The following is a 72,089-nucleotide window of genomic DNA, read 5'->3' on the forward strand; positions in this document are numbered from 1 at the left end:
AGTAATTTATATATAGACTTAAAATATATTATTAATAGTAATATCATATTAGACTATTAGTATTAGGCCATAAAATATAAATTGTAACTAATATACATTAGTATATAATGTATATTAATTTACTAATGTACTTGTCAAAAAGAATCTATTGAGAATTTATTAGGCCATAAAATGTTATTAATATATATATATTATGATTAAAGTATATGATTAAGTAAATTGTTTTGTTTAAGATTAAGATTTTATGTTATAAATTATAATAACATTATCTTATATATAATTATAATTTATATTATTATATATTATATATATAAATTATATATAATATTTAAAAAAACTAATTGAAAATATATAGTATAGTGAACTGGTTCGGTCTGGTCCTAAAAAGCATAGAACCGAAACTAGATTAATACTGGTTGGTTTTGGAACTAAGGGAATAGGTCCTAGACTGGACTAGTTCCACCGGTTCGAGCCGGTCCGATCTAGTTTTTCTATTTTTTGGTTAATTTTTACACCCCTATCTGAACATGTGATGTAAAAAATAACATTATACAATAACTAGTAATAGCCCCCTCCAGCTAAAATATGTAAATTAAGAACACCAAACTTGCTCAGAAGAGTATGGAATCTATTAGAAGCCAAAGGTTTAGTGAAAAAATCTACCAACTAATGTTTAGAAGAAACATGAAGAGTTACAACGTCACCATGTTCAACCATATCTCTAACTAAATGACAATCTATTTCAATATACTTAGTCCTTTTATGGAAAATTGGATTAGTAGCAATATGAATGGATGCCTAACCATCACAATATAGAACAAATGGAGAAGTAAATGAGCTACCAAAATCAGCAAAGAGAGAGATAAGCCATTTGATTTCACAAGTACAAGCCGTAGATTGATACTCAGCTTCACCAGATGATCTAGAGATTGTAACTTGCTTCTTGGATTTCCATGAAATTAAAGAATCTCCAAGAAAAGGGAAAAATCTAGTAACATATCTTCTAGAATCAGGGCAGGTAATCAGAGTCACAAAATCCTCTAAGCTGCAAAGAAGAACTGCTTGGGAAGAACAATCCTTGGCCTATAGTAGCTTTGATGTATTTGACCACTTTAACAGCTGCATCATAGGGTGACTATTGAGGTTGATCTAGAAATTGACTCAAAGTAGTAATAGAAAAAGGAAAGTCAGGTCTAGTAAGTGCCAAATAAAGAAGATGACCAATTAACCTTCTATAAGAGGTTGGATCAGCAAGTAAAGGACCTCAAGATTTGTTCTGGAGAGGCTTAAGTTTTGATCCATTGGACAGCTAGCAAGTTTAGCTGCTAATAAACTAGAATAAAAAACAATTTTAAAAGCATATTTTCTTTGAGAAAGAGATATACCCTTACCATATTTGGCAACTTCCAGCCCCAAAAAATACCTCAAAACACCAAGATCTTTCAGCTTAAAATGTAGATTTAAGAAAGCCTTAAGATTAGTAACAATTTGTGAATGATTTGAGGCAATAACAATATCATCTACATATACCAACAGTGCCACAAAAAATCACAGAACATTTAGTAAACAAAGAATAATCAGACTTTGACTGAGTAAATCAATAAGCAATTAGAGTTGAAGAGAATTTAGAAAACCATTGACAAGAGACTTGTTTTAAGCCATATAAAAACTTAAGTAACTTACAAACTCAAGGATCTCCAGGTTTAGAAAAACCAGGAGGAAGTCTCATTTATACCTCCTCATCCAAATTGCCATGAAGGAAGGCATTGTTGACATCTAATTGATGCAACTCCCAACTGTGGATAGCAACAACTAAGGAGTGGTTAGTTTCGTAACAAGAGAAAAAGTATCAAAGTAATCTATGCCCTCTCATTGAGCATACCCTTTTGCAACCAACTGAGCCTTATATACCTTTCTAGAGTGCCATTAGATTTCAACATACACTTGTAAACCCATTTACAACCAATAGGCTGCTTGCCAAGAGGTAAATTAGTTAGGATCCAAGTTTTATTAGCTTCAAGAGCATTGATTTCAGTTGTCATTACATCCCTCCAATGAGGATATGTGATGGATTGATGAAAGAATTTGGGTTCATAAAGAGAATCAATAGAGGAACATAAATGCTTATAGGAAGAAGGAAATTTGGAATATGACAAATATGAAGACTTAGGATAAAGGGTACCTGAATCTGAAGAACCATCAATCAGTGGAGAAGTGGTAACTTTATTATTTGATATCAAGCAACAATGATAATGCTGCAAATAATAAGGTAGTCTTCTATTTCTTGTAGACTTGTGAATAGGAATTGGTGGTGATGAATTCTGAGATGTATTAGGGTGAGTGGGTATAGATGATGAAGTGATAGAAGCAACTGGAAGAGGAACTGATAAGACAAGATTAGGATAGAAAGAAGAAGGATTCTACTTTTCGGAGAAAAAATGTTGTGAAGGTGAGTCTAGTCTGAAAGGAAAAAAGATGTTCATGAAATATGACATCTCTGGAAATGATGATCTTATGAGTATGAAGATTATACAATTTGTATCCTTTGATACCAGCTGGGTATCCTAAGAATACACAAACTCAACCAACTTGGTAGAGGAAGGATTACCAAGTAAGGATGCATAACAAATAGGATTATTTTATTGAGGTTTAGCAAAAAGAAAAGTACTTCATATGGTGATTTATGCACTAAAACAGGCATGGGAATTCTATTTATAAGATAAACAGGGAGGACACAATCACTCTAAATTGTGAAGGAATATTTGATTGAAAATGAAGAGATCTTGAGTATATGTTGATGCTTTGTTTCAACAATGGCATTTTGTTGAAAAGTGTAAGCACAACTATGTTGGTGTACAACTCCTCTGCTAGCAAAAAAAGGTTTCATACCAAACTCTAAAGCATTATTAGTACGAATGGCTTTGATTTTACAATTAAACTAAGTTTCAACCAAAAAAAAAAAAAAGATTGTAAATATGAACGTGTTTTAGACTTGGATTTAAGCAAACAAATTCAAATACATCTAATGTAATCATTTACTATGGTTAGAAAAAATTTAAAACCACCATATTAAGTGATTGGAAAAGGCCCCTAGACATCACAATGAACGAGCTCAAAAAGAGAGTTAGAAGTTGAGGAACTTAAAGGAAAAGGAAGTCTTTTCTGTTTAGCAAGTGGACAAACATCACAATGACTATTATTTGGAGTTGTAGAACAAGAAATATCAGAAGACAAATCATGCAAACTAGAATAAAAAATATGTCCAAGGTAACAATGCCAAATGTGAGAACTATTTTTGACATGATTACAATGAGAAAATGTAATGGATTTACAAGAAATAAAGGTGCCTGGAACTTACAGTAAATGATATAAACCTTGTGAATGTTTAGCTACTCTAATCATCCTCCAATTGAAGAGATCCTAGATATAACAAAAACCATCTAAGAACAATAAGAAACAAGGTAGCTATGTAGTTAACTTGCTAACTAAAATGAGATTAAAGGCAAATGTAGGAACATATAGAACATCAGTCAAAACTAGAGAATCAGATAGTCTAGCCATGCCCATAAATGTAATTTGAATACAAGAACCATTAAGCAATTTCACAGAGATATTGACAATGGTTGTTATTGAAGAAAAAAGGATAGAGAACCAATCATATGATCTTTTGCTCTAGAATCAAGAATCCAAGACTGTTGATGAAATGCAATTGTATCCACATTAGATAAAACTGAAGACTAATAATAATCAGCAATCAAAATATTTGAAAAGGATGATGCAAAGGAAGTTGATGGTGCATGTGGAGAAGTAGATGGAACTATACCCACTTGATTCATATAAGAAGAGTTAGTTTGATTTTGAAGAAATGTAAGGAGCTATTGACATTGCTCTTGAGAAAAAGGGAAATTTGGAACCAGAACCGAATCTAAAATAGATTGGCTAACAGTGGCCTGATTAGCAGTAGGGTTTCTAGTTTTTGCTTTATATCCAGGTGGAGAACCACAGATTTTATAGCATTTAGCAACCGTATGATCCGATAAACCACAGTGGGTACAATAAGGTCATTCCTTACGATTTACAACTTGCTTGCATTTCTAGATCCAAAAGAACTTTTCAAATTAATAGAATCATGATTAGTCAACATAGTAACATCTTCATTAGAAGCTAAAGAATCAGAAGCAAATTCGCTCTCTGTTTTTCTTCTTGAAGGATAAGAGAAAAAACTTATTAATCGGAGGAAATGGGTCAAAAAGTAAGATTTGACTTTGTAAATAAGCATAAGACTCATTAAGCCCCATCAAGAATTGCAGGACATTGTCCTCTTATTAATATTCAACAATCCATTTGATAGCTCCACAAGAACATGGAGGCAAAGGTCGAAGCTGCATCAGTGATCCTCTCCATATCCTGGATCAAAGTGTGCAATGCTTATCGAGGAGGGATCGTATCTCCGTCATTGTAGCCCCTGTAGACTATCTATCAACAATGGCATCAGTAGAAGCTGCATCAATAGAAGCTAGATAATGCGAGATTTTAGCAAGTGGCCCTTGCTCTTGCTGAAGGTAATCTTGTTGAGGAGCCCGATTTGTGGTTGCCTCTGCCCTATCATCAGCACATTAACCCCCAATTTGACTAGGAGGTTATATATCATCAAAGTATATGGTAGACTACCTCCACTCGAAGACAGTGACTTAGATCGGATGCAAAGTAGGAAGTATAAGGGCAGATCAATCGGGTCTACTGGGGCTATTCGTAACATAAATCAAGCCCGTTCTATGTTGAAATCAGTCTTGTGTTTTCTTAGATCAATATTATTTGATACAATCAAATTCAACATGTGAAAAAATGTAATACAATCAACTTGTTTGATCACCTTGCTGCCATCATATGGAGGAGCTAAATCATCATGCATCAACAGACGAAACTCATCGTCTGTGGGACCCTCATCTGCTGGAGCCTCATCCTCCATGGCATCATCACCATCTGCCCTGCTGCTAGTTGTTGTGCAGGATATGCACCAATCTCCCATGGGATCCCAAGAAAATCAACAATAATATATGCTGATATAGTATGGTCACTCCTCGAATAGAAAATGAGAAGGACTTCAAGTTAGACCTATAGCCCTATAAAACTCAATGACCATGTCTGGATAGGCCACACCCTGCTGTTGACAAATCGGGCCCTATCGGTGATAATAGAAAAGAGGCTCCGATGATTCCACACAAAATTGCATAAGTCTTCAATAATAATCTCTTGCTCAACCAATGTTGGCCTCCTCGCCTCACTATCTCCTTCACCTCTAGGTTGCCCCTCTATCCCACATTTTCTTCCGTTGGATGCCATGAATTAACTGTTTATAAAAACAATAGACAAAAAATATAAATAAATTGAAAATATCTAATTATATTACTATGACGTTCAAACAAAGAATATTCTATTTGAACACCCACGTAAATTCTTCAAACGAAAATAATACAATTCGAACAATAGATGTAATGATTTGATTGTTTTACAAACATTCAAACTACATTAAAACCTGTTCAAAAAATTACTATTGATTCGAATGGAACAGGCTGTAGTTTGAACTACTTGAGGCCTATGAGACTATGAACTTAATTAGAAATACATAAATAGGAAGTTCAAACGGGGAGCCAAACCGTTCGAATAATTTTGCAGCTAAAATTATTACCATTTGAACGGAAGGTATCATGTTCAATCTCTAAAGGGATCTATTTGGCTAATCAGCGTTCGAACAACATATGAAGCCATTCAAATGCCATCAACCATGAAATCCATGGCTGAGTCAACTCAGTACCAAATGTGTAGACCAAGGATTCATCAAGAATCCTTGGTTTTAATAGGTCTAAATGAACATGAAGCATCATTTCTATGGCCATTTGCCTTGTGTGGCGGCCGAAAAATACCAAAATGGGGTCGGATTGGATTTGGTGTGGGATAATGGTGTTAGTACATATGATACGATCTCATTTGGGAGTTCAAGATGCATGCTACAATGCTGTGGACAATATATGATTTTTCAGCATATGGAAATTTGTCTGGGTGGAGCACAAAAGGTAAAATGGCTTGTCCTGTTTGTAATAAAGATACTCAGTCTCAATGGTTGAAAAATGGTCAAAAATTATGTTTCATGGGATACTATCGATATTTACCACATTATCATAGATGGCATTCAAGTAGAGCCATGTTTGATGAAGGGGTTGAGCGCAGATCATCATCACCGTAGTTGTCTAAACTAGATATTATAATGCAGTTCATGGATGTTCCAAAAAATGGATTTGGGAAGGATGGAAGAGCTTGAAAGATGAAACAAAAATCAATGGAGTTGAATTGGACAAAAAAAAAAAAACCATCTTTTTTTACTTGCCCTACTGGTCTACCTTGACACTTTGCCGTAATCTATATGTTATCATAATCTATATGTTATGCACATTAGGAAAAATAAATGGGAGAATATACTAGGCACTCTGATGTCAATAGAAGGGAAGACAAAAGATACAACTAACCCTAGTAAAGATTTAAAGGAGTTAGGGATAAGAAGGGAGTTGCATTTGCAAGATAATGAGTCTTAAGGTTATATGACCCTTAGTTGGTATACATTGTCAAATGAAGAGAGGAAAAAATTCTATGAGTGTTTCATGGCAATTAAATTGCCTTATGGCTATGTTTCAAACATGTCCAAATGTGTGCGAACCCATGATTGGAAGATTATTGGTTTAAAAAGTCAGTTGGTGTGCGTGGAAAGCTTATTGGAGATGTTCATGTAGCTCTGACAAAATTAGGGGGGGTTTTCAGGGACATTTGCAGTATAACATTGAAAGTTGATGTATTAATAAAGATGAAAATTGACATTGCAGTGATATTGTGCAAATTAGAGAGTTTGTATCCACCTTCATTCTTTGATGTAATGGTTCATTTGGATGTGCACCTTCCTCTTGAGGCTTTAATTGCTGGCCTGGTCCAGTATAGATGGATGTATCCTATTGAATGTTTTTTAGAAAAATTTAAGCGATCTATGGGGAAAAAGTCTCATCCAGAAGGTTCGATTACAGAATTATACATTGATAATTGAGTAGAGAAGATGTTGAACTAGAAGTAATTGAGGGTGGATTGTCAAAGGAATATGAGTGAACTGAAATGTCTAGTGAGAATGAGAGTGACTGGTCCAGCAAAAGTGATAGTGATTGATATCTATTTTGTGTAAGTATCGTTGTTAATATATAATAACATTCTTCAAAATAATAATTTATTACATTTTAAAACAGATATGCCTCCCAAATGCAAATCAACTCCTGTGCCATCTCCATCCATTACTAACTCCCTAGTTAGTTCGTCTGCCATGTCTGGTGGGCCAACATCACCAGACCTAGAACAAGGTAAGTTACATAGAAACTATTTGTTTACGCGATGATTTAAGTAATAGTTTTTTAAAAATAAAATAATTTTCTTTATATTATGTGCTTTAATTATTTAATAACTATTGTAAACCATCATCGAGTTCAAGGTGCCACTAGGGGTGTATGCATAGAGAAAGTAAGGAAAAATGGAAAAATTAAAGTTGATATTCCTAATGATCACACTGGTAGCTTTGGAGATTTGGCAGTTTGGATTGCTTCTTATGTTGGTACCCTTACTCACACATATGCATTGATGGTAACATCCTTCAGGGCACAAGTTTCCTAAGATGTGAAAGACTACATAAAAAATCATTGCCTGGTAAAACATAACTTAGAAAATAATTAAGTATAACATGTTAATTTATAATCAGTTTGTATTTGCATTAATCGTTTATAATTTTTTCAATGATGATTTTGAACTTAATTGAGTCGGCGAGAGGATCGACTAACAGTTGATGAGTTGATGTTGAATGCATTCCGAAGGTACAAAAGTTGATGACACACACACTATCAGAAGTTTAGGAGTGCAACAGAGGCGTGTCAAAATCTCATTTCAAGAGATACCAACAAACGAATGGGAGAAATTTTGTGATATGTTTGAAAATCCCTCATATCAGGTAATTTCGCTTCTATATTTCTTTATGGCATATGATAGATGTATTAAACTAATATAGTAATAATGTTGTTTCTTTTTTTATAGCAATGAAGTATTGTGAAAAAAGCAAATAGAACAAATTTAATGATAAATCGTCATGCGGATTCTTAATCTTTTCATCGACTATCAAAAACATTGGTAATGTTATACAAGTCCCCTGTAAAATAGTAACATATCAAAATTAGTAATTGAAGTTATAATATAGATTTTCCTTCTACAAGAAGAAGAAATTTATTTTGACTATAATTTGACTCAATTATATGCTAAATTACATAAAAATCATGATGGGGTTTGGACCAGTCCCGAAGTAGAAGCAAATTATGTAAGCTTTTTCTTTGTATTGTCTAAAAATATTTATGTTGTTTATAACTATCTTTTATGGTTTTTTTGTAGGACAAGATGGTTTCACTTATGGAAAATGTTGCGGCTCCATTTAATGAATCATCTGTGAATGATGTTTAGATCTTTTCTCAAGTTCTTGGAATATGTTCCAAATATCTTAGGGGATTAGGAAGTTGTGTTAAGCCTTCCTCGACATCATCATCCTCTTCTCATGTTAGATCAAATATTAACTCTCGAGAATTAGATGAAGCAAGACAAGAGATCGAACATTTGAGGTCCCAACAAAGAGAGTTGCAGACTTAATTAGCTCATGCAGCGGGTATAGAGGCAAGATTATAACAAAACATGCAAAAGAAGTTGGAGATTTAATCTCAAAAAATGTTCTAACAATGGCAATTAATGATATCCTAAAAATCTATGCCACCACCATCCTATACTTATTTTCTTTACTTGTTTTTTCTTTTATTCTGACTTAATGCAATATTTGAACAAATGGGATGTTTTAATTGTAATATTTGAATATTTGTTTCATTTTTTATTTTATAGTTTAATGTAGCTTTAGTACTGTCCTACATTAAAACATTCATTCATTCAGTCATTTCTTTCTTTCTTTCATTCATCAGTCCATTTGTGCATAAACATTCTTTAAAGGCATGAGCTTAAACATCAACTTTCAAGGAATCGCTTAAACAACATCTTTCATAGGGACATTTTAAAATACTTTCTTTGCATTGTTTAAAGCATCGCTTAAAGCATGAGGCATAAGCCTTGCATTTCATTTCATGAAAATACATTCAATCCTTACTACGTATGACATCCATTCTTAAACATACACTTAATACTTTGGGGTGCATGAAATGGGGCTGCCAAGAAGGGTCGTTACATACATATACTTGAAGACTTTTATTTTCTTAAAACATCGTTTGTGTCATTTTGTAAAGGAAAATTATTTTATTTTCATTTCTATTTCATTCATTTATTTCAGAAAACTCTAGAAGAGTATGAACATAATACATATTTGGACTCTATGCCATACTCATTTCATGTAGTCCATTCATGTGCTGTCAAATGGCAACCAACATGCATACATATAACCTTAGTGTCATTCTCAATCTAGTATGTAAGCAACTAAATTAGAAATAGAACTACACCTCACTTGGAAACAATCTCTTTCTATCTCGTGCCTTTACGTATCCCTTACTATGCTAAAACCTTTGGGACTACTTACAGTCACTACCTCTTCCAACTCGACATTCTACCTCAAGTGCTCATCCACTAAAGTGAACCTCCATGATTCACCTTAGGGTTAAGACACTGAGACCTTCGTCTTACTCTCCTATTAACCACATTTTGATGCATGACTCAAACCAACTAAGTCATGCATTCCAATCATAGACAGTACACCCGTCACTTCCTTCATGCATCCTAGCCTATACTAAATCCTCATACCCATCCATATATGCCACATGACTTTAAGCCAACTCTGAGGCTTAAACATTGTGTAACCATGCTTAGGATAGATTACCCATTATCTATGGTAAATCTGTCTGATACAGGTGTCTCACCAGATGCATATGTACCTCACCCCCTTATCATCTAAGATTAACTTATAATTTTTTGAACCCCTGCTTGTATAAACAAGCTCCATACTCTGATACCAACTTCTACTTAAACTCGGTCAGCAGAACTTTCTTACTTCCCAGCCCTTTACAAGTTTATCCCAACACTTAATACGATAAGACCCATTCACACTATGCCTCCATCCTGTCGTGTAGATCGAGGCTAATCCCAAGCTACACCATGACACTCGTCACTATGACAGGGTCACCTCATAACTACTTTAGGACACTGTTCCACAGTTTCCAATGCTACACAACACACTCTATGCTCCTCAACTATGCCATCCAAACCTTGGTGACATGCCATTCAATGCATCAAGACTTTACTATATAGAGCACACTCCACGTGATCTCCCTTCCATTCACACTACAACACACACTACTACAGCACACACTTCATAGCATAGTTTACAACACTTCACAACACACTTCACAACTACACCCAACAATTCACTACACAGTGAACTCCAGAAATAACCAACTAACATCTTAACATAAATAACAAGCAAGAGAGGGTTATACAATCATCGGGACTAACCCGTGCGTTACTTACTACCCGACACGATTGAAGGCATCGGAAGAGTTGTACGTGGCGAATAAACTGAGTATGTTAGCTATTTTGGGCACTTCAGAGCTGTTAGGCATTGGGTTGATGGATCTGGAAGGGGTGGCCACGGGGAAGCTCATGTTGGTCTCGTGGCAGTGCATGGAGGAGCACGGTGGCACCGAGGTGTTGGAGGCCATGGGTTACAAGGAGAAATCTGTGGGTCTCAAGAAAGGAAATGTTGAGAGGGTTTGGTTGGTTGATGGTTGGCCATGGAGGGCTTGAGGGAGGTGTGGTGGAGTTGAGGTGGCCAGGAGGAGGTGGCACGATAGCTGGAGGGCAGCAGATCTAGCCAAATGGGTGGAGAAACCCATTGGAGAGTGAGAGGGTGTGAGGGAGGTGGAGGGCTTGGCTGGGCATAAGGAGGCTACGGGAAGGTCATGGTGGTCAAGGGAGGCCATTGGTGGTGGTGCAGTGGCATGGGTGGCCGTGTACGATGGTGTGGGTGGAGAAACCTGCATGGGTTTCATGCAATGGAGAGGGAAAGTTGCGATGGGGGAGAGACCATGGGGGAAAGGGAATTGACGGTGGGGTAGAGCCAATGAGGTGGTGGTGGTGCTCTGTGGGGCTATGGACTGATGATGGCAACGCACGGTGGAGAGAAATGGGTTAAACCCATTTCAGGTTGAGCTACCATAGCGGAAGAGATAGGGTTGCATGGGGGTTTGTTTCTATGGTGCAGGCTTGCCTACATAAGGGGAAGGCGTTAGTAGTGGCAGTGCGTGGTGGCAATACACGGGTGGAGCACCCGTGCGTGAAGCGTGGAAAATGGTGAGAGAGGGGAGCTGTCATGAGCTTCCCGTGGCTAGGGGGTGCTGGAGGGTGCTGGGAGGTGGCCGACGTGAGGTGGCAGCTAGTGGTGGCCAACAGTGGAGCTGGGCTGGAGGAGAAGGGGTTCAGTGGAGGGGAGAGGCCTTCCATCTGTCTCAAGGAGAGAGAGAGAGAGAGAGAGAGAGAGAGAGAGAGAGAGAGAGAGAGAGAGAGAGAGAGAGAGAGAGAGAGAGGAAAGGGAAAAGTGAAGGAAAAAGGGGGAGGGCTTGGATATTTAATCTAGGCCCTTCATCCTATGGTTCCCAATCTAATCCAACAATGGGGAATTAAAACACTGATTTAAAAATACGTAAATATTAATTTAACTGAAAACATAAAGAAGAGTTAAGATAAAATACTATTTTAACTAAAATTTAATTTATAAAATATAATCTTCATCCTCAATTAAATGATGAAGTTTTGCTGATTAATTTTTAAGAGAATAAAACCATTTAAATAAATTAGAGATTTTAACATAAATTTAAATCTCACAATATTTTCAAATGACTAAAATCATTTAATAAAATGATTTTTCATAATTATAATATTTTTGGAGTTCTTCAAAAATATTATGATTGTCTTATTTAAAATCAGGCTTGGTTCAATAATACTAAAAATATATCATATAAATATTTCCAAGACATTTAAAATATTTGAAGGTTTTAAAACACTGAGCTTACTTTAAAAATCACCAGATATCTTTAAAACACACCATCGGGATTCGGCACATAAAACGAGACTCGTAACTATAAGAGAGAGAATGAACGGGATATTACACTACGTCATAACATAAATATATTCTTTTACGGCAGTTCGCTTACTTCACTTTCACCATATCGCACCCACTAGTTTTAGGTGCAACTACACTCTAGTATCCTTTCCTTAAGGAACCCTTCAAGCCTACCGACTATACTTCGTCGACCCAGGGGTCTCCACTTGACTTTAAACACTCTAGAGTGGATAGGGAGTTCCACCAAAATATTTTCCTATCCTAGCATTTGGAATTGTGATAAAACGTATTTTGACTCTTTTCTTTTTGAAAACATAGACTACAATGCATGAGACATGAACACATGACATTATACTTTACCATACTCATGCAAACATGTACAACCCGAAACATGTATTATCCAATTCACAATGTACATCTCACAATATGGCTTGAAAATATTAGAACATGCAATCATATGATGAATATATATAAACATACTTGAATCACACTCATCCAACCCCAAAACAGATTCAGATTCCCTTAATATGGCCTTGGCCAAAACATCCAAGTCCTCAAAACAAGGATTTACATCATTACAACTCATATTCTCATGCCTTTACACGTTCATAGCTCAAAACAAGCATGCATAGCACATATACATGTCAAAACCAAAACCCTAATCATGGCAATTTTGAAATACACTTTAACAAACCGTCATAAAAACATGGCATTTCATCTTCATGTCAAAATTGAATACACATACCACAATATAACAAGATTCAACCAATGAAAGATCAACAAAATGTTCACAAAATATATACAAGTCCTATCCAAAGTAAGTTGGAGCCACTTAATTCCATCACACAAGCACGCAACATATCTTCTAATGTTCGGATTGTACTGTGACGCCCCCAAATCCCCATGCACGGACACGGGGAAATCGAGATGTCTGGATGATGACATACTGGGTCATCATCCTATCGACGAGTGTCAAGTGTGTGTATAAGCGACGAATGTGCACGAGAAATACGCAGCGAAAAGCAAGTCAATAACTAAGTACCAGAATTTTTTCTTGTTTAATACAAAGCTGTTCAAAACATACATAAATAAATATTACAGGACACAAACATAATTTTAAACTAAATACAAAGCATAAACTTCAGCACCCCGGCGGAGCCGCGTCCTCGGGCTCAGCCTCCTCTTCCTCATCTTCGATCTCTGCACCAAAATCTACGGAACCAAAAATGGTGCCACAGGTAAATAAAATCCAAACACCACCAGATAAAAGCATATAGAACTCAAACAATATACATGAAGTGATGCCAATGCGCAAAACCCATAAAATCATATTTTTCCACACACGCCAAAAATCCCATTTGGCCCAAAAACAAACCCTTTCCAAATATCACGCCAAAAGTCACATTTGGCCCATATCAAACTCAAACCATTTACCAATTAAACCGTATGCACCATGACCTCCCCTAGGGGTCATCCGCACACCCTGGCTCCAGTGCCACACCGCAGGTAACGACCACGCCTGTGACACCTAAACGAGCAATGCCCCGTTCGTGGCTAAGCATCCTCTAGCCCTCGCTAGCAAAGGGCCACGGAGTCGGTGCATAGAGCGATGCCCGGTTCCACGCCCGGCGCGTTCATAGCCAAGCATCCTCTAACCCCCGCTCCCGTCGTCGTCCAGCGACAACTCAGGGGACGTCACTCAGTTGATTACGCTCCCGAGTGACCAGAGGAGCTCCACTGGAATAATACCTCATCCCGGCTTAGGGTCGTGATACACACGCACCCGAAAATCCACTTACACGATAAAACAGGATTTTCTCAAATTAAATAAAATGCACGCGCATGCACCATGTAAATGCGATTTCAATGCACAAAACGATCAACCAACCATAAATCAATAAAACAAGCAACTCCGTCCTCCATCCATCCGACCCCCGAACTCCTCGGACTCAGTCCGGAATCAGCCAACCAACAGATAAATATTTATTGAATGAGCAAAATATATTTAAATCTAAAAGTAGAGTTTGGAAAATACTTACAGCGCTATATGGTATTTTTTGAAAGCTCGCAGGGTTGCAAACGACGAAGGAAAACCAACGTAACAGTATAATTTACACTGTGGCCGTGGGTTGTAAAATACCCACTTTTGAACAGGGACCAACCAAGGCTCGGGATTGATAGGGAATGGCCTTGAGATATTTATGAAACTAAGGGAAATGAGTTTTGGACGTGGGTGGTGGTGGAAATGGCGGTCGAAGGCCAAAAAGGGGCTGAACGGAGTTGAGCTCGTGGGAGCTGCTCCGGCAACAGATCGAGGCCAGAAATGGGTGGTTTAGGTCGGCAAGAGGTAGGGGAAGTAGCTGTGAAATGATAGTAGCTGGAGGTGGTGCGACGGCGCCAGAAACGGTGAAAAACCGTATGGCTTGGAGGAGCTCGTGGTGGCTAACGGTGGCTCAGATGGAGGTGAAACTTGGTGGGGATGTTCACCGGTGAGAGGGGAAGAGAACTGCATGGGTGGTGTAGGCCATGCCACCGGCGAGCGGCGGTTCTGGGCTGCAAAAGCAACTTGCGACAGGGGCAAAAACAGAGTAGGTGCAGTGACTTCCGAGAGCTCGCGGTTGCTAACGGTGGAAGGGGAAGAGAATGGTGGTGGTGGTGCACTAAACGGTGGCCGGATGGCAGAGAACTGGGCGGTCAAAGGGACAGCGACGGGAAGGAGAAAAAGAAGCTATTTGGTGTACGCGGGAGAGAAAGGAGAAGAAAGAAGAAGAAAAGAAAGAAAAAGAAGGAAAAAGGAAAAAGAAAAAGGAAAAAGAGAAAAGAAAAAGAAAAGATGAGGGAAAAGAAATGAGGTCCAGTCCTCACTCCGAAAACCAAAACTGATCCGCCGAAAATGATTTTAAAAACCGTAAAACGACTAAATAAATTAAACACCGCATCAAATAAATAAAAACCAATTAAAATACATTAATTTAAAATAAATAAACCAATATATTAATTAAAATAAAAACAACACTTCAGTGAAAATACACGTAAAAGCGGGTCATCACATGTACGCTTCGTCTGTCCATCTGTTTGTGGATGATAGGCATGAAGCTTGATTATCTCTTTAACATAAACTCGAGAAAGCTTTTCCAAAAAGTTTGTATTAGTAATAGGTAGAAAATGTGCACTGTTGGTCAAACGATCAACTATGACCTAAATCGAATTCTTCCCTAACAATGTCCTTGACAAACCTATCACAAAATCCATAAATACATCTTCCCACTTCCATTCTAGAATCAGTAATGGTTGCAGTTCTCCCACTAGCCTCTTATGCTTAGCCTTTACCAATTGACAGATTGAGCATTTCGCAATGAACTCCACCACATCTCTTTTTATTCCTTCCCACCAAAATTGTCCCTTCAAGTCTTGGTACATCTTGGTGCTACCAGGATGAGTAGTATATGGTGTGCAATGGGCTTCCTTCAAAACTTTTTCCTTTAATTCTGGAACATTAGGAATCACTTTCCTCTTCTTGTAATACAACATTCCACCTTGACCAATCAAAAAGTGTTGTGGGTCCTTCGAATATTAGAATTTCCTGTCGATCAGTTAATGGCACAATCTCTTGCACCACCGTTAACCTGATATCTCTTGGCAGCTTACCAATCAACAATTCACGTATTCATGCCAAAAGCGATTGCATGTCAGCTGAGTCTTACGACTAAGGGTGTCTGCTACCACATTGGCTTTTCCAGGGTGATACTTAATCTCACATTGGTAATCGCTGATCATCTCTACCCATCTCCTCTGTCTCATATTCAACTTCTTTTGACTAAATAGATACTTTAGAGTTTTGTGGTCAGTGTACACCTCACACTTTTCTCCATAAAGATAATGTCTCCAGAATTTCATTGCAAAGACTATAGCAGCCAATTCCAAATCAAGAGTAGGGTAATTCCACTCATGATCCTTGAGTTTTCGTGAGGCATAAGCAACAACTCAATCCTCTTGCATTAATACACACCCTAAATCCATTTTAGAGGCATCACTATAAACCACATATGGCTTATGAGGCTTAGGTAAAGCCAACACAGGTGCCGTGGTTAACCTCCTTTTGAGTTCTTGGAAACTCCTTTCACATTCCTCACTTCAAGCGTACTTGGCATTCTTCTTCGTCAATTCCATTAAGGGACCAAATAGTTTCAAAAATCCTTTGATGAATCTTCAATAATATCCTTCCAAACCCAAAAAATTCCGTATCTCATGGGCATTGGATGGTTTCTACAATTCCATTACTGCTTCTATCTTAACAGGGTCTACAACCACACCTTCATTGGAAATGACATACCCCAAAAATTTCATTTCTTTGAGCCAAAACTCATACTTGCTGAGTTTGGCATAAAGCTTATGTTCTTGTAAAGTCCTCAATACTATCCTCAAGTGTTCCCTATGTTCTTCATCACTTCGGGAGTAGATCAAAATGTCATCAATGAACACCACTACAAAGCTATCTACGTACTGCCTAAATATCCAATTCATGAAATCCATGAATGTTGCTAGGGCATTCGTCAGTCCAAAAGGCATTACTAAAAACTCAAAGTGTCCATAACAAGTTTGAAAGGCTGTGTTAGGTGCATCTTGATCCCTAATCTACAACTGATGATACCCTGATCGTAGGTCTATCTTAGAAAATACCGAAGCTCCTTGCAACTAATCCAACAAGTCGTCGATCTAAGCTAAGGGGTAGTTATTCTTAATGGTTACCTTATTCAAATCCTAATAATTAATGCACATCCTCATGGTCTCATCCTTCTTTTTCACAAATAAGAGTGGTGCACCCCATGGGGATGAACTCGGATGAATAATCACTTTATGAGAAGTTCCTCGACCTGAGTCTTCAACTCCTTCAACTCGATCGTCGCCATTCGATAAGGTGCCTTATGCATTCGGGCCATAGCTAGCTATAATTCAATTACAAACTTCGTCTCCTAGTTTTGGGGTAATCCAGGCAGATCATCAACAAAAACTTCGAGACACTCTTCTATCACCAGAATCCCTTTGACTCCTAGAGGTTCCTCGGTTGCACTAGTCCTAACCACTAGATATGCAATGGCTTCTTCCTTCAAAGCTTTCTTCACTCTTCCTACCATTAAGATTGATGGAATCGACTTTACCACTTCTCCCATGTAACAAATTATGTCCTTTGAGGGTAACTCAAAAATCACCTTCATTCCTCGATAATCTATCTTAGCATAATGCCTAGATAGCCAATCCATTCCTAAGATCAAATCAAATTTCATTAAATGGAAGACAATTAAATCCATAGTCAGGGTCAGTCTTGCGACTTCCAACAGACAATTCTTAACTATCTGAGTACATCTAACTATCTTTCCATTTAGAATAGCTACTAAAACTTTATGAGACAAGAATTCCACACTAACTTACATCTTCTTATGCAATCATACGACACAAAAGAACACGATGTTCCAGAATCAAATAGAGGACATGCCAACTGTTGCATCAACTTAACCTTACCTAGAAGGTAAGGTTACTCAAGAATTCTTAGCAAACATAAACTACCAACTACATTAGGGTTGGAATGTTACCAGTGATTACTTCGACATCTATTACTTCCTTAGTTTCCAAATCCACTTCTCTTGGAGTGATCGCATAGATTTTAGCCTTCATGGGGGTCTATCCTTTAATTCCTGGCGTTGTTGCTCCTCCATATGTATTCTATGGACAATCTCAAATCATATGGCCTATCTGACCACATCAAAAACATGCTCCTATAGCGAATCAACACTCGCCGCTATGCTCTCATCTACATCTTCGGCAAGGTGGGGGTGTAACTGGTACCACACTTTCGACTACTTTCCCCCCTCCATTGTCCATCACATAGGGAATCTTTCTTTTTCCAGCATCTTTTCCCAGTGAGTAGGACATTCCTCTTTTCTGATTCATATGGACTTGTAAAATTAGGCTCCTCTATTCCACTTTCACGATTAATGCGACATTCACCAATTCTTGGAAGTTTTCTATCTGCAAACAAGCAACCTGAATCTGAATCCTCGGTTACAATTCATCTTGAAACTTCTAAGCTTGCATCTGCTCAATTCCAATCAAATTAGGGGCAAATCTTGCCAATTCCATAAATTGAGCTGCGTATTTCTCTACCGTCACATTCCCTTGTGTTAAGTTCGCAAACTCCAACCCTTTTTGCTGCTTGGCCATCTTCGAAAAGAAACAACTATCAAATTCTCTCTTAAAGCACTCCCAAGTAAGAGTAGCCACATCTTCCAATTCTTGTTACAAAAGTTGCCTTTTCATATCCCACGATAAGCCAGCCTCTCCTTCCTTGGAGTAAGTGTTTGGCATACTAGACCTTCTAATCCTCTATACATCCACTAATGTCAAAGGTCCTATCCAAGTCGATAAGCCACTTGTTGACTCTTAGAGCTCCTTCCATACCCATAAAGTTTGGATACCTATACACCAGAAACCTTTCAAATCGACATCCTCCATTCTCACCTCTAGGCGGCTCTTACCTCACATTCTGCCCTTGTTCCATGTGGGATCTCAGTACCTCAGTCCTTTATCGTATAGCTTTAGTGATTGTTGTCACGTACCTCTTGCCTCCTTTAACCTCTAATGAACACCACCACCGAATGCAAATGAACTCAGAACAGTATGATACAAGAATGCATGAGACTCTCACTTAGAATCAAGAACAAGAACACGAGAATGAACCAAGAAACTACTATAATTCCTAGAAGAGATTTTTGAACAACCTCTAAGCTCCATACATTCCCTCTGTAACACTTACAAGAATTCAGATGCCCTTTACAGTATACAAAGGAGTGCTTTATACTACAATTCCAAACTCTAACATAATAACAAACTGACTAACTAACTTGAAATGAACAACGATGTTGCTTTGCTCTCAACTGACTCTTCTTTCAGTACCTTCAAAGCACTATTTCATTAAAGGTGCAACATGCCGTATTGCCGCCCACAATCTACTTCTCTCTTAAACACAACATGCACCGTTTCACTAAGCTTCAAGCGCACCATTTTGAACACGACTATTAAAACCATTATTTCCTTCCTTCAACCTTCAATTAGAACTCACCTTACATTCTCCCCTCCTTAAAGGACTTGCCCACAAGGCCTTCAATCAGAACTCACCTTCAAAGTACAATACCCACCAAATGAGGATAAAGTCCGCGCAGCTTCCAAAAACTCTCCCAAGAAGCATCTTCAGCTATAGCCCTTACCCAATTGACCAGCACTTCTGTAGTAGCATGATTGCCCCTTCTTTGTAACCTTCTCTTTAAAATCTGCTAAGGCTCAAGTTGTAACTGACCATTAGAATCAATAGGAGGTAAAGAAGGCAAAGGTACAAGTTTCTGGCCACTTTTCTTCTTAAGGCACGAAACATGGAAAACTGGGTGGATTTTTTAAGACTTAGGCAAATTCAACTTATACGCCATAGAACCTAGCTTTTGCACAATCTAGAAAGGGCCATAGAAATGTGGGGCTATCTTCATATTATGCCTCATGGCTACTGTCTTTGTCTACAGGGCTGAAGTCTCAAGAACACCCAATCCCCAGCCACAAATGATCTTTCACTCCTTTTTTTGTCAAGCAAAAAACTTCATTCTTTGTTGTGCTTTGAGCATATTATCCTTCAACAAGGACAATAATTCTTCCCTTGACATGAGGTGATTATCCACAGTATCATTTGAAGAAGTACTTAGCACATAAGCCAATAATTTAGGAGGAGGGTATCCATAAAGGGCCTCAAAAGGAGTAACTTTAATGGTAGAATGGACAGTGGTGTTATAACACCATTCAACCATTGGTAGCCATAAATTCCATTCCTTAGGCTTCTGACTACAATAACACCTTAAGTATCCCTCCAAACATTTGTTCAAAACTTCTGTCTGCCCATCTGATTGTGGGTGGTAAGATGAACTAAAATCCAGTGAAACTCCTTGCAACTGAAACAATTGTCTCCAAAATGCACTAGTGAAGACTGTATCTCTATCTGAAATAATTGAACGAGGTAGGCCATGCAATTTGAAAACACCGTTAAAGAATACTTGAGCACGTTGACTACTATATAAGGATGTGATCAAGAAAAGCAAACTTGGTGAATTTGTCCACAACAGAAAAAACCACAGAAACCCCATTTGAAAGAGGTAAGCCTTCACTGAAATCCATGGAAATGTCTAACCATAGAGATTCAAGTACAAATAAGGGCTATAAAGACCAGGGTATTGAATGTTCTCATTCTTACTAACTTGGCAAAGTTCAGACTCTCATACTAATCTCCTGACATCCTTTCTCATGCCTTCCCCCCAAAACTCCCTTCTAGCTCGCTGCAATGTCTTGTGATAACCCACATGGCCAGCTTATGGGTTGGTATGGATGTATTCAAGGATCTTGGACTGAATGGAGGATGAAGGAACAACCATCATCTTGCCTTTCCTTAGTAGCAATCCCTATTGCATGGAGAAATGGTTAGGTCCCTGCTCACCAAGTTGCAACTTATTGACAATATCTGAAACCCTTGAGCACAAAGAGTAACTCCCTTTTAACTCATCAATCCACAAGGGGGTGGGAAAGGATATCATTGCCAAAACCAACTGCTTTTCTTCATTTTTCCTAGAAAAAGCATTAGCCACCAAGTTCTATTTTTCCTTTTTAGATTCTTCAAAAAAATCATAACCAATGAGTTTTGAAACCCACTTATGCTGTGCCTCAATCCCAATTTTTTGTTCCACTAAAAACTTAAGGGCTTGCTGGTTAGTCTTGATCTTAAATGAATGGCCTAAAAGATAAGGTCTCCACCTCTGGAATAGCAAACCCTAAGGCTAATAGTTCTTTTTCATAAGTCGACAATAACAATGATTTTACCTTCAAAGCTTTACTATAAAAAGCAATGGGTTGAGAATCTGGCATCAAAACTGCACCAAGACGTACACCAGAAGCATCACACTCAATGGTGAATGCTTTATTAAAATCTGGCAACCTCAACATAAGAGGATTGCTAACAGCTACCTTTAACAATTCAAATGCAGCAGCAGCCTTCTCATTCCAACAAAATGAATTCTTTTTCAATAATTATGTTAGAGGTGCTGCTATATAACCATACCCTTTAATGAACTTTCGATAATAGCCTGTCAATCCTAAAAACCCTCTGAAGGACTTCAAGGTTTTAGGAATGGGCCATTGAACCATGGCTGCTTTTTTGAGGAATCGATTTGCACCCCCTTTCCAGAGATAATGTGGCCCAAGTATTCAATCTCTTGCACCCCAAACTTACATTTTGGCATTTTTGCATAAAAAGTATGTTGCCTTAATATACCCAAAACAGTTTTCACATGCACCAAATGCTCCTCAACATTCTTACTATAAACCAGAATTTCATTAAAAAAAAAAACCAGAACAAGTCTTCTCAAAAAAAGGTTTAAAAATGTGGTTCATCAGGCTTTGAAAAGTAGCAGGGGCATTAGTGATCCCAAATGGCATCACTAAGAATTCATGAGGGCCCCCTCATGAGTTCTAAAGGCTGTTTTTTCAATATCTCCTTCCCTTACTCAAATCTAATGGTATCCAGCCCTCAAATCCAGTTTAGAAAAAACTCTAGCCCCTGACAATTCATCAAGGAGCTCATCTATAACTGGAATTGGAAACTTATCTTTAATGGTTTCTTGGTTTAGGGCTTTATAGTCAATGCACATACGCCATGTACCATCAGCATTCTTAACCAACAGAACATGAGAAGAAAATTGACTTTGGCTAGGCCTTACCACACCAAATTGCAGCAATTCATGGACAATATTTTCTATTTCAAATTTCTAATAATGAGGATACTTGTATGGTCGAACAGAAACAGGAGAGGCCCCCGCTTTCAAATTAATAGGATGATCAAAATCTCTCCTTGGTGGTAACCCAACTAGTTTAGCAAAAACATCATTGAATTCCTTGAGTAAGTTAGACATTGGCCCTTCACTACAAACTTCCAAAGGCTTCTGCTCAACTAGCATCAACTGCAACAACCAACCTTGCTTATTAACAAAATCTGACTTAAACCCTTTAGCACCAGATAACATATGTACACTAGCAGTAGTCAAGCCTTGCAACTTAATCAATTGACTAGCCCATTCAAAAGTCATTAACATATCAACAAAATTCCAAGTAATAGAGCCTAAAGTTTTCAACCACTGGACTCCCAGTACTACATCACAACCCCCAATGATAAAATGTGAAAAGGCATAGAAAAATTAGAACCTTGAATTTTAACAATTTCCTGCCCACTGCCTTGAGTCAAAATCTTCTTACCGTTAGCCACACACACTTGCAAGGTTGAATCCTATTTTATAAACAATTTGGCCTCTTGAACCACTAAGGGATCCAAAAAATTATGTGCTTCCCGAATCTACTAAGATTTCCACAATACAAGAGCCCACATTGCCATGCAATCTCATAGCATTACCACTAATACAGCTAGAAATGCCCCATCTTCTGTAAACACAGGCTCCTCCACAACAGGCTGGTTCACTATTTCAGAATTAGGTTGAATGATGTAAGCTTTGGGATTTTTGCATGCATGACTTGTGTTCCACTTCTCCTTACAATGAAAACACAAACCTTCTTTCCTTTTTTCATCTATATGAGAAGAGTTTACCTTTTTGAAAGGCAAAAAACTCTTTTGGCTCTTATTAATTGGATCAGTAGGACATACATTTTCAACTAGCCATTTGTCAGCATAATGGCCAATTGGCTTCCACAACCTTCTTCTAGACAACACATACTCTTCTTGTAACTTTGCTAATCCAAATGCAATTCCAAGGTTTAGTGGATTAAACATTTTCACAGGAATACGAATTTCATCTTTCAATCCACTTATAAAAAAGCTCATTTTATGCCTTTCAAACAACCCTTTCAGCCTATTAGACAATGCCTCAAATTGAGTTGTATACAAACTAACAGAAGTAGTTTGTCTTAATCTGGTTAAAGCCTCCATTTGGTCATCAAATGCTGATGGCCCAAATCTTCCTTGTAAAGCAACTACTAATGTCTCCCAAGAACTAAACTGCCCCAAGTCTAACCCATTTTGGTACCATACTAAAGCTTCCCCTTACATATGGTGAGATGCCACCATTAATTTTTGATGAAATGGTACTTGAAAACAATCAAAGTACTGGTTGGCCTTAAAGATCCAACCAGCAGGGTCAATTCCACTAAAATGTGGAAAATGCAATCGAAAACTCCTCTAAAATATACCCCTTTCCTCACGAGTTTTAGTCTCATGATCTCTATCTCTAGAGACCTCTCTCTCCTAATGAGAAATTACATTTACAGTTTCAACCACAGATCTTAACATTTCTGAAACTTGATCTAACCTTTCAGTTATGCCAGAGTACTTGGATTGCTAATGATGCTCCAATTGTTTCTGCACCACTTCCTACTGCTTTTGAGAGACTTCTTGCTGACTTTTTTGCTCCACGTGTCCTGTCTACCATTGTAAGGATCAACTGCTATGATACCAATTGTCACATACCTCTTGCCTTCTTTAACCTCTAATGAACAATACCATCGAAAGCAAATGAACCCAAAACAGTATGATGCAAGAATGCAAGAGACTCTCACTCAGAATAAAAAACAAGAACACAAGAATGAACCAAGAATCTACTATAATCCCTAGAAGAGATTTTCGAGCAACCTCTAAGCTCCATACATTCCCTCTGTAACACTTACAAGAATTCAGATGCCCTTTACAATACACTAAGGAGTGCTTTATACTACAATTCCAAACTCTTAACAAAATAACAAACTAACTAACTAACTGGAAATGAACAATGACGTCGCTTTGCTCTCAACCAACTCTTCTTTGAATACCTTCAATGCACCGTTTCATTAAAGGTGCAAAGCACCATGTTGTCGCCCACAATCTGCTTCTCTCTTAAACACAATATGCATCATTTCACTAAGCTTAAAGCACACCGTTTTGAACACAACTGTTAAAACCGTTATTTCCTTCCTTCAACCTTCAATCAGAACTCACCTTATAATTGCCTGTCCTCCTTCCAATTAAGGGTTCTCAGCCTCCTGCTCTCGTGACCTTGGCAAAACAACATCACGTTGTCTGCACACCATTGGGTCCTATCCTCCTAAAATGCACAAAACCAATGCTTATCAGCTTCGCCTAAAAACAAAGATTTACTCATTCACTTCACAATTTGAGTTCAAACTGCATACACATCCTAAATGTGCCTCTTTAAAGATTTAAAGCTATAGCTATAAGATTCAAGCCTATAACTACTAGATTCCAATCCTAACATTAGGTACCATATATTCCTAGGACAACTTGTGGTTTATCCTGAGATGTAATAACTATGATACCACCACTTTTGTGACACCCCCACACCCTGCTTGGAATTGAAAGGAGACCGAAGTGTCGGGACATGTAACACAAGGCGACATACCCCACATACATGACAGTTAAGATGCAATGTACCTATTTATAACTAAAAGTATGAAGTATACCACAGCGAAAATTCTACTTAAGTAAAGTAAACAAGACCAATATCATGCTACCAAAGCACATAAATCTCAAAATAGAAAATTTCATAATAACCATCGAAAGGTTTAATTGTTCTCCAAAATAAACTCTCAAACAAGGGACCATCCAAAATATTGTTTCCACAAATGAAACCATAGTCATTTCCTTTCTGCTTTCCATGGTCCCATTTCTTTCTTTCTTTTTCCTCAAGGTACTACTTTAGTCTGGCTTCTTTATTTTCTACAAAAAGCAATCCTTGTCCCTATTCGTCAACCTCTTCATCTCTTCTATAGGATGTAAAGCCTCGAAAATAAGCCGGTTGGCACTCTTTACCCTATCCAAAAGTGAGGGCTCAGTTCGGCTCTCATTATTCCTAGGCAACTCTTGGCTAGACAGGGGTACCTTGGTCCTCTTGAGTTTTGTCATCTAAACCTATCACAACTTCTACCATTTCAAGTGGGGAATAGTAGTGAAAACTATCACAGTGAGATTTATCTCAGCATGTAAACAGTCAACATATAGAAGATATCATAGGCATATACAAGTAAACCATAAAATAATTGCAATCCATAAATAAAAGCATAGACATGAACTTTAATGTAAAAACTTTGACATATGCAACATAGACTTTTCATAAAACAACTTTTCTTCTTTTTGACTTCTTAACACATGTTCATATCATTTAAGCTCGAGTTCTTGTTCTTGTTCTTGTTATAGCATATCATGTCATTCATATCATTTAATGACATATCATGCCATTCTCATCTTTTCATAACATTTTCATGTTGTGATCATATCACATCGTAACATATCATGGCATAACATAACATATCATATCATGGCATATCATAATGTATCATGGCATGTCATAGCGTATCATAACATATAGTTGAAATGCTTTGTTCATTTCATGATTCACATGGATGGATACCTCATAGCTCCCCTAAGAGCTGTGTATTCCCCGCTAGTTAACTAATCAACCAACGATCCCCTTGATCGAGGTGAATATGACATAACATAAAAATATTCTTTCACAGCAGTTCGCTCAAATCACCTTCATGGTATGGCACCCACTAGCTTTAGATGTAACCTCGCTCCGGTATCCTTAGCCTTAAGGAACCCTTTGAGGCAAGTCCACTATATTTCATTGACCCAGGGGTCTCCACTCGACTTTAAACACTCTAGAGTGGACAAAGAGTTTCACTAGTACATTTCCCTATCCTAGCATTTGGGGTCGTGATAAAACATACTTTGACTCTTTTCTTTTTGAAAACATAGACTCCAATGCATGAGAGATGAATGCATGATGGTATACTTTATCATACTCATGCAAACATGAACAACCCAAAACATGTATGATCCAATTCACAATGTACATCTTGCAATATGGCATTAAAACTTTAAAACATGCAATCATATGATGAATACATTTAAACATACTTAAATTACACTCATTCAAACCCAAAATAGATTCGGATTCCCTTAATATGGCCTTGGCCGAAACATACAAGTCCTCCAAACTTGGATTTACATCATCACAACTCATATTCTCATGCTTTTACATATTCATAGATCAAAACAAGCATGCATAGCACATATATAAGTCAAAACTGAAACCCTAATCATGGTATTTTTGAAATACACTTTAACAAACCATCATAAAAACATGGCATTTCATCTTCATATCAAACCAAATACACATACCACAATATAACAAGATTTAACCAATGAAAGACAAACAAAATGTTCACAAAATATACACAAGTGCTATCCAAAGTAAGTTGGAAGTTTACTTACAAAAATCCGAAGCGTGAACTAGCAAATTCTGAAAAAATACATGCAAGACATATTAGAAAACAACTAGAGAAACCCTAATCTCAAAATAAGAGTGGCCATGAGTATGCATCTAGGATTTTCAAACATACATTTCCATGAGAAACCCTAGAGTCCAAAACTCTTGAGGTTGAGAAAACCTAACCTTCATGGCCTTCATTCTAAAGCCAAAACTTGGCATGGTTCTTCCCTCTTGGCCGTGTGTGTATGTGCAAGAAATGGTAAAATGGTTCTTACCTCCTCATGTTCTTCCTCTAGCCGAAATGTGTATGAGAAATCTTTGTGATTCTCAAAATGGTGGAGAGAAATAGTGGTGTTTGGTTGGTGAGAAAGTGTAAGAAATTGGAGAGAAATAGTGAGTGCTGAAAATCCGTTAGAAGGAAATTGAAGACTTTAGCAAAAAAGGCCTCCATGACTTTTGGACATGCCCTTTTATAGAGATTTTTCATTCCTTCTAGAAATATCCAAGAGCCTTTGCATGGATGCCACTTGGCAAAAAGACTCTTCCCTTTTTCCCCTTGATGGGATTGCATGGGAAATCCAAAAGTTGCTTGTGTGTGGGTGGCGTGTAGCCCTCAAAATCTTAAACCCTCTCTTGCCTCATCTTCCAATTTTGCCCTTCTCCACTTGTCTAGATACAATGCACTCGGTGGCTCAAAGGTACAAACACAAAAATCCTAATCTTTCTTGAAACTCTACTCATGTGCATGGCTGCCATGTGGCAAGTGAGTGTGTGTTCCTTCTGTTGGCCAAAAACCTTAGCTTTGTCCTAAGTGATCCTTGGCTTTCTCAAGGCTTAGCCGTCACCCCTTCTTTCTCTTGCTCCTCAAAAAAGCTTCTTCTAGAACATGTCTTTCTCTCTTCCCAAGCAAGATTTTTCTTGGAATTCCAAAAGTCTGTCTTCAAACTTGACAAGTGTAATTTTTCATGGATTTCATATGGGCGTGTAAGCCCTAATTTGGTGACACCATCCTCCACTCACATCTTCTAGAACCTCTTGCTTGTTGGATAAGTGTCAATCCTTGCCTCTTCCCTAGGTTCTTTCTAGAAAAGGCTAAATGGCCCTTCTTGTGCCATGTGGAGCATACACCCATTTTTAGAAATCACATTTGGGCTTCCAAACCTTAAGTTAAACCTAGTTGGCTAAAATTCAAATGGGCTTGTTGGGTCCCATCTCTTCTGGACTTCCTCTTTTTTTTTTTTTTAACTAAAATACTTCTCCAAATAAAAATAGGAACGGGGACTTAGTGATATTAACTTAATAGATACGAATCAATTATGTATATTTATCAATATATGAGTGACTTTTATCGATATGAGCTAACGAGTGGAGTCAAACATAAACAAGTTGGTCTTAACAAGCCTTACTAGAGTTGAGTCAACCTTAATCGAATATGTGTTAATTTTGAATCAAGCTAGCTTTTGCTTTCATGATCGAGTTTTTATTAATAAGTCAAGCTTGCTTCCTATTTAGCTAAGTAAGCATTGGACAAATAATTTTGAGTTTGTAAGTTTATAGCCCTAACCACAAAGCAAAAGAAAGTTCTTGGAGAATCTTATATAGATAATTCAATTGTGATAACTATCCATGCTTTTTGTTGTTGTGCAATGCAAAAGGGGTATTTGAGAATGGGCCTCCAGGAGACTTATAAATGCAATGTTTCAGGGATCTTTGATGGGCATCGATCAAGGAGACTTATAAAATGCAATGCTATAGGGGCCTCCCAAGGATGGGTCTTGAAGAGACTCGTCATTCATGAATGTAGAAATGCATAATTCATGGTTGGAGAGCAAAGATGTCTAAATCCTATATGGCAAGGAGTCAAGGACTTGTATGGTGATCATATCACATAATTGTTCATTTTGTTTATGTTCTTGTTTAGCAAGCCTTTTACTGATGATGGTAAGTTTCTTGGTGCCTCAAGTGCTGTTAGTTTTCAATGATTGTGAACTTCCAAGGTGAGTTGAAAGAGAGTTGTTCTTAGATTTTAGTTGGAGTTCAAACTGATTTTGCATGCATTGATATTAGTAACTTCTGGTTCTACATGGTTAGGGAGCCCGTTGAGTCCAAAACCATTTTAGATGATTGCGAAGCCCAGAGGCTTGTTCCTAGAGGAAACCTGTGTAAAGTGGTTGCTAAGCTCAATAGCTCATTCTTGGAGGTAACTAGTGCAAGGTGGTTATGGAGCTCAGTGACTGATTCTCATAGGTAACCGACGTTAATTAGTTGTATAGCCCAAAGGCTTCTCCTTAAGGAAGATCGATACAAGGCAATTACAAAGCCAAGAGGCACATTCTACTGATGGAAAACTGGGTCTCTCTTGAGACAAACAAGAGGCAAACTATTGACAAGAGAGCCGTAAGGCTATGAAGAATTTTGTGCCTTAGGGCCTCTTGAGGCCAGTTAACCAAGGGTAGACCATTGACAAGCGAGTTGTAAGGCTGTGGAGAATCTAATGCCTAGGGTCTCTTGAGACTTGCTCGAGGTTCTTGAGGCAAGCTTGACGGTGGACCATGACAGGCAAGCCATGAGATTGTGGAGAATCTAGCACCCTAAGGTCTCGCAATGCAGGCTTGAGGGTTCTCAAGGCATACTTGAGAGTAGACCATTGATAGCGAGTAGTAAGGCTATGAAGAATCTACCGTCCTAGGGTCTCGAGGCATGCATGAGGATTATTGAGGTGGGCCTGATCGAGGATAGATCATTGGCGGTCGAGTTAAGAGGTTGTGGAGAGTTTGGGGAGTTTTATTAAGAAATCTGCTTGAAACCAAGCTTATTAGCATAAATAAATCCAATTTCTAGTGTAAGACGTGTAAGAGCTTTTATTTTTTTCTTTCTTTTTTTTTTTTGGAAAATAGGCTTCATTCATTAATGAAAGTGAAGTTATAGCTTTGACCTGATACATACAGGAAAATTCTCCATATTACAAGTCAACTATTCACGTTTGAAGCTACACCAGTGCACAAATTTCTTTGTGACTGGTATGGTCTTAACTTCTATAATTCTCTACAGGCAAACCGTCTGAGAGACAACACTTTGCCTAAAGCAAAAATTTCATACCCCACACTCCAGAGGAGAAGAGAACTTTCACTCTATGGACAAAAAGTCCAAGAGACTATTTCTTTTTTTAGCTTTATCTAAACAAAAGGACATAACAATAAACATAAAGATAGATGTGAAAATGATAAATTACAATTTAGATCTACTCTGTTAAATTTTGAAACCAATCTTATGGCCTAGGAAGCCTTCAATGTACTGAAAAACTGTATATCTACCTTTTCATCTTGAAGGAAAGCAAAATACATGCAATAAAGAGACTGTGGTGGCACATGAGGGGCACGCGCCACCCAAGGAGTGTGGTGGACAGTGGAATCTAAAGAAACTGAGGTTCCTGACCCTAGAAATGCCACGCGTGGCATCAGTAGGAGCTTCCCGGTGTGGTGGTACATGGATCTCACACACGCTTTGACCCGTGCGTGTGACTCACATGCTGTTCCGTTCAACAAAAATCTTCAACCATCTGAAGGATTGGCAATTTGAGAATCTTGTGGTGGGGCGCACGTCACTCATTTATCATCATGTACATCTTCTCACCTTGGCTCTTTGTCTTGGCTACGAAGGCATAATATTCACAATTTGTTTAGTGAGCATCGGGTGCTGTTTGTCAAGACAGCAAGCAAAGCGAGTTGCTTATTTTTCCTCACATTCCCACTTGTTTATATTTGGGCTTTATGGATATCTTCAAATTCTTGAGTGTAGCTCAAAGGTAACCCTGTAGTTGTCACTTTTTTCTTGGAGCTTGGTGGAGAATCAAGGTGCCCTAGTTTGGCTCGAGGGCGACCTTTCTATTTGTGCTTTATCATTTAAGCTTTTTTTGTTAGGCCACATTGTTCAGAGAGGGGCCATAAGCCAAATCCCAAATACTTGGGATAAGTGGGGACATGAAGAACCATTGCATGCATGCAGACGGAACTGTTATACATGTGAAAAGCAGGAATGGACTGGGTCTTGACAGGCGAGAGTTTTACATGCGAATGGATCAACTGGATCGTGCGAATGGGTCTACAGAAGTTGCGAGTTTTTTGTCATTTTTATTTCCGTTAGTTGTGTTCTATTTTTACGTGTATGGGCATGCTCTATTTAGGTGTGCTTCAGTTAAGTTGTTAGCTAATTGTTTTTCCTTTCATTTCGGTTTGCTTGTACGTGGCTTTGCTTATTTAAGCAGCCAAGGTTGTCAATGAGAAGTAAGAAATCATTTGCATTAAAATTGTGGTACTATTCTCACCCGAAGAGAAAACATATTATCTCAGCACTCTTATTCTCTAAAGTTTGGGACCTATTATTGGCCTCAGAGCCAGGTTAGTATGGGAACCGATAAGGAGCGTATTGAGCAATTGGAAGTGGGACTTGGTGGAGTACAAGAGGGGTTACACAGGATAGAGCTCAGCATGGCCGACCGGCTTCGTCATATGGAAGAAACTCTCAACTGCCTCTCCGATGTCTTGCTTGCAAACCAGGAGAATCCCATCCACAGACACCATCACTGAGAAGGCAACGATGGAGGACGGCTGGTTGTATCATCTAAAACAACAAAACTTGAATTTTCTCGATTTTCAGGAGATGATCTAACGGAGTGGTTCAATCGTGTGAACCAATTTTTCGAGTTCCAAAATACACCTGAAGCCCAGAAAGTTTCTTTGGCCTCCTACCACTTGGAAGGAGAGGCCAACCAATGGTGGCAGCGGATCCATAGGACATTCTTGGAAGATGGGTGCGTGCTCTTGTGGATGAATTTTGTGGATGAACTATGGGCTCGCTTCGGGCCTTTAGAGTGCAAGGATTTTGACGAAGCACTTTCAAGGATCAGACAGACTAGTTCCTTGCGTGAATACCAGAGGGAATTTGAACCCTTGGGCAATCAAATTAGAGGCTGGATGCAACGAACTCTTGTAGGAACTTTTATGGGTGGCTTAAAGACATACATCTCGGATGGTATACGGATGTTTAAGCCTCAGACATTAAGAGAAGCAATCAGTTTAGCAAGAATGAAGGATGATCAATTGGCTAGACAAAGGAGGTTTGTAAGACCTGCGACACCAATGCGAGCTCCCCTAGCTCTTCCCCCTACTAATCAAGCAACACCACCAGCCCCTGCCGTTCTCGTGAGGCAACTTAGTTGAGAAGAAATGTAGCTGAGAAGGGCCCAAAATTTATGCTTTAATTGTAATGACCATTTTACTGCAGGACACAAATGTCAGGGCCCACAAATACTCATGTTGGAGAGCTGCGGGGATAACGGCAATCTGTTATGCGATGATGTCACTAAAGAACAACTAGTTGAAGGAATCACAAAGGGCCTCCTGAACTAGAAATTATGTTGCATGCACTAACGAGATGGACAGCTCCCAAAACCATGCGAATCACAGCCAAAGTATTGATGTCATCGTATTAATCGATAGCAGATCGACTCACAATTTCATTAGTGAGCATATGACCAATTTGCTGCTTGTACCGGTAGTACCTACAGAAACTTTCATGGTCCGAGTTGCTAATGGAGAAAATCTCAAACGTCAAGGGAAGTTTGATGAGGTACAAATCCATTTACATAGCACCATTTTTTCATTAACCCTTTATTCCTTACCTCTCTCTCAGGGTTAGACATGGTTTTGGGAATTCAATGGCTTGAAACTCTTGGTTCTGTGGTGTGTGATTGGAGGAAGTTAACCATGGAATTCACATGGAAAAACCAGACTAAGAAATTGGTGGGCATTGACGGACAAAATATCCAAGCGGCATCAATCGAAGAGATAACTAAGGGAATTCGTCCTAGCCATGCTCTGTTTGTTGTGTGCCTACAGGTTGCCCAAACGGAACTTCAACAGAGTATTCATCCAAGCTTGCGTGAGTTATTGCAGGAATTTTCATATTTGTTCATTGAGCCTTCAAGCTTATCACCAACACGAGAGTTTGACCACGGCATTACCCTCAAGGAAGGAACTGAACCGATTAATGTTTGGCCTTACAGATATGCGCACTATCAAAAGAACGAGATCGAGAAGCAGGTCCATGATATGCTGTAATCCGGACTTGTGCGACCTAGCACTAGCCCCTTCTCGTCACCTGTATTACTAGTAAAAAAGAAAGACGGGAACTGGCGATTTTGTACAGATTATTGCGCACTCAATGCCGCAACCATTAAAGACCAATTTTCGATTCCCACAGTGGACGACAGTTGGATGAACTCTACAGTGCTTCTTATTTTACCAAGCTTGATCTGAGGGCAGGATACCATCAGGTATGAGTTAAACCATGTGATATTCATAAAACTGCTTTTCGAATGCATAATGGACATTACGAATACTTGGTTATGCCCTTCGGCTTATGTAATGCACCTTCCACATTTCAAGCCATCATGAACTCCATCTTTCGACATCATCTTCGAAAATTCATATTAGTTTTCTTTGATGATATTTTGATCTATAGTCCGGACTGGGATCAACATTTAGTGCATGTAAGGCAAACTTTCGAAATATTGAGGCAACACAGATTCTTTGTTAAAGCTAGCAAATGTGCATTTGGGCAGCAAGAATTGGAGTACTTGGGACACATCATCACTAACCAGGGCGTGAAGGTGGATGAACATAAAAATTCTGCTATGATAGCTTGGCCTCGACCTACTAACATTTCGAAACTACGTGGGTTTTAGGTTTGACAGGTTATTACCGAAAGTTCATCAATGACTGCGGCATTATAGCTCGGCCTCTCACCAATCTTCTCAAAAAAGGCTAGTTCAGATGGCATGAAGAAGCTGAGAACGCTTTCCTTGCTCTCAAACGGTCCATAAAAACCACACTGATAATAGCCATGCCAAACTTCAACAATGTTTTCACTATAAAAACAGATGCATCCAGAGAAGTAATTGGAGCGGTCATGTCTCAACAAGGCAAACCAGTGGCATACACGAGTCGAGCCCTCGGAATGACAAAAAAATCATGGTCAACGTACACTAAGGAGATGTTGGCTATCGTCGAAGCCATACATACCTGGCGGCCTTATCTTCTCACCCACAAATTCTACATTCAAACCGATCAGTGCAACCTCAAATATTTTCTAAAGCAACGAATAGAAACACCAGAGCAACAAAAATGGGTTGCTAAGCTCCTAGGCTACGATTACAAAATCAAATACAAATCGGGTCGTGAGAATTCCGTAGTTGATACTCCCTCTCGAAAACAATGCAGTCCCATTCTTCATGGAATTTCCTTTCCGCAAGTTAGCTTATGGGAGGAAATTAAAAAAGCTACAGAAGAAGACCAATACATTCAGTCAAAGGGCCGTACGACCATTGAGCAACCAACGAGATCATATATATGGTGTCAAGGTCTGTTACTATACAAAGGGAGGCTCATTGTGCCGAACGATGCGACCTTAAGGGCAAAACTGTTACATGAAATACATGACACCAAGGTAGGGGGTCATTCGGGCATCCTACGAACATTCAAGAAGCTGAGACAACAATTTTATTGGCCTGGGATGTATAAATCAGTACAAGACTACATCAAAGGGTGCCAGGTATGCCAGAAAATAAAAGCTGAGACATTAGCTCCAGTTGGGCTTCTTCAATCACTGCCAATCCCATGCCAAGTATGGGACGATATCACCTTAGACTTTATCAAGGGCCTACTAGCGTCGCAAGGAAAGGACACCATCATGGTGGTTGTCGACAAACTTAGTAAGTCCGCTCATTTCCTTACTTTAAGTCATCCTTTTACTGCAAAAATTGTAGCAGAAAAATTTGTGGAAGGCATCATCAAGCTGCACGGTATGCCCAGATCAATTGTTAGTGATTGGGACCCAATCTTCATCAGTAACTTCTGGAAGGAATTTTTTAAGCTATCGGGCACCAAATTACAACTTAGTTCCGCATACCACCCATAGATGGATGGCCAGTTGAAAGTCATCAATCACTGCTTCGAACAATACCTTTGGTGTTTTGTTCATCAGTGGCCATGGAAATGGAGTGGCTATTTACCTTGGGCAGAATGCTAGTATAATACAACATACCATATTTCAACGGGGATGACTCCTTTTCAGGCGATGTATGGAAGATTGCCACCTTCCATTCCAATGTACAAAGATGGACTCTCACTAGTACATGAAGTTGACCAGCAATTCATAACTCGGGATGAACTGCTACAGAAACTGAAAGCCAACTTAGAAAGCTCAATGAACAGAATTAAGCAAATGGCGGATAAGAAGCGCATAGATATTTCGTTTGATGCTGGCAAAAGAGTACTGTTGAATTTACACCCATACCGCCAGCAAACGGTTTTCAAATGGGTCCATCAAAAACTAGCTAGCCGTTTTTATGGACCCTACCAAATTCTAGAGAAGATCGGGCCTTTTGCATATAAATTACAATTACCAGAAGGGGCGCACATTCACCCGGTGTTTCACTTGTCACTACTCAAACGGTACCAAGATGACGGGGGGAACGTTGAAAAGCCACAAGCTGAGTTACCACCATTCACCGATGAAGGGGTGGTCTTATTGGAGCCACAAACTATTTTATACTACCGCTAGGTCAAGCAAGGACCTCAACTGATCAAAGAAAGCTTAGTGCAATGGAAGCACCTTCTAGCCGAAGAAGCAACATGGGAGCCAATAAAGAAGTTACAAGAGATGTTTCCGAATTTGGACCTTCAAGACAAGGATCCACTTGATGGGGGAGGTATTGTTAGGCCACGTTGTTTGGAGAGGGGCCATAAGCCAAATCCCAAATACTTGGGATAAGTGGGGCCGTGAAGAACCATTGCATGCATGCAGACAGAACCGTTATACACGTGAAAAGCAAGAATGGACTAGGTCTTGACAGGCGAGAGTTTTATGTGTGAATGGATCAGCTGAATCATGTGAATGGGTCTGCAGAAGTTGCGAGTTTTTTGTCATTTTTATTTCCGTTGGTTGTGTTCTGTTTTATTACGTGTATGGGCATGCTCTGTTTTAGGTGTGCTTCAGTTAAGTTGTTAGCTACTTGTTTTTCCTTTCATTTCAGTTTGCTTGTACATGGCTTTGCTTATTTAAGTGGCCAAGGTTGTCAATGAGAAGTAAGAAATCATTTGCATTCAAATTGTGGTACTATTCTCACCCGAAAAGAAAACATATTATCTCAGCACTCTTATTCTCTAAAGTTTGGGACCTATCATTTTTTAAGTATAAACACTTCAAGTTAAGAAAGCAAGATCAGATGCTAGCTCGAGCCAAGTGGCTCAATCTTCAAGTTCTAACTTGAGAAAACATTAAGCGCCATTTTACAAGATCGGTGAGTGAAGCGTGTCACTCATTCATCCTCGTGTTCATCTTCTCACCTTGGATCCGTCTTGGCTACGAAGGCTTTAGGTGATTATACATTTTGCTCATCTCATCTCGGTGCTTTATTTTGGCTACGATGGCATTAGGCAATAAATTATTTTGTTTGCCTTTGCGACGAACTGCTTTCTATTTTTTTTTTTTTTTTTTTTTAGAGAAATATCAACCATTTCATTAAAACAGAGGAGAGGGAGATACACGATTACAGGGAGGTCTAAAGACCACAACAAACGAATTCTCTCCTAGCTTAAGGGAATCCTTAGCCAGGTTGTGAGCCACTGGATTACCACTTCTCCTAACAAAAGCCATAGACCAATGACATAAACTAGAAAGCAACAAACCAGTGTCATACATAACCATGCCCACCCTATCCCATCTCTCAACACGTTGGTTAATACCATTCACAATTTGTATAGCATCCCCTTCTAAGATGACAGAGCTGAACTCCAGGTCCTTAACCAAAGTAGCTGCATGATAAGCTCCTAAAGCTTCAGCCAAAAGAGGGTCAGGAATGCTGGGGATAAGAAGCTGTTTTGTGACTAAAACCATGCTCTCATGGTCTCGGGCCACCAGACCAATGCCAATCCTAGCTTGGGACACAGGTGTGAGTGGTTTGAGCAATACCAGGCAAGTATAGGAACATGAAATTAGTAGCGAAATTAGCATTTTGCCAATGAAAATCCTGCAACAAAATGAGTGCCAAATGTCCAAATCTAAGCCAGTGGTACTGTCCATGGAGTCAGATGGCATGCTTGACATGAATTTTACGCCTAATAAAGGATCTGGGTCTTCATCGCTACCTAGATGCATTGCATGCCATGCATGGGTTACGCCTGCCCTGGTCCAAGTCTACGATGGCGTCGTACTGAGTGGCAAGCTTCGGCTTGCCCGCGTTACGCTATTAGGAGGGCAAGTTCGCAGGTCTTTAATTTCTGACAGGCATATTGCCAGCCACATAATGTGAGGCAGTGATGCAATTTGCCATAGTCCTTGTTCTGGCGGGCACGCTACCCGCCATAGGAGGTGAGGCCAAAGTACTCAAATGAGCATTTTTCCTTATTTGTCGTACTTCTTTGCAAGCAGGCACGTTGTCCACTGGAAGTGCACAATCAACTCCCACAATCAACTCTACTTTAAATGCTGCGGTCAACACGTCAATCTCACCCGAAAATCATGCTCTAGCTCATGCTGACAATGACTTCCAAAAATTACGTAGACGGCTGGCATCCACTTGTACTTTTATTTTCACCGTGTTAATATTTATTTTTATTTTTTGAAATATTTTTTATTCTTAAAAAAGGATTTTTAGTTTTATTTTTTATAAATTAAATTCTTTTAATCATTATTCATGTACCACAAATTTAATAAGAAAAAAATTAAAATTAAAATTAAAAAATTATATACAATATATGATATGATGATGATAAGTATAATTTTCTTTTGTTTTTTATTACACTTGTATAAATCAATAATCTCACGTAAGTTGTACTTTGTACAAGAAATAACATAAAATTTATTCCTTTTTCTATATGGTATCCAGAGCAAGTCTTGGCTAACTTCTATTATCCTCTGTTTTTTTTCCATGGCATCTTCTTCAAACATTGGTCTCTCTTCTGCGTCATCTTCGTCTTCGCCCTCTCTCCTATCAATGTCAGTCGTCTCATTACCATCAAGCTCAATAGGGAAAACTATTTATTATGGAAAACCCAGTTACTAAGACAACATCTGTTTGGTTTTGTGGATGGATCCATCCCACTACCATCTCTACTTCTTCCATATCCCTCATCAAATGTTTCTAGCTCTGTAATGCCCAAGCCCAACACCCTCATCAAATACTTCTAGTTCTGTAATGCCCAAGCTCAACACGAAGCGCGTTCGATTTTATATATTTATTTATTTTTGAGTTAATATGTATTAAAGATTAGTATTAACTAGTAATTTTTTTTTGGATTTAAGCTATGAAATATTTCAAAGTCGACCCAAAGCCCTCAGTTAATGCTGGAAGCTCTAGACAATGCACGTTGATCTCTACCTTACTTTTTCCTTAGGGTTTTCTGCAACGTGTATATTTTGATGAGTATCACTAGATCACACTATGTGCACAACGGTTCTTCCGTGCAGTTGCTCTTCATCCCGAAAATTCCTCCATTTTGATTTCCAACTTCACCACAATTCTTCAGTTTTGATTTTTTGAAATTCCTTCCTATCACTCAGATCTCATTCTCCATTCTTCCTATTCTTTCTTTACTCTCATTGCAGTGTGTAGCCATCCTCACAAACCTCCCACATGTAGCCGTCCTCACAAACCTCGGTTTGGTCCTTTCCTCGTGTGCTAGAGTCTTGGTCTCCATCGACATGGGTCTACGGTGTAGTGGTGGTGGCAATGAACATGAAGGAGCCTTGGCAATGGGTGGCTCTCGGTTTGGTCCTCACGTAAGTGTACACTGAGTACCCTTACCGTTCTCAATGTCGCTGTCCCTGCACCACTACCGTGATAGCCCATTGCCCGTGAGCCACAAACTAGCCACCCCACGTCGCCAAACCTTCTTCACTTCGCAGCAACCATACTGCCGTTCAAAGCCGATGCATGTGAATCCCTTCAATCATGGCAACTCCAACCACCTCTCAAGGCACTGCCTCACTTCAAAAACACCATGAAAACAACCCCGCCCCACGTCCGTTGACCCATACTCCTCTAAATGCACACCACCTTGCCCTTCTCAATGTCGCTGTCCCTGCACCACTACCGTGATAGCCCATTGCCCGTGAGCCACAAACTAGCCACCCCACGTCGCCAAACCTTCTTCACTTCGCAGCAACCATACTGCCGTCCAAATCCGGTGCATGTGAATCCCTTCAATCATGGCAACTCCAACCACCTCTCAGGGCACTGCCTCACTTCAAAACACCATGAAAACAACCCCGCCCCACGTTCGTTGACCCATACTCCTCTAGCTGCACACCACCTTGTCACTCTGGGACCAAACTGAGAGCCACCCATTGCCAAGGCTCCTTCATGTTCACCACCACTGCACCGTAGACCCATGTCGATGGAAACCAAGACTCTAGCACACGAGGAAAGGACCACTTTTGACACGGCCTCCCTGGACAGCCCAGTATCACTCGTCTCTGTTCCTTGCTCAACCACTGGTTAGCCACCTTGCCACTCCTCTCACCGAGACAAGATAAGCCCTGTTTTCAAACACCCAAAGCAGAGCTTTTTTTTTTCTTCTGCCTACCATCATTACATCGCAAAGCCCTTCCGCCACTTCCAGTCGCGCCGCCGTTGAGTTGTGTTATGATCCAGGAAATTAGTGAAAAATTTTGAAAAACCTAGTTTCTGGCAATTCGAGTTTGCCAAGGCCTCCTTTAGTCAATTTGTAAAATAATTCGTCTGATGTTTCATTCATTCTCCATGCAAACATTTATATAGACTAAAGATATTAACTGCAATGAAAATACAGGCCCACTAACAAACACAACAACTGACTGACCCATGTTAAATACTCACTAACCCACGACTTGCTAACCGATGGCCCACTACCAGGCAACTGACCCACGAAATTAACACACACTCAAACATAATAATTGAATTCAAATGACACCGTTTTACAACTAAAATAACTTAAAGACCAACACAATGGGTTTCTTGGGTAAGAACCCTAAATCATAACATCACCCCCTCCTTCGAAAGCCTTGTCCCCAAGGCTAGGGTATCGCCTTTTCAGTTACTCCAAATCCTCCCACGTTGCGTCCTCATCTCCAGTATCAGCCCACTGCTCCAGAACCTCCATCGTTGCTCTATTTCCCTTCTTCTTCAATCTTTGTTGCAAGATTCGTTGTGGTTTTGAAGCTAAAGCCCCTTCGAATTTCACACGTGGTAGCTCGACACAAGCTTGAATACCGTTTCCAAGCTTCTTCTTGAGACAAGAAGCGTGGAAAATAGGATAAATCCTTGCTTCTTGCAGAAGATCAAGCTCATAGGCTACTTTCCTGATTCGGCACAAAACCCTAAAGGGGCCGTAATATCTTGGGGCGATCTTGAGATTTCTTCGCAAGGCTACACTCATCTGTCGATATGGATGCAATCTCTAGTAAACATAATCCCCGTTCCTCAAATTCCACTTCTCTTCTCTTTAAATCAGTATAGTACTTCATCTTATTTTGTGTTTCCTGTAGGTTCTCCTTTATGAGGGTTGAAATAAACTCTCAGGTTCTGAGTTCATTTTCCACTACTTGAACAATAGAGGACTCGTGCTCAAAGGGCAACAATCGAGGCGGGCTCTGTCCATACACGGCTTCAAAAGGAGATACCTTTGTGGAAGTGTGTACCGAGGTATTATAGGAATACTCGGCTAAAGGTAACCACTTAACCCAATCTTTTGGCCTGTTACTTGAGAAGCATCTGAGATAACACTCCAATCTTTTATTCATAACCTTTGTTTGCCCATCAGTTTGAGGGTGATATGATGTACTGAGTAAGAGTTCTGTTCCACATAACCTGAATAACTCCCTCCAGAAATTACTTGTAAATACTGGATCTTGATCACTTACTATAGTCTACGGCATCCCATGTGATATGAATATATTATCCATAAAAACCCTAGCTACTATTGAAGCTATGTAGGGATGAGAAATGGCTATGAAATGAGCATACTTACTCAATCCATCTATGACCACTAAAACCACACTTTTACCTCTAGAAGGTGGCAACCCTTCAATAAAATCCATGCTAACATCTTTCCAATTTTTAACAGGTATGGGTAATGGTTAGAGCAACCCCGCTAGGTGGAGGGCTTCAACCTTGCTTCTTTGGCACACGTCACACTCCCTGACATGTCTCCTTGCATCAATTTTCAGACCAGGCTAGTAGAATTCCTTTTTAATTCTTACTTGTGTCTTGTGAACTCCCATGTGATCCCCTAATGGGTTACTATGGAGCTGGTGCAGGATTTGTTGCTAAAAGGCCACCAAAGATCCAAGATGCAGTCTCCTTTTTGTTAAAAAGGAGATTACCTCACATTTGGTAAATTGATGGGTTCAGGTCTCCATGATGGTTGTGACTAATGAGCTGCTGCAACATAGGGTCCTGTGGGTAAGTTCTCTTTAATTCTTCTACCCATTGAGCTTGCACCACACTGATTGCTTGGTTTTGTATGGGTTGATTAATGGAGATTGGGATATTAGTTTTGGTTTATGGTTGGTCATGGGGGCTATTTGGTTTGGTGGTTTGGATCATGTTTGTGGGTTTGGTTTGGTTATGATGGCTGTCTGGGCTTGGGTTTTTTGTGTATGGGATTCTTGAAAGGGCATTAACCGCTGCATTGCCTTTTCCACTTCTATACTCCACTGAAAAATCATATCCCAACAACTTCGAGATCCATTTCTATTGTGAAGGGGTGCTCTCTCTTTGTTCCAGCAAGTATTTGAGTGCCTACTAGTCAGTGCGTACTTTGAAGGACTATCCAGTAGGTAGTGCCTCCATTTCCTCACTGCCATCACCACTACCAATAGCTCCTTCTCATAAGTTGAGAGATCTAAATTTCTTCCCTTTAAAGCCTAGCTGAAATATGCAATTGGCTAACCTTCCTGCATTAATACCACTCCCAAAGCTCCTCCTGAAGCATCACATTCCACAACAAAAACTTTAGAAAAGTTAGGTAATTTTAACACTGGAGGTTTTACCATAGCTTCTTTGAGTCTTCCAAATGCTTCTTATGCTTTCTCATTCCAAGAAAAAGAATTCTTCTTTAGAAGAGCTATCAGTGGAGATGCTATGGCTCCATACCCTTAAACAAACTTCTTGTAGTAGCAGGTAAGTCCTAAAAAACCTCTTAGTGCTTTAAGGTTCTTAGGAGTTGGCCACTCTTGCATTGCAACCAGCTTCTAAGGATCCGCTTTAAATCCTTCCCTTGAGATAATATGCCCTAAGTATTCCACCTCCTAGCTGCCAAAGACACACTTGGACAGCTTGGCATAAAACTGTTCAGCTTGTAGTAACTCTAAGATTTTGGTCAAATGTTGTACAGGCTCTTGCATGGACTTATTGTAAATTAAAATGTCATCGAAAAATACCAACACAAACTTCCACAAATAAGGCCTAAGCACTTCATTCATCACCTCTTGAAAAGTAGAGGGTGCATTAGTAAGTCCAAACGGCATTACAAGGAATTCATAATGACCCTCATGTGTACGAAAGGCAGTCTTAGGGATATCATCAAGATTCATCTTTATTTGATGATATCCCGATGTTAAATCCAATTTAGAAAATATTTCAGCCCCTCCTAATTCATCAAGCAACTCATCAATGTTAGGGATGGGATTCTTATCTTTAATGGTATTCTTATTGAGTGCACGGTAATCCACACACATCCTCCAGCTTCCATCAGCCTTCCTTATTAGCAACACAAGAGAAGAATATGGACTTTGACTACTTCTAATACTCCATTTCTTCGACAACTCAGCTGCAATCTTTCTATCTCTTCCTTTTGATAATAGGGATACATGTAAGGCCTAACATAAACAGGTTTAGTATCTTCCAATATCTTGATTTTATGATCAAGATTTCTTGGAGGTGGCAGTCCATTTGGCTCGGCAAAGACCCCTCCAAACTTGTCCAGAACCTATTGCACCTCTATTGAACATCTTGCATTATTATTACCACTGTTTCCATCCATGAATTGCAACCAAGTGCCCTTAATAGCACCCTCTTTAATTTTTGCACTGGCATCTTCTTCCACAATTCTATTTGCTGGTCTTTTAATACCCTGCAGTTGCACAACTTGATCTCCACACTGAAACTTCATAGTTAAGTTAGAAAAGTTCCACAAAATTGGTCCTAATCCACCCCCAAAACTACATCACATCCTCCAAGTGTCAACACATAAATTAGCTTTAAATTGATGATCCTGTAACTTAAAAGAGATTGCCTTACAGTGACCAAGGCAAGGAATAGTGGTACCATTTGCCACTTGATCTGTTAAATGGCTTGCTTCCCTTGACAGGTTGGCTTTCCTTGCTATTTATGGATCTATAAAACTATGAGTGCTTTCTGTATCAATCAAGATTAAAACTTTTTGGTGATTAATTTCAGCAAACAATCTCATAGTTTTAGGCGCTAAAGATCCGGCTATAGTGTGTAAAGATATCTTTAATAATTCTCCCACTTCCTCTTCATTAGTCTCAATAACAGCAAGAGTCCCTTCCTCATTTTCCGCTTCATCATCATCTTCACCCTCTCCTACCATACCTTCCAATAAATAAATTTTGGGTTTGCTACACTTATGTCCTGTGTGATATTTTTCATCGCAAAACCAACATAAATCTCTCTTTTTTCTTTCTTGCATTTGAGTGGGAGTAACTCTTCTTATGGGAAAGCTATTTTTTCTGGGATTATTAAGGGGTTGAAGTCTCGGGTTGGCTTTAATTGCTGGAGCTGGTAGTCTCAATAAAGGGGCTAGGTTGGTGGGTTGATAGTTAGAAGTCTGGTTGAGTTCCCCCTAGTATGCCTAGTAACCTCCTCCTCCTGTAATCTAGCGAATCCAAAAGCTGCAGACAATGCTAAGGATTTGAACATGGACACAGTGATTCTAAGATCGTCTCTCAGTCCACTAAGAAAGGTACTAATTCTAAACTCCTCGGATAAGCCATTTTTTTATTAGATAGCATTTCAAATTGTGTTTGATATGCCTCTACTGTGCCAGTTTGTCTAAGCTTAGTAAACTCCCCCACCGAGTCCTCTTAAGCTGAAGGACCGAATCTCACCTCTAGGGCTAAAATAAAATCATCCCAAGAATTTACTGGGCTTGACTCCTTTAACCAACTATACCATGAAAGGGCCTTGCACTCCATGTGAAAAAAGGCTATTTGTAACCTTTGATCATCAAGGATCTTATAATATTCAAAAAACTGTTGTGCCTTTGGAACCCATTCATCAGGATTCGTGCCATCAAACTTAGGAAAATCCAACCTAAGTGATCTAGCCTGAATTCCCCCATTACCCTCAAACAATGGATTATTTCTAACCTTAGAATTTGAGGATCCTTCTCCCTAATTTTGATTTGCTGTCAAGTGTTCATAACTAGAAGCTAAATTGCTTATCTGTTGGAGTACAGCTGCTAACATCTCCTTTTGTCTTGTTTGTTCTTCCCGCAGGCTGCTATTCTCCCCTTTTAGTGCTGCAGTTGCTTCGGACAGTTGGGCTTGTCTCGTGCCTTCCACCATAGTCACAAGAACGTGGCTTTGAGACCACTGTTATGATCTAGGAAATTAGTGAACAAAATTGTAAACTCAGTTTCTGACAATTCAAGGTTGCCAAGGCCTCCTTTAGTGAATTTGTAAAATAATTCGTCTGATGCTTCGTTCATTCTCCATGAAAACATTTATACAGACTCAAGATAATAACTGCAACGGAAATACAGGCCCACTAACAAACACAACAACTCACTAACCCATGACTTGCTAACCGATGACCCACTACCAGGCAACCCACAAAATTAACACACACCCAAACATAATAATTGAATTCAAACAACACAGTTTTACAACTAAAATAACTTAAAGACCAACGCAACGAGTTTCTTGGGTAAGAACCCTAAATCATAACAAGCTGCACCATGTGTAGCCTCTTGGTAACTCCACCATCGCACGGTTTTGGGTCTCTCTCCATCTCTTACCCTCAAATTTATCTCTCTCTCTCTCTCTCTCCCCACAAGCTCTGCCCATGTGCTCCATCGAGCGCAACACTCTCAGCCAATTTCCACTGCATCTCTCTACTCCATGGCCAGCTTCAACTTTGACTAAATGCTTAGCCACATGGAGCCTCTGGTTCTGGTTCTTCCCTGGGTAAGTTGCCACACTTTTCTAATTATAGAAATTCTTCTGAGTTGTTTTGTTAGTTTTTACATGTTATTATGAGTAACTTACAATCATGCCCTTAAGTTCAACTCTTGGTAGGTCTAAGGGTTGGGTTTAGTTTTATGATGGGCTTGTTTTGTTAGGTCCTGATAATTTGATATTGCTTGATTTTTTGCATAGGCTTATGATAGGTTGGACTTGCTTTCAAAGTTCAAGGCTTAGTTTTAATGGATAGCTTTGATATCTCATATGAGCATTTTTTTTTTAAATTCAGCTCATGTGTTTTGGACTTGGGAAGTAAAATATTTTAGGCATGTTAGTATTTTAGTTACACTTTTATAATATTCAAATGGTTTGGGTTAGTGGTTATTAAGTGGATATTGATGAATTTAGGAAAGTGATGATATTTTCGAATTAAGAGAATTTTAGGCTTTGAGGAATTAAAATAAGCAATTTAAGTATTTCAGGTGTAATTACATAGTAACTATTTAATTGGATATTTACTCAAGTTATATAATTTTCTATAGGTGATGATTGATTTTTCCATTAGCATTATTGCAAAAATATTCTGAAAAATTAAGAATTTTAGGTAAACGGGGTTCCTATACTAGATTTTGCATAAAAATAAAATAGGTTGAGGTTGATTTTTGGAAAATATACATATTTTGTTATGAAAAGAAATTGAAACGATCTGAGTTATATGTTCTGCATTACTTATGAAATTATGTATATGAATAAAGTATCTTTTGGCATGATCGTTATAGACATGAGCTTATTTTTGACATTCTGTTATTGAACTGGAAAAAATGAGTGAATATAAAATTTGATAATTTTTGCATGTGACGTGAAGATGTTCTAAATCTATTTTGAAAAAAAAATGTAAAATGATCTAAATTTATTTTAGAACTCTATTTTGATATGATGTGGTATCTAAAAAACCTTTGGCATAACTTTCTGATTCTGTTCTAACTCTGATTCTGGTTCTGATATGGTGATTCTAATTCTATTTTGCTTTGATATCTGGCCTATCATGGAATATAATAGTGACATTTGGCCCTGTCATGGGATAAATAGTGACCTTTAGCCCTATCACGGGATAAAATAGTGACCTCTGGCCTTATCAAGGGATAAAATAGTGATCTCTGGCCCTGTTACGGGATATAATAGTGACCTCTGGCCCTACTATGGAATATAATAGTGGTCTCTAATCTAAGTACAATCGCCTTGGTAATATGGTGATTTATGTTCTGCTTGGTTTTGTACACAATGCACAACCTTATCACGAGGGTTAAAAATGGTCTCTATTCTGATATGATGTTGTGATATGATATGATAAAATGAAGATATTCAATCATGTTATGCCAAATGGGTCTTTGATTATGAAAATTTGGTTTTTGAATATGAACGAGTGTCACTCTAATTTTCTGATAATGAGTATTTTTTAGATTTGCATATTGAAAATGAAATGCATTGTTTATGCATCCTAAACTTTGTAGAAATGCTCATGTTTGCATATTAGTATATGTTCTTTGCTTACTAAGTTGTTGATAACTCACTCCTTATCTCCACAATATTTTTTCAGATTATTTGAATGTTTCAACTGAGAACCAAGATTAGAGAGCATGGGCGAGATTATTTAAGTATAACAGATTAAGCATTAAGGAATGTCATTGTTATTAGAGAATATTTTTTTTCAGTAAAGTTATTGTGGCCTATGACATGATATGTTGAGAGGTTAAATTTTTTTATTAGGACTTCATGATATGTTTAGTTAATTATTTTAGAAAAATTTATTTAAATCATTCATATCTATGTTTAAAATAGGAGTCTATATTTATATTGTGAGATACAGTTTTTAAGTGAGAATAAGTAACTCTCCCGGGACCGAGGCGTTAGAAGTTCTGACTTCATTCCAAACCCAGAGTATCGTCAATGGTAGCAACTAGATCAACTGTTGCCCTCAGCCCTTGTTTCCTCTCTGTTTAAAGATATTTTAGCCCAAGTGATTGGTTTACACACCTCTCTTGATGTGTGTCAAGCACTAGAAAGCATGTTTTCCCTTCAATCTAATGCTAGAATAACCAACTTACGTATTAATCTTGCTTACTTTGAAAAAGGCAGTCAACCTATTGTGGAATATTTCCAAAAACTCAAGTCCTATGCTAATACTTTGGAGCTATAGGACATTCACTCACTCACTGTGAGCTCATAAGTTATATTGAGGCAAGTCTTGAGTCGGATCACGACCCTCTTATCACTTCTCTCACAACTTGGCTTGAACCCATGAATCTCCAAGAGACATGGCCATCTTCTCAATTATAAACTCCGATTGGAACAACAAGAAGCAAATTTGAGTCTTCTTAATGCTATGCCAACATGGTCTCTTGGCACTTTTCAAATCAAAGTCATACTCATAAGACAGACACTGGAAACTTCACGAGGACAGGGGCATGGCCCCAACAATCCTTCAATGGTTCTAGACTTGCCAAGTTTGGAATAAACTTGCCCATACATCACTCAAGGGCTATCATCATTTTGACTTTGCATACCAAGCATGCCAAATAAACAATGCAAACCAAGCATGCCAAACAAACACTATGCAAGCTTATATAACCATGAAACCATCCCAACAGATCCTAGTTGGTATCCTAATGCTATAGCAACCCACCAACTCACATCGGATCTTAACAATTTGACCCTCCACTCTGAAGATTATGTGGGCACGGGTAAGATAGAAGTTGGAAATGGTGCAAGTTTTCCTATACACCACATTGATAACACTCAAAACTTTTCTCCTTCCAAAAAATTATTCTTGCATCAACTCCAAGAGGCACAATAGGATGAGCACTTTAGCTTATTTGTCATACTTTTATGAAGGTGAGCATGATTCTTCACCATTAGTCCCAAGGCAGACCAAGTTTTTTATCTCATCCACCATGGTCCTCTACATGCCTAAGTGACAAGCTTGTCATAGCAGCTAGTTGCTTAGTTTTTATGTGGCAAGGCAAGCAAAGTTGACTTGACATGATGGCATGCAAGCCGATGGTAGGCTTGATGCCTACAGTGAATGACTTTGCAAGTGGCATGCTCATTTGGTTTATGTGAGAAAGCTAATTCAAGGAGGAAACTCCAGGAGGTGCTTTGGTCGATGCATGACAACATGAAGTGGTGTGCTACTTGTGGTGCCCTATTTGGTTTATGTGAGAAAGCTGATTCAAAGAGGAAACTCCAGGAGGTGCTTTGGTCGATGCATGACAACATGAAGTGGTGTGCTGCTTGTGGTGCCCTATACCTTGATAAAGATCCTAGCGAGGATCCGTGATGCCAAGGATACCAATAGCAACACCCCAGTGTTACTATCTGATCTACGAACGTAATAAGTAAAGATTTAGTCACAGACTAAATACTAACTATACCAGAGGTCTAAATCGATCCACCCACCATTAATAGTAAAAAGATCCACCTGTCATTGTCACATCTCAAATAAGCTTATACGACACTAATGTTCATTACACTAATCCAACTACGACATACAGAACACGATTTGTCATCTTACTAAATAGTACATTTTCACAAGTACAAGTAACTAATAGAAGAGACAGACCTCGACTTCTATCACTCGAGAAGGGTAGGTCCTTATCTCCTCTTGAACTAAATCTTCATCAAGGCCTATAGTTTCGATAGACAAAACCATAAGTAGGTTAAACACCTATGACAATACTACTAATGAGAAACAATGCAACTGAAGATACATGTACTATTTCATGTAAATGATATGTGAACACATATATTTATGCATGGCAAGGAATCACCCTCTAAACAAATCTCAAGTATATGTAATTATCACCAAGATGAGAAACCACCCTCTTATAAAAACACAAAGCTCATCATTTCTCATCGCAAAAATGTCAAGGAATAACTCCACCGTTCGACATGGGAATCACTCTACCCGATCAATGTGCAAGCTGATTCACTAGTTTCAGATCATCTGACACAAGGAAACACTCAACCAGCTCCACACACCTGAAGACAACAAATATGATCAAATTGGGGAATCATTCTACCCAATCAACCAACTTGAAGACACTACACATGATACACTTGAGAAATCTCTCTATTCATTTATCAAGTGAGACCAATATGAAAATGTTTCACCCCGATCATCACATGGACTCCATCTACTTGCATGAAACATATGGCAATGTATCGTAGGAATGGTGTGGGGAATCACTCCACCCAACCATGTTGATCGATACACGATAAGACTCCCACATGTAGAAATCACAATCACCACCATTCATACTCATAATCTCAAAATCTTAGTGTAAAAATAATCCATAAACATAATGAAGAAGATGCATTATTTTTCATATAGAAAAAGGGAGAGAGTTACAGAATATACAAAGCCTAATCTTACAATATACCTGCAAACATTCACCCCACATTCCCAATACAACCTTAGGAGCTAACCTACTTGAACAATATTTAAACTACTACGGTGGTGCTAGCACTGTTCCTCATGTTGCTTCCTTTATCACTCGGCGTTGAGATGTGTCAGCCAAACTTTCTACAACGTGCTACTCGCCTTACTCTTCATTTGGCCACACATTGTCTACCTAGTTTCCTCTTCTTCGCCTGCCATCGGGTGAACCTTCCTTGGTTGTCCAATGTTGAACTGTGTTTGTCAAGCTTTCTACAGAGTGCTACTCACCCTACTCATTGAACTAACTGCACTTTGCATAATTATTGCCTCATCTTCCATAACACCTTTCTAATGGGAATGGGTATCTTCCCTTACTTCAGTGTAGTCCTCACACTGCTAACTCGATGTCCTATCTTAACGGAGTTTCTAGCTGTGTTTTTGTGGTAGCTCACCATTGTGATGGACCCCACAAGTTTGTAATGGCTTACACAAACAAAACTCGTTGTCTTCTTTCTTCCCAAGTAAAGTGCTCATTATGCATGATAACTTGCTGACAATAAAACAACTTGGGCTTAAGTGGGCTGGCTTGGTGGCCACCATCACCAAGCTTGCCAACACCAACAACAAGTGGGCTATGAGCTCACCATTGAAGGTGGTGAGATTCACCTTTGATGGGCTATCTGCATGCCATGCGAGGTCATGGAGGAGGAAAAAAAAATCATTGGTGGTTAGTGCCTTCAATTGTGAGCTCATAGCCCACTAGTTTAGTTGATGGTAAGCCAAGCGCCCACCAAATGAGGCATCAGGGTCAAATCATAAGCTCACCCAACTTCTTTTCCTCAGCGAGCTATACACCTAAACCTCAACCTAGAAACTGGTGGGCTAGATGCTCACCAATTAAGTCCCAAGGCCTACTAGTTTTCATATTCCAATTAATTGGGTTGTCTGAGTTTGTGGGTCTTCCCTTCCTCTATCGTATGCATATTGGAGGTCAAAGAGTCACGCTCTTCCTTACCATCTCTAAGCCCTATTTCCTCTTTTATACGAAGATGTTGGCTTAGATCTTCCAGAGACATTTTCTCCTTTCTATGCTTCAGACTTCTTTTGTAGTCTTTCTATGATGGAGGAAGTTTATCAATAATGGATGAAACTGATATAGAATTGACCAAGAATATGCATAATTTCATTGAATTGTTTAACAATAGGCCTAGAATCTACCATTTTATAATTGAAAATTTTGGTAGCTAGAAATTTCTTACTCGTAGCATCTTCTAAAAGATACTCAGGCTCAAGTGCGTCCCATAGATCCTTGGTAGTTGCTTTGTTCTGGTAAGTGTCAAACAATGTATCAAACATTCCATTGCAAATGTGCCCTTGCAGATGCGGTTATCTTGTTCCCACTTGATTCTTGCCCAACTTTGAGCGATTATCTCATCCTCATTTTCTGACGGCCTAGGAGTGGTTAGAACATACACCACTTTGAGACTGGCAAAGAGAAAGTGCATCTTCTTTTGCCAGCATCGAAAATTGGCTCCATCAAAATATTCTATTTTAACAAAATCTGCAACAAACTCTCTCAAACTATATGCCATTAGTAATCAAATATTGTCTTAAGATTGTTGATACAAAAAGGACTGCAAAACAAAATATAGAGGGCTAGTTAGCTAAAGGTGGAAGCAAGGGGATAACGGAGGTCTATACTTCAGCTACCATTCCAAAGGATCTAAAAAGGATATTATGTCTAGATAAATGTGGATTGTCATGCTTAACAAAGAGGTAATCAGTGGACGTAGGAATATTTTTGGAGAAATTGAAGCAAAAGGTCGTGCGTTAACTTGCGTTTACTTGGAGATGTGATTTGCATTCTTACATAGCATTCACATTTTATGCTTACGGTGCTTCCTGTTTCTTTTACGTTTGGTTATTTATTCATTATTTTTTATATATTTTGTTCTAATAATTATCCTAGTGGATTAGGGATAGGGTTTTGGCCTTTTCAATAAGTTCTTGCCATTGGCACATGGGTTGGTTTTATTAAATATTTGTAAATCTTGTGTTTTGGATGCTACCATGGTATTCTTCTGTCATAAGTGAGGGTTTATCTAATAAAAGTGAGTCGGAGTCACTATTGGATATGTGACCTTGTCTCTTTTATAAAAATATATATATAGTGAGAGAAAGTTTACTTCTAAGCGAATTTGCCTCCAAGATACAATGAAGTACAGAACAAATTTATTTTTCTAATTTCGTTATGCACATACTAAATTAGATCTCGAATTTCCTTTAATTTTGCTATTTAACCAAAAAATTAGAAACATGTTCTCTCGAGAATGAATAGATTCTAACAAGCTTTAAATAAATGAAATATTTGGAGAGAGAGAGAGAATTTCGAAATTGAATTCTGGGATACTCAATTGGAAGGCCAATGGATCTATTTATAAATGGTCAAAAGATGCAAACGAAAAGTTATTAATTTTTCATTTTTCTAGAAACTGTTCGGATTAGGTATGTATTATATTTGTTGCCATAAAACACAATAGTTGGACTTGGTCGAATGGTGACCTCATTTCTCTTCTAACTGGTTTTTCACCGGTTTGAGCCACATGAGTGCGCTTTGGGAATTTAATTTTTCCCATGCGTTGCAGTGCCTCATGCATGGTGAAGCCTTTGCTGAGTTGCAATGCTTCAGATATGGCATGCCCCGCATGCAATGCGTCGCGCCCTTGAGCCCATGAGTTGCGGTGCTTCACGCATGCCCTTGGTGCTTGGCTGGCACGCGTGAAGAGAAGTTAAAAACTACTTTGTCATGGAGGTGACTTGACCTCAAACCCTCTGGGTAACACCACTAAGCCAGTGGATACCTTATGATGTCATATATAGACCCAAAATATTATAACTCTTATAATATATAATTAATTATTTTGAAAATATTTTCAACACCTTGTACAATAATAAAGTGCAGAAAATATAAAAATATAGAAAGAGAAAGGATTTACATGGTCCGCACTAAGGCCAATGCCCATGGTCTTTTTAGAGCAAGATTAATTATAATTGATAATTGTACTGACTCTCATAAATTGATGCATTCATGGAGGTGGACAAGTAATTAATGACGAAGTCTATGGTTGCCTGAAGTGAGTACAAGGAATTATGAGTTTGAAGGTGAAACAAGAGTTCCATCCATGAAAGCATTCTACTTCTCAGCAACATGGATAGGATCTTCGTAAGGATTGAACAAAGAAGATGAAGAAGACAGCATCACCATTAGAGAGGTGTCCCAACACTGCCGACCGATAAGTGCATTATGCACTTTTTAATTGTTTAATTTTTTAAGTATTTTTTTAAATCACTTTAAATATTTTTTTATTTAAATCACAAATTCATCAAAAAATATTCTCTTAATCATTAAAAAAAAAAATCAAAATCAGGAGAATTCATCGGGAGGTGGCTTTAGCTTTTTCCAATAGAAATATGGGTTAGCCAAAGCAACTTATTGGAGTATATGAAGAGAAAATACACTAGGTCATTCTACTTGTAAGTTAGCATTGTCGATGCACCCCCGGCATTATCGGTATGACGTGTTGATTTGCAAAAGAGTATACCAAAAAGTATACAAAGTTGAGTCTTAGGCTACCTTTGAATGTTGAATTAATTTCAAATTATCTGATTAATAGTAATATTTTATAGGTCTCATTTAAATATGTTTGAATACAAATAGATTGAAATATGTATTTAAATGTATGAAATAAGTTAAACGGCTTTGCTACATACAGTCGCCACATACAGTCGGCGTGCAGTCGGCTGTACGGAATGAATAAAAAAAAATTATAAAAAAATTTTTTTATATTCAAGGGAACCTACATGAATTATAAAAAATTATAAAAATAATTTTTTTTTTTATGTAGGTCCCGTATTAATTTTTTTTTTACAGCCGACTGCACGCCGACTGCATCTACCGACTGCAAAAAGTATTTCTCTAAGTTAAAATGAGTTTAATTCTTTTATAAAAAAATTAAAAAAATCGTGGATCTCATCTGGTTTGAAATGGGTTGAGATCATTTAACAACCAAACATTGCCTTAAACGTTAATGGAGTGGGTGGCGTATCCTCTACACGAACGTGGAAAGCTTTGGAAAAGCTGAGAGTTTCTGCTCTCCATGTCTTTCCTCTTGGAGTACAAGTTTCAAAATTAACTAAATATTACAATACTTCCTGTAAACTCTGCTTCAAGAACACTATCCTGTAAGTATATTATGTGTATGGACATGAGAAGAAACAGGTATAGCCGTATAAAACAGTTACCTGCTCTCCTTTTATGGCATCAACTAAACAATAAATGAGAACCCACATTTCCCCACAAAAAAATCGAATTTTCTTACGAGCAAATGGTAATTCTATTCTTTCTCTAAGCACAGTTCTCTTAAATTTCCCTTTAATTGACTCGGTCCCTGGATTCTTGCCAACCTGCATGATTGTTCTGTTATCAGCCTATATGTTGACGGCCTCGCCCATGGAACAATAGCAAAATCATCATAGTACTCTTCCATTCCACCAACAAAGAACTGCCAGGCCAAAGCACCTGCCCCCGACCGATTTCTCTTTGCAGATTTATAGATGATATCCAGAACAGTTTTGTAAAACCTATCTCGCTGAGATAATTGGAAGTCCTTGTTCAGGTTTGACAACCCAAATTCAGTGAACATGACAGGTTTCTTCAGTTCTTTGTCTCCATCCTCAATGTGTGAAAGCATCCACTTGGACACATATTTGAGATTGTCTTCAAATTCTTGCCCGTGAAACCTAACAAAAGTTAAAAATTTAAAGATGAATTGAACACATTTTAGGTGTACAACCAAGAAAATACAGGTTTGCCTATAGGAAAAGAAGAAAGGTTTGAGGGCATGTGAGCCACACGTTGAAGCTCAAGCGAAAGGCTGACACCAAGGTGATAGAGGCTGTTATTTGGGTTTGCATGAATACAACAATCAACGAGCAATAACTGAACCCTAGAGGGTATTCTTAAAGCCAAGTTAAAATATTCCATGCTTAAGTATCTTGGTTTCTGAATGGCTTTCTAAGATTTCACTTGGTTGTTCCTATTTTGACTTGATCAACTCCATCATACAGTTCATCACCACGCAGCACTTACCAATGGTCTGGGTAGATGTGAACGGAGGCAAAATCAATGTAAGAGATCTTTGAGTTGCGAATAAAATCAGACCCAAGCCTGGACGCCCACTCTTCTGGGTTCATGGTCAAGCTTTTGGGGGTTTCAGGACCATAAAATCCTTCCAAGCCAACAGTCAGTAAATGGTTCTTGTCAATTGATTTCACAAAAGTTGACATTTCTTCTATCCAATCCTGCAAGATAACGCCATAGTTAATTTGTAATAAAAAAAACTCTTATCAATAATGTGTATCAGAATCAATCTCTCTATCTCTCTCTCTCTCTCTCTCTCTCTCTCTCTCTCTCTCTCTCTCTCTCTCTAACACAGCAAGTGCAGATGTGGCTTTTTCTGCTTTTGTTTGTCTTTTTTGTGTACTTAAGCTGAAAAACTCAATTCCTTGACATTTAATAAAGAAGAAAAAGACAGCTACATCAGATATACACAAATGTTACTAATTATTGTTGAATCTTGCAAAGGAAGTGGAATTCTTACTAATTCACCAATTTTAAAGACATTTTAGAAGTTTAAATCAGTGTCAAAGGCATGTATTCTTCTTTAATTTGGCATAGAGGATTAGAATCAAGAGTATACAACTTACTTGGAGAGTATCACCTGAAGTATCAGTCATGCAACGGGGTTCATTTATCAATTCCCAGGCAAAGATGGTGGGATCATTTCTATACTCGATCCCAGTAATGGAGTTTCTCCTTGTCAGGATAGTCTGACAAAAGGATGTATGTCAGAAATAACAAAATATTAAAAAATATCACTTCTAAATATACAATAGCACTATCATTATACCAGTATCATTGAAATATCGGTATATTGGTTAAAATAAAGATTTCAAAGAAAAGGATGGTTGAATGAAAGCTTCAATGGTTCACGTTTTTTAAAATAGTTTATAAAAAGAAAACCCTATATATTTAGTGGACAGGAGTTTCATCAATTTCAAACACTGCTAACACTGAATTAGTGTTTTATCCAAATGAAAACCAGAGTCCATGATCACCAGCAGCATCGAAAATCAATATAAATATATTTCATTATCTCGATCTGTGAGTTATAGGCTAAATCTGTAAGGTGACCACCATCTTGATTTATTCAAGTTGCTTATCTTCTTAGTATCCAAAATATCAAGTTATTACCAGGATGACTTCGAACAGCCATTATAATGATAACCTATTCTGGGATCATGTAATGACAATTACATACAATGCAAATATATATGATATTGATAATTATGAGATTGCTGATCAAGCAAAAACAAAATAAAACAATCGTTATTCCCACATTTGTATCTGGACAAGAACAGTAGAGAGGGATGAAAAGTAATAACTCAAGAAATAAAGCTAATTTATGCATTTTCCATTTATTTTACCAAAAAAAAATCTATGCATTGTCATTTCCTTTACCTCGTTTCTTTCCTTTATCTCATTTTCTTAATTATAATAAATTGGTCAGTGGTCTATTGCAATTAAGTTGTTAATGAACCAGGGTGGTCTGACATGATCTGGTTGAGGTAGTTCTGAATATCGTTTAATTGGGTAAGTAGGTAAAGTAGCATAATGTTAACTGGGGCCTCTACTTGTGTGTCATGTCATCATAGATACTTTCTACTGAACTGGAGGTATCATTAAAGCATCATAACACAGAACATTCTTAGCCTCATTGTGCAACTTTCCTTTGAAAAAGAAACTGTTAAAAGAGACATACAAGTTTCATTGATAAATTCAAGTAGGCTCAAAAATTTGGCATTATATTTTCTACTGGCCATGGAAGTACTGTTCTAAAGGTGTTCAAACCAACTGCTTGCAAGTTATAAGTTATAATAACAAATGCACACTAGGCTCCTAGGCTCCAAACCGGAAAGAAGAATTAAATAAGAATTTACCTTGATGTAATTTTTGAAGTAGTTGCGGATGGATGGATCAAAAAAGAAGGAATCATTGGAGGCGCTTAAACCTATGCCTTCTTCCCATGCCCACTTGACATATTGTGTTTTCCCTCCATATGCTTGCAAGTTATTTACTAAGCTAAGAAGCAACCTTATTCCATGTTGCCTGGCTTCTGCAATGACATGATCTAGTGCCTGCCAACCAACCCAGTTGTCAAATAAATTAAAAAATATATATTATTGGAAAATTAAGTCAAATATTATCAAGGTTATAGAAGAACTAGCAAACATGGAACAGGAAGTATTCTGGCATCATTCATCATTCGGTATTAACCTTTTGATAATTCATGAGCCTTAAGTACAAATGTTACGTTAAGAGAAAGCTTGACAAAAGACTTGTCAAAAACGGGGGAAAAAAGAATCTTGACAAAAGATATAGGCAATTTCTTATCAGATGTCCCTAAAGGAATGGGCAAAAGCGAAATGAAGTGAGCTGGGATTGGCGAACAAACTGAGGGAGCAAAGAGAAGGTAATTATAAGCATATACATATGCATGATATATATTTATATATATACATATCGCATATAGCATATATATATAAGAGATGTAGGCATTTACTGAATGATTAATGCAACTTACTTTTCTCTTTTCTTTTTGACAGGTAACTAACTCTTTTTTAATAAGATAAAATTGTACCACTATAATCTCTAAGGTTTTCAGCTAATTTGTTTTGTTAAGAAGCAGAGAGAGAGGGCAACATTTGAATCAGTGTACCAGAAGGATTTCCAATTTATCCGTACTGAATTCCTACACAAAAACCAATTCCTATAATGCTTAATTCTTTGCTTTTACTCTTCTCCAGTTCTATGTTATCTAACTTTCAGTCATAGACATATAGAGTGGCAAGCAAGCTAATTTGTATCAAAGCCTGTCATGTCAAAAACCTTGGTTACAAGCGACAAACAGGAATTTTTTTCTGTAAACAGGGTGGTATGCCGATTGTCACTACCAATATCAAAGATGATTAGCCAATCCACGCACCAAAACGATTTCATAGCGAAAAATCATAACACCCAAAAATAAGAGAGACAGCGCAACGCTCTGACATTTATATCCTATCGAGTAAGATGCAAAAACTTTAAACTTGCAAATAAAAGAAGAGAACAAAGTGATAAAACCTTCTTCTTTTGATTTTTGGTTGGATTAGAGGAAAAAGAGGTTAAAATGTAAATTATGAGAGGGGAGAATAAAATAACGCCTTAAAATGTGGATTTATAATACCTGGAAAACTTGCTCATTGAACCGACCAGGGGAAATCTGGAGGGCATTGTAAGCACCGTCGTTGAATGCCCAAGTTCTGCACACGGTGAGACCCATTTTTGCACCGGCTTGCAACATCGCCCGGATTCTTGGTCTACTATAATCTTCCACGGCACGGTCCATTAACCAGTAAGAGTTCCACCCATTAACGTAAAAGGCCCTTCCATCCAACATGAACTGAGTCCCATTCCTCTCAACAAAATCAAACTTTGGTTCTTGATGATAATTGAGCAAAAAGTCCCCAAAAGACATATACATGAAGGCCACACATGATGCAAAACCAAGAATTGGGTAAAAAAGCCCGTTTCCTGCCACCATTGTTTCAACTCCTAGTATGGGAGCTGGAGAATGAAAAAAAAAAAAAAAACAGTTATGCGCAAATTGAGACCCTTTTGGTTTAGTTTTAAGAAATTCCCGGAATCACAGACACCCAGATGAGCACTAACTCAGACACAGATTTGCACATAAATGCATATAAAATCCAACATCCAAAACACCCAGATCCCCCTTTATTGAGAATAACCCGAAAAATGCCTTGGAAGACGCAAAAAATTCAAGAATCCTCAATGAAACTAATAATTTTCACAGACCAATGTCAAAATCCAACAAAATTCCGTTACTATGGGAGGGAGGGAGGGAGGGAGAGAGAGAGGGGTGTTTGGGGGGGGGGGGGGGGGGGGGGGGGCGGGGGACGTATGTTGTTTTGAATGAGTTTTGGGATTTTATAGGGAAAATGAGCAAGGGAAGGTGTAAGCAAAGAAAGCAAAGAACCGAGGGAGGTGAACCTCATGTGAGAGAGAGAGCGAAGAAAGCCCAACCAACATTAGTCATACGAAATCAGTCAAAAATGAGGAGAGAAGAAAGGCAAGAGAGTGAGTACGGTGGTGGGTGCGCGGTGTAATGTTGATATCAGCTATGTTGGTTATTCAGATCTAAAGGAGGATCTGATTCTTATAGTCTTTCCGTGAATTTTAATATTGGACTCACCAGCTCTGTTCAACGCCCATGGGCCATGTGTGACTGTGAGTGATGTAGCCCCTGGAATCCCTCTCTTTACCATAATTGCTAGTATTCATCTTGAGGGATTAGAATTGGAAGTTACTTGCGAATGAATATATTCGGAACGTAAAAGTGACAAAAGAAAACAAAACATAAAAGTGAATGTCTCAACTTTCATGCTTCATTGAAACTCATATGGATTCTGAGGGGCTTTTTAAGCTTTTATGGGATATCAGATGCTTGATTGATTACTATTAATTCACGGACAATAGATTTTAAGGTTTGGTATTTCTTCAACTACTCCATGTGACGACGGGAATTCATGACCTTCTCCTCTGGACAGGCTTTTATTTTCTTTAATCTTTTTGTTTACTTTTGGTTTTGGACGGTTAACTTTTTTATGAGCAACCTTCATTAATTCAAAAAGAGAAATATAAAAGAGAGAATGGAGTAGGGTTCCTACAAGATCCAATAAATATTGGCATAGAAATATAAATAAAAAGAGTAATTCTAGATATAGTATTGAGGTGTGCAAGCCTCATACACTTCTTTTGAAAAAGAATAGAGTTTATTATTAAAAAATTAATTTTTTTCATGAGTCATATTTTATCCATTCCTTTTTCTAATGGACTACGTAGGACTTGCATATTCCAAAATTGTAAATATTATTTCTCTTTAAATATATATATTGTTGTTGCAACCCTATTAAATGTGACGCTTTCATACAGATGAGAAGTAGGCAGAGTAATATTATTTTTTCATTTTGCGCGGTTCCGATTCTCGATCAGTTCCGGTTCGCTCGCCCCCCTCATAATCCATTAGTGGGGTAGGGTGCTAAACTTAGTCGGCGCCCGCCTCCTCTCTAGACATGTCCTCAACAAACCGGTCGTTGTTCAATCGCCGCTTTTGGGGATGGAAGTGCTTGGCCGCTAGGGTTTCCTTTTCCTCAACCAATTCGGTTGTGTCAATATTGAGATCTGGTTTGAATAACTCAAGTCCCTTCGGTCGGTTCACTCAAGTGGTCTTTCCTTATCTTCCCTAATGTTCAATAGTTCTGGTTTGAGAAAGGAGCACCGGTCGAACACCTTGAATGAATAAGAAATTGGCAATAGAGGGAATCAATGATTCTTATTCAACTTAGTTGAAGCTAGCAACATGTCAATTACGCACTGGAGGTTGGTAAGAGCTGGGGGACATTAGGTCATGTTATAAATTACATTCTTATCTTATTTTAATTTTGTTATGATGCTTTTATTATCTTTAGATCATTCTTTATTTTTCTTAGATAAAGATTAACGAAAAATATCACTTCATTATAACGCATGTATATGATTTTGTCCAAAATATATGAAAAGTGCTACTCTCACCGGTCAAATTTATCGCTTGATGTTATTACTCGAATTTTTTATTTTTTATGTCTTATTTTTTAATTTTTTTACTTAGTGAATAAAGAAGTATTTCTTAATAATATTATAATTTTTTATTTTAAAAAAATATTTAAAAGCATTAAAAAATACATATAAAAAATAGGAGGAAAAAAAAAATCTAATGAGAACTAACGGTGCCTCCGGAGCTGGAGCAGTGGGCGTAGAGCCACCCAGAATATATTCCTTTTGTTTGTCTCTGTAGTTGCAAACACAATAACTTCGGCGTCATTAGCGGACAGAATTAGAAAGCCAAGAACAGCCCTGGCCCCTAACCCTTGCGCAAATGACCAGAAATCTAGACACAATATATTTTAGACCTTCTCTCTCTCTTAATGCATGCGTCCAAGGATCCACCATTGCCATCATTACAAATTGATCGCTACACTTTCTGATTCCATGTACGCACGTGCAATCTTTTAGCAATTTTGCAATGGCATATGTGTATATCTATATATTAAACAGTCATACGTAAGTAATACGTAAGTACTATGTAATTTTTTTGAAAAAATTTATTATTAAAAAATTAATTTTTTTTTATATATATCTTTTATTTATTTATTTTTTTTAAAGAGATTACGCAATACTCATATTTTACGACTGTAAATATAATTTCTAATATATATTAGTAATTAAGAGGGTACGGACTAGTTGTACGTAAGGCTTCGCATGCGACCTTCCACCCTGCATTATAAATCTTCCATTCGATAGTTTATTTATTTCGTATGGTTTTGCATTTTATTAATGCATGTTTCTTAACGGAAGGACTAAAATGATAAAAGTGAAAGCATATGTAATCAAAAGTTCAAAATTAGAAGACTATTTTAATATTTAATATTTTTTAAAATTGAAATAAGCAACATTACTTACCAAAACTATGAGCCACCTGCAAGAAATGCTTCAAAAAGAAATTAAACAAAACCAAAGCGGAGTTAGTTGCTTTACCAATTTTTGAGCCGTTTATTTCTAGAACCTATGGCTTTAAAGTTTGGAAAAATGCTTAGGCAACTGAAAAAAGGTTATCCTGCGCGCATTGTATCGGTATTTTTTTAATTTAATAATTAAAAAAGTATTTTTTAATAAATTTATAATTTTTTTAAATATTTAACGGAGTTTAAAAAATATTAAAAAAATATAATTTGTACTATTTGCTAGCATGTCCTTTAAAAGTTAAAAGTTTAGATTTCCTCCCTTCAATACAAGGCAGGTTAGCTGACAACTTCTTTTATTCTCTGCTACTTTAGTACTTTTTATCTTAAATTTGTTTTTTCTCATGACACTCAATTTTATAGGGCGTCTTAGTAATGTCTTTTTTTTTTTTGGTAATATCAATTACTTAAATGAAAAATTAATTAAATATAAAAGAGAAATAATACTTATAATTATAAATATGTAAGTGTCATATAATCACTTTAAAAAAATATGAATAAATACGAAATTTACATAAAAAAATTAATTAATTTTTTGATAATAAACTTTATTTTTTTAAATAATTACATAACACTTATATATTCTACAACTGTATATAATATTATTCAATATAAAAATAGCATATTTCTAAAAAATAATATCACTTATAAATTTGTCGTTGATTACTTCAGAAAATATAGCGTCTGTAGTGCGACCTAGCTAGGCGATGCTTGGTTGTAGGGCTGAAAGTCGAACGGTCCGGACCGGAAAAACCGACCGGACCGGTCATTTTTGGACCGGACCGGACCGGACCGAATGAGTCCGATCCGGTCCCGGTCCAATTTTTAAGGGACCAAAGGTATTCGGTCCGGTCCCGGTCCGGGGGTTTTTCGCCCCGGACCGGACCGAATAGATTAAAAAAAAAATTATTATTTATATAATAGTTGAATTACTAATAGTCTAATACTAATACAATTATATAGTTATACTAATTATAAATTCATAATAACTAAATCATTGTAAGTCTATAACTATATTATATATATATTTAGTATCAATGTATTACTATATTCTTTAATATATAACTATTAACTATAATATATAGTACTAGTATAAACGATCAAAAAAAAATATAGTACTAGTATATATATTAATGGATTAACATATTATAAAAGTTATAGTATAAATTATAATATATCATATATTTGTAAATTTATAATAGTATTAGTATAGTTAACTTAATATGTAATATGTTAGCATTAAATCACTATAACTACATAGAATATTAGTAATAAGAGTATTACTATTATTTAATATAATATTACATATATTATCACTATCATTACATATATTTATTAGTTATAGTATTAGTACTAATAGACTAATAGTATTAGTTATTAATATTACATATAGTTACATATATTACATATATTACTATTATTATTACATGATATAGTTACATATATAATTATCACTATTACTAATAGTAGTAGTGTATTACTAATATATATAATAGTATAGTATATGTATATATATTAAATATGTCACAATATAATTACATAAGTATTAAACAAAATGTCATTGAAAAAAAAAAAAAAACTCATAGGGTGGACCGAACGGACCGACCGGACCGGACCGGACCGAATGGGACCGGACCGGACCGGACCGAATGAAGTTCGGTCCGGTCCAGGGTGGGAAAACTCTGGACCGAATAGGTCCGGTCCGGTCCGTAAAACCTCCTCGGACCGGACCGGACCGGACCGAATTCACCCCTACTTGGTTGGGGTTTTTCTCAACAGACTTTTCTTGTCTTTATTTATTATTTTATATTTACTTTATTGTCTTTATTTATTTATTATTTTATAAGCCATGTATATCCTGAACCGGCATGGCCAAGGTGATGCCTATATTGCATTAGGACCATGCTACGTATACAGAGAATTTCTCGAAATTCTCTATCGATAAGTGTAAATTTATTTATTTTTTATCAATTTTTAAAAATATTTAAATATTTTTAAAAAATAAAAATAAAACTATTTATTTAAAAATACTTACTTAATCAATAAATAAAAAAATTTAAAAAAAATTTCGATAAACAATTTTGACAGAAATTATATGTGGGAATTTCCCATTGCATTTTCCTTGCAACTAGAGACTAAGCTAGAAATATAATATTTTAGGATTGAATATAATCTTAAATAAAATCTATAATATAAATTTTTATTTTTGAATGTTAAATAAATCAATTTTACTGATTGAACTTAAGATTTGTTGAATGAATAAGAGTTATTAATGTCAAGAATACCTCAAAAGAACAATATTCAAAACTAATACAATAATTAAAGCAAGTGCATAAAGAAAGAAAAATGTCAAACTTGATTTGACATTTACAAAACAAAAGTCAGCCTTCAAAAATTAGAAAATTTAAAATTTTACAAGACAAAAGTCAGCCTTCAAAAATTAAAAAATTTAAAATTTACAAGAATGTACCTAGATTCAATTATTTTTTAAGAGTTTTGCTACATATAAGTAAAGTCTCATACTAATCTACGTATCAAAATTAATTCTTTTATACTTAAAATTTTAATTAGTATTGTTTTCAATAAAATCTACTTTTTAACTAATCGCAATAGATTAGTGCACATATTAATATATAATTGTGCTTGCAACTAGATTTTTCTATTTTTTAATTAACAGACCCGTAAAATCCAAGCAAATGCATACAATAACAAAAATAAATATTTATGTTAATATAGAACTAAAATTAAAATGTTTTCTTCTTTATTATTTATTTTCAGTTTATAGAAACCTAAAATATAGAAAATGTATCAAAACGTAAAATATATTAAAAAATTGTTTAAAATCCCTTTTATAAATTATTTTATTAGTCCTTGCTAGCAACGTTTGAGCACCCATATTTGGCCGTTCTGCCACGGATTGTTTTTTGTCTTTTTAATAAAATTGTGTTTGCAAATAATTTATTAATTTATTTTCTTTTTTAACAATTGACAAATTTCATTAGTAGGGATGTAAAAAAAAAAAAACAGTGAACAGATAAACCGGACCGAACCGGTGGGTTGGGTCCGGTATCGAGTTTGATTTAACCCGATACTAGTTTAATTTTTCTTAAAACTGATCTAAATCGGTCCGATTCTGATTTTTTTTTTAAATTGGACCAGTTCATATATATATTTTAATTTTTTATATTGTATATAATTTTTATATATAATATATAATTATATATAAAATAGTTTTGTATTATATGATAAATTACTAATTAATCTAATATTAAATTTTAAAATCTTATATCACTATAGTTTAATATATTAATAATTATGCTAATATTATATAGTGCATATTAATAGTTATACTAATACTATATCAATATATATTATAACATATTACTATAGTTTATAATACAATTATAATATATATTATAATATATTACAATATGTTATCATTATAGTATTATATACTAGAATATATTATATTATATATATTATATAATATAGTATATTAAAACCAAAAAATCAGACTGAACTGAATCGGAACTAGTAAAATCGAAAGAACCGGTTTAGGAGATAAACAGTGCGAAATCGACATTTAAAAATATAAAATCGATTCATGTCTGTTCAGTACTAAATTTTATCAAAAACCAAACTAAATCGAACCAATTACACCCTTAATCATAAGTTTAGAATTAGAGTATATAGCAATCTATGCAAAAAAATAAATAGTTGAAAAAAATAGGTAAACTTAACAAGCTAGGCTAATCGACTATTTTGTACAATTACTAAAAATACTCTGTTTTAATTGAACAACATTTTCGTAAATAAAGTTGAGATTGTCTTTATTAAAAATATATTGTAAATAAAACTCTATTTTTAATTGAACAACATTTTTGTTTATGAGTAATTATAGATATAATATTAAGGTGTGAATATTTCGCTCCCTTATTCTGAAAAAATTTGGAGTCTACATTAAAAAAAAGAAATTAACATTGTTTATCATTCGATACTTAGCATTGTGAATGAAATTAACACATCCGTATGCCAAGAAAAATACAATAAACAAAATTTATACATGATAAAAATCTAATATTAATTTAATTTAAATACCCATTTAATTGTTAGCTATATAAAAAGGACAATACTGCGGTCAACGAGAAAAATGACCCCTACATTGTAACAATAATGCAAATTGCACTTTTTTTTTCAAACATTTTCAAACCCTTTTAAATATTTAAAAAAATTAACAAATTTATTAAAATATATTTTCTTAACAATTAAATGATCCATAACTTTTGGAGGCAGCATTCTTAGATGTCGGAACATTTTCCTTATAAAAATGAGCGGTTCTACCCTACCACTTGAGTAGCACCGCTCATTGTTACCGTTAGCACTATTTTAAATCTTTTTTTTTTCATATTTTTTAATATTTTAAAAAAATAAAAAAATACACTAGTATATTTAAAATTACTTACTTAATTATTAAGTAAATATATATATATATATATATATATTGCCAAGCGGTTAACTAGAGCGGTAAGCCATGGGCGGCATAGTAACGTTTTTTTATAAAAATATATTGGTCAACTTACCCAACATAGTCCCAGTAATTTCTTATTATTTAATAGTTTTATATAAATCATTTTTTAACCTAGCATATCATTTTTTATTAATATATAGCGTTAAAAAAACACCAAAAAAACACAGTTTTTGTTTTGTCGATGATAAATTTCTTAATAAAGGGTAATTTGGAGTTGGATTAGAACAAAATTCAAAACAAAATTTAGCAAAATATTGATATATTGAAAGTTACAATTATTATAGATATTGGTATATGTTCAAAAATGTTTTCACTCTCGCGCTTAAAATGTTCAAAAATGTTGTCACTATCGTGCTTAAACTTTTGCTATAGTTACAATTACTATTGATATTGGTATAGTGTTTATCTAAATGAGAAGTCTTAAAGCCATAAAAAAAGTTCATAAAAATAAACTTACAAAATAGCGTGCATACATATGATACATTAAATCTACTTTATTATAAAAATAACTATACAATTTAACATATCACGTCAAATCATATCAATTTGTGAGTGTACTTTTATGAAATTCTTTTGTAACTAAATCATTTTTTTAAGTCTTTTAGCCAAGATATCCTTTATTTTTCATTTTAAGAAAATAATAAAAATCCTAGAACAATGAAGCCTTAAAATTAAAGATGCAATAAATAAAAGTTAGAATTAGACCTGATTGGAAATCTAGTTCTGAATACCAAATTATATGAACCCGTAGGAATTGAAATCTCTTTAACCTACAATCAATTTGAAAACTCACCCAAGAAATTCAATATCAAGTCAATTGGATAGAAGAATCTAGACCCGATGAGAACTCGTTTTAAGAATCTAGATTATATTCAAATCTAGACCCGTTGAATAACCTGTCTAAAAACTCAGATTACAAGGAGGAATGTCACAAAGGTTGTGATTTACTTTTGATAAGTTCAAAAGTTCAAGAAAAACATGAGGAGAAAATTCAACTCACAATGAAAATTCAATATTGTCTTCCTTTTTCAAATGAAACTACAAGTGGTTTAAATAAACATTCTCCAAAACCCTAGTGAATAGTTCCACGGGTATTGTAGAGTGAACAGTATCGCGCTACAGTAACTTCCAAAACCCTAATTCAAATAAAATAATAACTTTCCAAATAAGCCATTGGCCAAAATACAAGTCATTCCCAAAAATCCTAATTCATTAGAAATAAGACATATGTGTGGACTAAACATCCCCAAAGTCCAATTATTCTAGATTAATTCATATGACTAATAAAATAAGTCATTTTAATGAAATAAACAAGTCTAAGATCTTCAATAACAATTGGCCCAAGTCATATGTCTTCCATAGCTTGTTGTATCACATGAATGAAACTGAATTTTCTTCCTTTAAGCGCATCTTGAATGTTGGGCTCTTGCTAGACACGTCCCAAGTGGATTGTATCAATCTTTGTATTGGTTCTTTGCTCTTCCTAGTTCTTGATCTTGTAATTGCCCTATTTGAAATTTGCAAAGGATCTCTAAGGCTCATTTCACTTTGGGGAACATTATTCCCCCTCTCTTCAAAAGAATTCGATCTTAAATCTCAACATGCATCAAAGGGAAAAAGATCAATAATATTAAAAATAGCAGAAATATGATACTTACCTAGAAGATCTACTTGATATGAATTATCAATAATTTTTTTCATGAATTTGGAAAAGTCTATCCAAGTTACTCCTATCATCAATAAGCAAATATATCAAATCTAAATTAGGAGTAAATGGATTAAAATCATAAACAACTTCAAAATGACAATATGAAGTAGTAGTATGTATATTATATGCAAACTCTATAAATGACAAACAATTCTCCCAAGTTTTTAAATTCTTATGAACAACAGTGCTTAAGAGTTTAGTTAAAGTCTTATTAACTACTTCAGTTTGGCCGTTAGTCTGTGGATGATAAGTAATGGAAAATAAAAGCTTAGTATCCAATTTTTTTCACAAAACCTTCCAAAAGTAGTTAAGGAATTTAATATTCATATCAGAAACAATACTCCTAGGCACATCATGAAGTTACACTATCTTCCTGAAAAACAAGTCAGTTATGTTTGTGACATCATCAGTTTTATGACATGGAATAAAATATCTTATTTTGCTAAATCTATCCACAACCACAAAAATACAATCTCTTCCCATTTTTGTCCTAGGTAGCCCCAAAACAAAGTCTATAGATATGTTTACCCATGGTACATGAGAAACGAGTAAAGGTGTATACAACTCATGTGGCAAAATCTTATGTTTAGCCCTTCTACATATAATGCGCTTGTCACAAATACGATTAACGTTTCTTCTCATTTTAGGCCGAAAAGAAATGTTTATGCAACAATTTAATGAACGGTAAATGATACTCCCACAAACGCTCATGCAACACGTCTAAAGTCCACCTTACATCAAAATGATCCATCAAACTACATCCACGTACTTCAAGCACAATCAACTCACACATAGAGCTATTAGGCACACAAAATTTATTCTTTCTAAACAAGTACCAATCTAATTTATAGAACTTACCAAATGATGCATTCTCACATACTCCATACACATTAGCAAGGTTATCATCATTAATATGTAATTTCTTATCATATTCAAATTTTAATAACTTTGTATATAAAATGAAGATAAGGACATATCTTCTTCCTAATGCATTAACCATAAAATTTCCCTTAACATATGTGTACTTTATTACATGAGAAAAAATCTGAATACATTCCTCCCACTTGGCATGCATCCTAGTCAACTTACCTTATCCCTTCAAGTGAGTCAAGAACTTATGTTCTTCAAAGAAATATCGGGTAAGGATTATTGCACCTGGCACAAAATCAATGTAATGCTCTATCTCTCTAATATGTGGTAATCCACTAAATACACCACTAGGAATGATGATCTCATATCCCTACATCAAAGAAATAACAACACTAAGCAAAGATTCGGTAAATTCGTTAGTATTAAAATTCGCCTTAACATAAAAATTCACTTCTTTCTTTGTTTTTCTCTCACTTTCTTCAATCTCGCTTTTCTTTTCACTCTCCTTTTTCTTTTCACTTTCTTTTTTCCTTTCACTATCTTTTTTAACATCTTTTTCTAAGCTTTCAGTTTCACAATTGTTTTTCAACTCATTCTATTTTTTTCTTGAGATTTCACAATTTCTTTATTCCTCAATTTCACTCACACTCTTTCTTTTTTGCTCAACCTCACTTTTACTCTCTTTTTTTTTTTTCCATCAATCTTAATTTTTAACTTCAGTTGGTTCTCATGGACCTGTTTTGTGATTAAAGGAGCAATCTTGATTGTTTTGCCATCATTTACAAAGCTGTATATGTTCTTAAGCCCATCATAGATCATCCTCCAATCATACTACCACGGCCTCCCTAACAAAATATGGTCAGCATGCATATGCACAACATCACAAAGCACCTCATCCTGATACTTTCCAATTGAAAAAGAGACTAACACTTTCTTATTTACCCTAACCTCCCCACAATCATTCAACCACTACAACTTGTATGGTTTAGGGTGTTTCAAAATAGGTAAATTCAATTTCTCAACTAAAGTAGTGCCAGCAACATTAGTACAACTTCCTCTATCAATGATCATATTACATACCTTGCTATTGATGTGGCATCTAGTATGGAAAATATTCTCTCTTTGCTACTCTGTATCATTCATATTAAATTGTGTATTGAGAGCACACCTGACAACAAGAGACTCACCATACTTTTCATTTTTATCATACCATAATCTCAATACTAGGCTCATGTCTCATTTTATCTCTCCCACCTTGTAGCTTTCTAATCACTGCACAATGTTGATCAATCCTATCTCTCACTTCCTCTAACGCCAAATTAAACTGTTCAAACTTCTCTTGCATGAACTGTAACATAAAGAATGAATTGTCTGTCACTCTCTTCGGTGTTGAGTCACTATTATGAGACATTGTAATGTGCTACATAAAAAGAATGTTAGTGGTAAAAACATAACATACTTCCTTACGTGTTTACACTCAAATAATGACACTTCACTCGTGTTTCACTCTTAATTGACTTTTTTCCGATAATGATCTCACGCTCTCTTGCCTTTTACCTCAAGAGTTTTCTCACTCAAGTTCTTTAAGAACTAATTGAACTCAATCAAGACAATACAACCTTATTTTGTTCTAACTAGTAATTAGGTCAAAGAAATAAGAACAAGAGAAAACACGGAAAGAATAAAATGACACGAGACTTAAAAAAATGATACGAAGGAAAAAGTAATCGCAAGTCAAGATACCAACTATAATGATATGTATTCTTTTTTTTTTTTTTTATCTTTTTTATTTCTTTTCTTTTCTTTTCTTTTCTTTTTTTTTTCATTTTTTTATTTTATTTTATTTTCCTTTCTTTTCTTTTCTCACTAATTCAATCACAAACAACAATATTCAATTGTGACAATCAAATAATTGAATTCAAACACATAAAAATTAATAAGGACATAGAAGGGAATCAATAAAACTGTAAATGATGAAGAACACGATAGCCCTAATTCAAGACAACCAAAACACAAAGAACCTGAATTTTAGAATAATTAGGCAGCCTTAGGAAAAATGAATTTCTTCACTTTTTTTTGTAACCCTAGAACAATGAAGGCCTAGAATTAAAGATGCAATAAATAAAAGATAGAATAAGACCTAATTGGAAACCTGGTTCTGAATACCAAATAATATGAACCCGTATGAATTGAAATCCCTTAAACCCACAATCAATTTGAAAATTCACCCAAGAAAGCCAATATCAAGTCAATTGGATGGAACAAACTAGACCCAATGAGAACTCGTTTCAAAAACTTATATTATATTTAAATCTAAACCCATTGAATAACCCGTCTCAAAAACCTAAATTATAAGGAGAAATGCCACAAAAATTGTGATTTACCTTTAATAAGTTCAAAAGTTTAAAAAGAACAAGAGGAGATAACTCAAATCACAATGAAAATTTAATATTATCTACCATTCTCAAATGAGACTACAAGTGGTTTAAATAAGCCTTCCCCAAAAACTCTAGTGAATAGTGCTGCACTACAGTAATTTCTAAAACCATAGTTCAAATAAAATAATAACTTTTCAAATAAGCCCTTAGCCAAAATATAAGACCTTCCCAAAAACCCTAGTTCATTGGAAATAAGAAAAATGTGTGGGCTAGACATCCCCCAAGCCCAATTATTTTAGATTAATTCTTATGACTAATAAAATAAGTCATTTTAATGAAATAAATAAATCTAAAGCCTTCAATAACAATTGGCTCAAGTCATTGTCTTCCATAGCTTGTTGTATCACATGAGTGAAATTGGATTTTCTTTCTTTAAGTCTGTCTAGAATGTTGGGCTCTTGCTAGACACGTCACAAGTGGATTGCACCAGTTTTTGCATTGCTTTATTGGTCTTCCTACCTCTCGATCCTGTGATTGCCCCATTTGAAATTTGTAAATGATCTCTAAGGTTCAATCCACCTTGGGGCCGATCACAAACCCCTTATGAGAACTTTCCATCCACTTAAATGACTATTAGAAATTACCTTATGAGTAGTAACCTTACATCAAGAGTCTCTAAAATCTTACAGCAGCTGGTGTGATTACTTCACCAGAGAATTTGGGTGGTTGAGAACTTCCTTGTAAACAAAAACATTTCTTCTCTTTCAGAGTTTCCAACATACTGCTGTCATTTCTTCCATCTCCTCCTTGTTCAACTTCTCAAACATTTCATTCATAGTTTCCTTCAGGATGTTGTTTAGAACTTTGCTCTTTTGAATCTTCTTAGAACATTGCCCCCACAAATTGGTAGTAACAACATACCCATAATGCATGCTGAATAGTTTATGCTTGTTCTGTAGACAAAATGGGCAGTACGGATCGTCCACTATTTTCTTTTAGAAAAAATTTAGGTGAGTAGGCACAAATTTAGGCAAGCTCTCCATAATAAAACCTTCCTTGTATTTGGAATTGCCAGCTTCCATATTTTAGTCCATCTTTCACTTTTTATGTTGCTTTGAGAAGTTTGGCCTTGTGATCTGCCCTAAACTCCACATTGAAAATGATATGCATTCATAACTATGAAGAACCCATCGTTTGTGCACCTTCACATTATTTGGTTTGGCATGTTGCTTAAACTTGTCGGAATTGGACAAATGATCTTTACTTCAGCATTTGAGAAAACTTCGTGGACCAACATGAGGTTCCAACTCTTTTTGTTTATATCATTAAGTTCGGCCACTTTTAAGGGTTTAATCAGTCCAGTTTGGTTCAGTCCGAGGGGGAAGGGGGTCATGGATAGAAAATTTCGATCCATCATTTTTGTCAGACTAAATCATTAGCTATCGGTTTGGTTGGTTCATTCGGTCTATGAATATTTTTTTCCTCTTTTTTATTTTTTTGATAGAAAAATTAATATAGGAAATTAATTAAATTAGTAAAATTAAAATTAAGCAATTTATATAACATTTTATATATGGTCAATGAATATTAAATAATTTCATTGTATATATGGTCAATGGTGATCTCTTAGAAGAAAGTTACATAATTAACTTA

At 36.8% G+C, this 72,089-nt stretch overlaps 1 protein-coding gene and 1 long non-coding RNA gene across 6 annotated transcripts; one reads left to right on the forward strand and one right to left on the reverse strand.

Moving 5' to 3' along the window:
- The first annotated feature begins 39,084 nt into the window (after window positions 1-39,084).
- Window positions 39,085-46,595, forward strand: LOC122307512. Of its 2 annotated transcripts, none has more exons than XR_006241766.1 (4): window positions 39,085-40,031; window positions 40,117-40,298; window positions 40,695-44,781; window positions 46,376-46,595. It is a non-coding gene; the product is annotated as an uncharacterized LOC122307512 (long non-coding RNA). The 2 variants fall into 2 exon arrangements; XR_006241767.1 differs by lacking the exon at window positions 46,376-46,595 and having other exon boundaries at window positions 39,105-40,031; window positions 40,695-43,556; window positions 44,092-44,352.
- A 6,810-nt stretch (window positions 46,596-53,405) lies between these two features.
- LOC122308171 (mannan endo-1,4-beta-mannosidase 2-like) lies at window positions 53,406-58,524 on the reverse strand. 4 transcript variants are annotated; one of them, XM_043121358.1, is made up of 6 exons: window positions 58,386-58,524; window positions 57,562-57,941; window positions 56,276-56,473; window positions 54,983-55,105; window positions 54,366-54,577; window positions 53,406-54,016 (listed from the first exon to the last, which is right to left on the reverse strand). In XM_043121358.1, exons 2-6 carry the CDS (start codon window positions 57,916-57,918, stop codon window positions 53,611-53,613), a joined length of 1,296 nt encoding a protein of 431 aa, XP_042977292.1. In that variant the 5' UTR covers window positions 57,919-57,941; window positions 58,386-58,524; the 3' UTR covers window positions 53,406-53,610. The 4 variants fall into 4 exon arrangements, with proteins under 4 accessions (XP_042977292.1, XP_042977293.1, XP_042977290.1 ...); XM_043121359.1 differs by having other exon boundaries at window positions 58,481-58,498; XM_043121356.1 differs by lacking the exon at window positions 58,386-58,524 and adding an exon at window positions 58,046-58,262.
- Window positions 58,525-72,089: the final 13,565 nt, after the last annotated feature.

The sequence above is a fragment of the Carya illinoinensis genome, chromosome 4 (genome assembly GCF_018687715.1).
Source record: "Carya illinoinensis cultivar Pawnee chromosome 4, C.illinoinensisPawnee_v1, whole genome shotgun sequence".
In the NCBI taxonomy this organism is placed as follows: domain Eukaryota; kingdom Viridiplantae; phylum Streptophyta; class Magnoliopsida; order Fagales; family Juglandaceae; genus Carya; species Carya illinoinensis.

Bases quoted from the DNA above. Each gene is read 5' to 3' on its own strand.
- LOC122308171 (XM_043121358.1), bottom strand. From the start codon at position 57,918: ATGGTGGCAGGAAACGGGCTTTTTTACCCAATTCTTGGTTTTGCATCA. The intron at 56,474-57,561 runs GTATTATAAATC...GTTGGTTGGCAG, and splicing joins TCAATGAGCAAGTTTTCCAG to GCACTAGATCATGTCATTGC. The intron at 54,578-54,982 runs GTAAGTTGTATA...GTTATCTTGCAG, and splicing joins CTTCAGGTGATACTCTCCAA to GATTGGATAGAAGAAATGTC.